General features: G+C 36.8%; 4 protein-coding genes and 2 long non-coding RNA genes across 10 annotated transcripts; 4 read left to right on the top strand and 2 right to left on the bottom strand.

Moving 5' to 3' along the window:
- Nucleotides 1-2,511: 2,511 nt before the first annotated feature.
- Nucleotides 2,512-6,761, bottom strand: LOC135774528 (uncharacterized). Its single transcript, XM_065284653.2, has 3 exons — nt 5,688-6,761; nt 5,289-5,555; nt 2,512-4,027 (listed from the first exon to the last, which is right to left on the bottom strand). The coding sequence occupies exons 1-3, from the start codon at nt 5,902-5,904 to the stop codon at nt 2,997-2,999; spliced, it is 1,515 nt and encodes a 504-aa protein (XP_065140725.1). The 5' UTR covers nt 5,905-6,761; the 3' UTR covers nt 2,512-2,996.
- Nucleotides 6,762-7,175: 414 nt separating this feature from the next.
- On the top strand, nt 7,176-14,110 carry fdxacb1 (ferredoxin-fold anticodon binding domain containing 1). 2 transcript variants are annotated; one of them, XM_065284147.2, is made up of 6 exons: nt 7,176-7,480; nt 7,737-7,880; nt 8,409-8,565; nt 8,738-8,941; nt 10,361-10,519; nt 11,949-14,110. In XM_065284147.2, exons 1-6 carry the CDS (start codon nt 7,408-7,410, stop codon nt 12,991-12,993), a joined length of 1,782 nt encoding a protein of 593 aa, XP_065140219.1. In that variant the 5' UTR covers nt 7,176-7,407; the 3' UTR covers nt 12,994-14,110. The 2 variants fall into 2 exon arrangements, with proteins under 2 accessions (XP_065140219.1, XP_065140220.1); XM_065284148.2 differs by having other exon boundaries at nt 7,176-7,880.
- A 1,074-nt stretch (nt 14,111-15,184) lies between these two features.
- On the top strand, nt 15,185-26,329 carry alg9 (ALG9 alpha-1,2-mannosyltransferase). 2 transcript variants are annotated; one of them, XM_065284145.2, is made up of 15 exons: nt 15,190-15,476; nt 16,450-16,585; nt 17,472-17,606; nt 17,953-18,023; nt 18,446-18,534; nt 19,033-19,168; nt 19,317-19,404; nt 19,540-19,645; nt 19,854-19,976; nt 21,007-21,161; nt 23,115-23,244; nt 23,389-23,536; nt 23,629-23,758; nt 24,890-25,020; nt 25,513-26,329. In XM_065284145.2, exons 1-15 carry the CDS (start codon nt 15,331-15,333, stop codon nt 25,634-25,636), a joined length of 1,848 nt encoding a protein of 615 aa, XP_065140217.1. In that variant the 5' UTR covers nt 15,190-15,330; the 3' UTR covers nt 25,637-26,329. The 2 variants fall into 2 exon arrangements, with proteins under 2 accessions (XP_065140218.1, XP_065140217.1); XM_065284146.2 differs by lacking the exon at nt 25,513-26,329 and having other exon boundaries at nt 15,185-15,476; nt 23,651-23,758.
- Nucleotides 26,330-29,023: 2,694 nt separating this feature from the next.
- LOC135774527 (uncharacterized) lies at nt 29,024-30,303 on the top strand. 2 transcript variants are annotated; one of them, XR_010543720.2, is made up of 4 exons: nt 29,024-29,596; nt 29,677-29,823; nt 29,913-29,974; nt 30,051-30,303. It is a non-coding gene; the product is annotated as an uncharacterized lncRNA (long non-coding RNA). The 2 variants fall into 2 exon arrangements; XR_012336793.1 differs by having other exon boundaries at nt 29,033-29,823.
- Nucleotides 30,304-39,989: 9,686 nt separating this feature from the next.
- LOC135774526 (uncharacterized) lies at nt 39,990-40,912 on the bottom strand. Of its 2 annotated transcripts, XR_010543719.2 has the most exons (4): nt 40,697-40,912; nt 40,470-40,616; nt 40,319-40,380; nt 39,990-40,242 (listed from the first exon to the last, which is right to left on the bottom strand). It is a non-coding gene; the product is annotated as an uncharacterized lncRNA (long non-coding RNA). The 2 variants fall into 2 exon arrangements; XR_012336792.1 differs by having other exon boundaries at nt 40,470-40,912.
- Nucleotides 40,913-45,663: 4,751 nt separating this feature from the next.
- On the top strand, nt 45,664-59,988 carry ppp2r1ba (protein phosphatase 2, regulatory subunit A, beta a). Its single transcript, XM_065284144.2, has 15 exons — nt 45,664-45,806; nt 46,409-46,499; nt 48,365-48,465; nt 48,556-48,788; nt 49,449-49,596; nt 49,822-49,977; nt 50,311-50,425; nt 50,664-50,734; nt 53,123-53,257; nt 53,947-54,120; nt 56,116-56,176; nt 57,719-57,873; nt 58,002-58,144; nt 58,215-58,306; nt 58,387-59,988. The coding sequence occupies exons 1-15, from the start codon at nt 45,729-45,731 to the stop codon at nt 58,401-58,403; spliced, it is 1,770 nt and encodes a 589-aa protein (XP_065140216.1). The 5' UTR covers nt 45,664-45,728; the 3' UTR covers nt 58,404-59,988.
- The last annotated feature ends 2,422 nt before the right edge of the window (nt 59,989-62,410 follow it).

Here is a 62,410-nt window from a genome sequence, read left to right as displayed (position 1 = left end):
ATTTTAAGTGGAATCTACAAAGCTCACCTATGGTTTAAGAAATTCCTTACAGATAATATCTGATTACACTGTAAATGTTTATATACCTGCATGACAGGTAACATCTGATCACATTGTAAAGATTTAATATAACTGCACAATATCTGATCACATTGTAAAGGTTTAATATAAATGCATGACATGTAACATCTGATCACATTGTAAAGGTTTATAAAAATAACTATGGACTAAGAAACTTTTCAGCAAGACCACCCTGCAATGAATTAAGACACAGCTTTATCAGAGTCATCAGGAGCTGATCCCAAGTGTATATCTGGAAGCTGTTGGTGTATGTACTGGTGATGTGCTTAGCGACTGTGTAATGTATGCAATATCAACCCTGTGTAAAGCTGAAAAAGATGGTTGTTTCTCAGCAGAGATATGTACATTTGTGCCAGCTCAACACATGAAGCAGAAGCATTGAAGCAGTTTCTCGGACAGGGTTTACAGGACTAGGCCTTAATTATATTAGGACATTTTAGTTTTTACAAACAAACCACATCTTGTGACAAAACAATGACACTCATATATGTTGAGGTATGTCAGTACAAGGTGTTTTTAAATTATCGTAGCTCAAATAAGCATTTTAGCCTGGGACCAGCATAAGCCCTGTCCGGGAAACCGCAAGGTTGTTTTCCCATATCACAGTGGTTCTTAACGTTATTCCTCGAAGCCCACTGCTTTGCACATTTTGTATGTCTCTTTTATCTGACAGACTCAGTTCAGTTCATTGAGATCTCTTCTAATGAGCTGATGATTTGAATCAGGTGTGTTAAATAAGGGAGACATACAAACTGTGCAGGGCAGTGGGCCTCGAGGAATAACGTTAAGAACCACTGCCATATCAGATGTAGGTTGCTTCAGGTTGAGTTGTGATTTTAAAGTGTAGTTGTGTTCAGAGACGGATTGATCCTCCCATTGGGTTTCTGCATCACAGTTTAGGAACATGTTGATTGTATATCATCCTCACAGTTGTCCATTGCATCACTAAACATCAATGCATCTGTGAAAATAATATAACCATAAACATTTTTATGTTAGTATTTAAAAGAAACTTGCATCATGAGAATTAATATATAAATGACATCCATACTTAAACAGAACAGTGTGTGAGAGAGATGCATTAAAAAGAGACAGTAAAGTTATACACACAACCTCTAACCTCAGTGTTAAAAAATATGTCGTTTAATGTGTCATTATAAACAATATCTGAATGAGAAATGAACTGAACTGACCTTCTAGCATCTGAAATCTCGGTAACTTGTGTGAATCACGTGAGCTACTGTAAGAATGTAATGTACTAATATATTGTTATCTTATCTTAAATATAAAAATATAGGTGGGCAATCAAAATCATTCAAAATAATTGCATTTTATAAACTAACGTTACTGATCTTAAGTGTATTCGTAGAACGGACATCACAAATCTAACGTTAGGCGAAAGAGCACATTTAGCTAAGATAGCTTACATGAAACTGACCACCTTTTCAACACACGGCATGGCTTCAAGTTACCGGAACATCGTAGTCAAACCATTACTTGGGATTAGGGTGTTCCTCAGTCGGCTTCCCGTCCGTTAAAATTGGTAAGAAACAAACATAAAGGCACTTGAGTGAGCTTTTTAAGTTTAACGCGTCGCCTTCAGCCACTGCCTCAGCTGCTCATCATATGCAGCCGGAAGTACGTTGACAAAATGAGCGCAATGGCGCCGCCCTTGTTGTCGTGGAAAATAAGGTGAATACAGCCCGTGCAGCTCCTCTTCGCGAACTGCGCTCAGGCGGCTGATCTCGAATCGCTCTCGCGGTACTTAAAAACCACATGACACAGTCACGTGCCTGCAGCGCCAGATTAAAGTCGGACAAAAGTACTAACCGGAATGCACTTGGGGTCAGCACATAGATAAAGTCAAGAGTAAATGTAAAAGGATTATTAATGTCTTGAGGTGTTTATCTGGACAATATTGAGGAGCAAGCAGGGGATCACTTATAAACATTTATCAAGCTCTGATGTGAGCAACTCTTGATTATGGATGCCTAGCATATATGTCAGCAGCAGAATCACATCTTAAGAAGCTTGATGTGGAACAAGAACAGGCACTCCGGATCTGTGCTAGAGCATTTAAGATGTTACCAATATCTGCATTATAGGCAAAATATAACAAATATCTGCATCACATTGTAGATGCTGAGTACTGTGACTTTGTTGTGTGGACCTCTATTGATATTTTTGTTGAAAGGATTTTGCCTGATTTTGATTTGTGGGATGATGTGGTTCCTAAAGTTGAGTTTTTTTAGAAACGCTTACTTCCGGAAATACTGGTACAGCAAGTTACAAACTTACATGTGTAATATAATGAAACTTGGTCTAGGCACTGGGCTGTGAAAGTGGGCTGTGTGATATATTGCCGTTATCAATACTGTTGTATGAGACAAGATGACATGTTGAATAGTTATGAATAAATGCAATGGAGAATACAGAATAATACATGGTGGTTTATTTACAAGATTAGATTTACAAGAACAACAATTGTTATAACTACAAGAACATGGTGTTCAAAAATAAATTGGAATCAGTTTCATTACATATAGTACATATCACCAGCACAATTGATTATTGGATTCAATTATTTCATTTGAAAACATTAAAGGGATAGTTCATCCAAAAATACAAATCCCACATTTCTTTGTTCCGATGAACACAAAGGAAGGTATTTTGAGAATTGTGTAACCAAACCATTCATGGACCCCATTTCCATGGTATTCTTTTTTCCTACTATGGAAGTGAGTGGGGTCCACGAATGGTTTGGTTACAAACATTTCTCAAAATATCTTCCTTTGTGTTCATCAGAACAAAGAAATGTATGCGGGTTTGTAACAACATGAGTAAATGAGGACAATTTTCATTTTTGGGTGAACTATCCCTTAAACAGACTGATGTCCCTCCCTCCTCTCTTCTCCTTACTCTAATGGGACAACAGACTCGCAAAGATTAGATAAAACACAGCAAATAACCACAATCTTGTCAATCATTGCTAGCGCCTCACCTGGTTTTGTTGCCATGTGCTCTATGGGCATAGCCCTGCTTTGCAGAATCTGGTATTTTCTTCTGACTAAACCGATGACTCTCTCAACATGAATACCCAAATTCGCTATTTTTCTAGTTTCTGCCACCTCAAACGCTGACAGCTGTTTTCTCCCCTTGGTAAATGCAGGTATCTGTAGTGAAGCACAGTAAAATCCCACACTATCGCCAATATTGAACCCACGGTCTGCTAAAACAATATCTCCAGGTAACAGGTTTTTTAGGACTCCACTCTCTATTGTGATCTGTTCATCGCTGACTCTCCCTCCCCAGGCACAAGATATGTAAGTGACATAGCCTTGGGGGGCAACGCCAATCAGAAATTTTACAGTATGGTGATGCTTGTAGTTCGACCACGTTTGAGCTTGGGCTAGTAAATTAGAGGGCTTCTCAATAAAAACTTCAAAACAATCAATTATCACTGCAACTTTACATCCAAATGCCTGTCTGAATGCCATTGGCATTGTAGCTTGAAGTACATGTCGTTCTGGCCACTCAAGTTGAAATTCTAACCTATCATGAAGTATGTCGATTACTTTATGCCAAACTCTAGAAGCAGTGGCCAGAGAGATCTTAAATCTGAAAGCCAAATCTTCCAGCGGGAGATTTAGTCTCAGCTTTATCAGAACTAAAATGAACTGTTCAAATTTAGACAGCACAGACATAGGACCACATGTGATATAGGGTTCGCACAGCTCAAAAATCGAAAATAAAACCAAGAAGTTGGGGAGCCCTGTGTAGAACTTTGTCTTTTCTTCATTTTTTTCAAAAGACTCCTGGGTGAACTGTGCGTCCAGTGCTTTGGTCCGAAGATCTCCCAGGTCTGTTGTGTTCTGTCTCAGAATATCCTCCATCTTCTCAATATCATCCATTGTTAGCTCAGTCTGACATCTGGCATCTACATAGCCTGCAATATACAGTGGGGAGCATAAGTAGTTACAGGTGAGACTCCAAAAATTTTAAAGGTGACATAGAATGATTGAACGGAGTATTTATCCTTGTTCTGTGATGTGACATGTAGACAATTTTTTTTTGTTTGGGTCTGTAATGCCTTAGAAGCTTCCTAAAAACCTCTCTCAGATAGCTCTAATGGCCCTGTCCCAAATGGCGCACTTCATGTGGACTTTCGGTCTCGTGGCCTTAAATTGCGCATTCTCGCTTGTCTACGAGTCCGTAGAGTGTCCTATCTGTCATTTTTACGCTTTGAAGTGTGCTCATCAGCGCCTCCTTTGCCCCCTTGATGCGGTCTTCAGCGAAGCCCGCACTGCAGCAGGCTTCGCGCACTTTGCCAACCCAGAAGTCCTTGCGAAAGGGCAATCAGACCAATCAGACGACGGAAGGGAGGAGTTCACACTGACGCGCAACTTCTCTACCTATTTCCGGTGTGATGCTCGAGTCTGTCCCAAAATACGACTCCGGTGCACCCACGTGGACTCGCATCAAGGGTCCCTAAAGTCTGGACTACGTGATGTCATCAAAGTGTGGACTCTGAGGAGGACCACAAGTCCGGAGTGTGCCATTTGGGACAGGGCGATTAGGGTGGGGGATTTTAAACAAGTGGTTTTGCACCTATTTGGCTCCCTCTACTGGCTTAACTTGCAATCTCATTACTGATTGGCTGACTTTGCTGCCACTCAAAAAATTTAGCCAATTATTTTAAAGTGGAGGGGCAGGGAGATGCCTGTGATGTCATAAGCATCAGTTTTTCAGATTGGGCCGTTTTTCTGGCTGACATTTCTAAAAGAGGAATTACTATGAGACGTTTAGCATGTTTAGCACTTTTTGTATGTTTGTGAATGCGGGTAGACTACCATTATTCAACAAAGACAAGGTAAAAATGGTTTTTCATTCTCTGTCCCCTTTAATATTGTGCAAAAGTTCATTTCAGTAATTCAACTTAAGAGGTGAAACCTTTTCACAATATTCAAATGTTGAATTTAGGGTTTTTATAAGCTGTAAGTCATAATCATCACAAATATATCAAGACTTGAAATGTCACTTTGCATGTAATGACTCTATATAATATACAAGTTTAACCCATTAAGTTGAATTGGTGAAATACATTTTTAAAAATATTCAAGTTCTCTGGTTCAATTAAACACGGTGATTTTCTGACAATCACATTTGTAACATTTAATAATAATGCACATCTTGGTACAATCATTTACCTTGTTCATTTAACGTCTCATTCCCAATGATGCCCTCGGATTGTGAGTTGTTCTCAGCTGGCTCCTGCGGTTCGGAGCTCTCAGCTGTCTGTTGGAGATCCAACATAGCCTCTGCACATTCCGACCGTCTTTGTTTGTCTTCCTTGAGCTTCATCCTCTGCTCTCGTTGAGGAGATGCCTCTGATCTGGGCTTAGTTTTTTGGTAACCGAGGTTGACCGTCGGAGCCCAGTCTACTGACTCAACGTCACCCAAAGCACTAGGGCAGCCTGAAAAGTCCATATTAGACTAACTTACCGGTAACTTAAGTCATTACTACGTAAAGTAACGAGCATTTAACGACAACCTTATGTTATATAAACACAGCCACAAAAAAAAAACAAAGAAGTTAGCTAACATACCTCCGACGAAGTGGTCGCTGCAGACACGGGCATTAGCAGACTCTGCTCCTCCCGGCCGCAGACTTAGGTTTAAAATCCATTTTTTCCGTCGTTGTTCTGTGAGCTTTTTACATCTCTCACCTTTGTGAACGACAATCTTTGGAACTCTGTAAAACCCCTTTCCTTTTTCTCGGTTAGAACGATTGGAGCAGCCGTAAACTACACAAAACATTGGCATTTTTACAGATAGCAGATCCAGCTACATTACTTCCTGCCCTCCATCTGAATTTCGCGCCGCAGCAATGTGACGTCACGTGAAACCAACCTATTCCTAGAACGCAAAGAACGGACTTGCGTTCTCGTGGAGACTGGTCTTGCCAGGCGATCTCGGAAGAACGAACTCAGAAGGTCGCGAGAACACAGAACACACTTGTGAGAACTGAGATTTGTGCGATCTTCCTGCTGGTCACGTGACCTCCCCAGATGCACTCTATGCATCCTCGATATCAAGAACTCATCCGGGTATTTTCACGCGTCCTCTGTACTTGCGGAATTGAACTTCGACTGTTAATGATGACGTAGAGCGAGGACACAAGGACGCAAGATCGCTGAAGAACGCATATTGAGAAACAGCCTTCATTTGGTGCCGCAAGAACTGACTGACGAAGAGCTAGATGACGTCAAAGTACCGCGACAGTGATTCGAGAAATCATATGAAGTAGTCTAATTTCTACTCGCTCTCGCGGTACTTTGACGTCATTCGCCTGTCAGTTCTTGCGGCGCCGTATGAAGTCCAACAAGCTAACGTGGGTCTAGCATGGATATAGTTTTTAAATACTAATAATACTACTACTTATTAAGCAAATTATCGTATGATGTTAGGAGAATATGCTATTGCTAATATTATGCTAGCCTAGCACTATTGTTGTTCTCCGGATTGTTTTTATTATCCCAATTCAATTCCAACGTTTTATAATTTACGCAGTGAATGCAGTATTGAATTTTATGCTAGTTTTTAATATTCAGGGGGCGTCGTTCCGTGCGTGCTGTTGCATGCGGCACGTAGTGATGGGAGAAACGAAGCTTTTCGAACCTTTGAATCAATTGAACCAATTGCTTCGTGAATTGATTCAGTTTTTCGAAGCGCTGGTGACACCTGCTGGTCAAAATAGTGTAAAAGCAGCAAAATCTGTCCAAACATTTTACGCTTTTTACAAACTAATAGCAAGACTGTTCTAAAAATATGTTTTTAAGAAAATAAATTATTTAATTTTATTAAGACATAATTAAAAGTGTATTCTGTGTTTTTAGTTTTATTTATATGGCAAACAAATAATTAAAACGAACTCCCTTTTTAATTATGCACATTTTATGCACATTAAATCTGTCTATAAACAAAAAGTAGACAAAATGGTAGTGTTATTAGTCAGAAGGATCGAATGTTTTATAAACTTTTACTATAAAACTGAACCAAGTTCACCTAACCATATTAGACACTGGTCATTTGTGATCAACTCCCCCTAGTGGTGAATCGTCGGATTTTCGAAACAGTTATGACGTAATGAAGCCTCGTTTGCTAAAATCACGTGACTTTGGCCAGTTTGAAACAAGCTCCGAACCAATGATTCGAAACAAAAGATTCGTAAATGTTTCGAAGCCTCATGAAGCGTGCTTCGAAATCGCCCATCACTAGCGCCACGCGTTCCCCTAGGAACAAAACTTCGGCGCTGCACGGTAGCAAATGACCGACCCCCTCTTTCTCAACCGCACTTTCTTACGTAAACGGATCAAACACCGTGAAGAAACAATACGAGGTCACCCTTGCTCTTTTGTAACCTTTGGCTTTAATGTTTTAATTAGATTTCAACCTCTAGCGACAGATGTCATTAGGCGTCATGGTGACATTCACACACAGTGTCTATCCTGGTTAGATCGGTCTCGCTAGTCGATTTAGTTAAGCGTCGTAATGCTTACTTGAAATATGTTGAAAAGTTATGTTTTAATGTAACTGTTCGCTGTGTCGTCCAACGTTACTAGAAATGTTCAAGACACGCGACTTTCTACTTGTAGGGGAAGGCAACTTCTCGTTCTCCGCAGCCTTGAGCGAGAACGCGGGCGATGGTGTCGTTGTGACCGCGACTTGCTTTCAAAGCGAGGCGGATACGAACAGACAGGAGGGTGCCGCATTGAACATACAGAGACTTCGAGAGAAAGGTCAGTCATTGTTTGTTATACAGTCTGATATTGCTGTAGGATTGTCGTATGTTCTTACGCGGATTCCTGTTGCTCAATTGATAAAGCATTACGTTAACAGCGCAAAGATTATTGGAACATGTACTGAAAGGATAGAGAGCATTGCGTAAACAGCGCAAATATCATGGGAACATGTATTGAAATTAGCCCATTCATACCTTGAATGCAGTGTTATTCGCTTTGGATAAGTGCATGAATAAATTACATTGCTTTTGTCTTTGTTTTCCTGCTTTATGCATTTGAAAGATGTTCCCAGTTCGTCTTTAACCTACCCACAGATGTTCGGTTTTGTCTCTAATATAAGCATTTTCAAGGATACCCATTATTTCCACACTTCAAGTATCATAGCTCTGAATTTGCATGTCTGCGGCCAAATCCATGAGTCGGTTGCTATGAAACGGGCAATGGGTGTTAAAAGCCTCCTTGAATTCTGTATGATAATTCTCAAGATGCCTTTTTTTTAAAGATGAACTCTGTGCTTATTCTTAGGATCAATAGTTCTGTTTGAGGTGGACTGCACACGCCTGAAGGAGTATGAAGACATCAAGCATCATCTTTATGACTGCGTAATATTTAATTTCCCTCACTGTGGGCGTAAAAGTGGTGTGAAGAAGAATCGCATTCTGTTAGCGAAATTTTTTCAGAGGTAAGTGTGATACTCCTGTGGCATCAAGGTCTTAATGTGCAATTGTGCATGTTACATAAGCTTCACTTCCAGTGTTTTGTAAAAATTATACTACTTTTTTTGTGTTTAGTGATCTTGTGATGTTCGGTACATCGTTTATTTATAATGCATGGATGGTTCGTGTTTTTTCTAGTGCTGTTGCAGTCTTGAAGGACAATGGGGAAGTGCATGTCACCTTGTGCAATGGGCAAGGTGGCACTCCATGTGACAGACCAATAAGAGAATGGCACAATAGCTGGCAGGTGGTTGCCATGGCAGCAGAAGCTGGACTAATTCTAAGTGAAATTCATCCTTTTGACTCTCAAATGTATCAAGGTTACAGATGTACAGGTTACAGGTAAACAACTTCATGCAATGCTCGCCTACACCATTTGTGACCCTGCCTGTGAAATTCCAGCCAAAAGCAGAGTTCCCACAGGTCCTTAAAATCCTTGAATGTTTGTGAATCTGGGGGGAAAAAAATCAAGGCCCTGGGAAGTTTTTGAAAATATACATACATAGATACAAGTCATTGAAAGTGCTTGAATCTATTTTATGCAAGAAGTTTTCTGGAAAAAAAATCCATATTATTCTCTGTGTAGTGTAGGATAATATCATAAAAATTCTAGACTTTTTAAGCACACGTGCTAAACTGTTCGCTTTTAATTCTTATATCTTCTGTATGTGAATGTTGATTCATACCAAAATGCTTTTTTGCATAGTTGTGTTTGACACATGAAAACGTTTCAGGTTACGTATGTAGCTGTTGTTCCCTGAGAAGGGAAAGAGACGCTGCATCTCCCTTGCCATACTTCCGGCGTCCCTGTAACTTCGTCTTTGGCAATATTTAGATGGCGATATACTTCCTGGCTCTGGCGTTACCCTATCTTTGTGGTTAAGCCTCACCATTGGTTGAATTTGATATAAACATTCAGACCCCTGGAGGTGTCCCCAAAGTGTCACCGCAGTGACGTAGGGCGAGTTCCCTCAAAAGGGAACAATGTATCTTAAAAAGGTAACACGATATAACCTTGCTCTCACTTGGAATGTGTCCCAACATTTAGTCCTTGAATTTGAGTGTATTGGACCTGAAAGTCCTTGAATTTGAAGTTAACTAAGGTGTGGGAACCCTGTAAAAGTTTCATGTCCGTAATTGATTTCAAACTTTGATATGCAGTGGCGGCCGGTGATGATTTTTTCGACACGTCACAACATGTATTTAACCCATCATGTGTGTGGTTGGTCATTTCAAAATATGTGCTCGTTGCGCCATGTGCATCATGCGTCTTGTCAAAATAAGTGCCTTTATGGGTTTATGAGAAAAGTGATGCTCGTGTATGTCAGATACCCGCTTAATCTCATGTGTTATCAGAGTTTACTACTGCTAGTATCTTTTGCAAGTATTTCGTGAACGTGAGCGACTCTTCTATCATAAACCATTTCGACGTGTGTGCAGCAGGCTTGTATTTTGACAAGACGCATGATGCACGTGGTTCACATGACACAACGAAAACTTTTTTTGGAATGCCGAGCAACCCACGACACGTCAAACACATATTTTGAATTTGTGCCCCTTGAAAGAGAAGTCACCAGCAGCCACTGTTGATACCAAGGTTATTTTTTCACAAAAATGTCCCTTACATTATGTAAGATAAACCATAAATCACCAAAAAATCACTTTAGCTGGGTTTTTTTACTTGCAGGGTCACATTAATGATGTTAAAATGTTATTTATTAGAAGTTAATGTTAATGGTATTCATTTATATCCTTGTTAAGGAGTCAAGACAAAGGTTTTCATGTAGAGGGAGGTTTGACGCACATGTTTACTCGGAGTCTCCCATACACCGTGCCAGAGAAACTGAAGATGGAGAAAACAATTGGGAAGGAGACAGTTAGTTTTGAGATTTCAGCTGAGTTGTCTGAGTATTTAAACAGGTGATTTTGAATTGTTGCTTGATGTTAAAATCATTTATTACACGGCTCTCTGGAATGCTTGATTCTGATTGGTCAGTTGAGACATTTGCAGGTTCGTTCTTTTCGAATAATAACCGCTCCAAAATAATAACGCATAGCCGGACTACTTGTACGAGTAAAATCGCTCCGCGCCAATAAAGATCAATAAAGATTACTGTTTGGCGCCATCTTGTGACAAACACTGGACAACCACGACAAGACACAGAGAGCTTACTGAGACTGAACTTGACAAAATAGAGCATGACAGCTACGAAGCCAACACACAAAAAAATACAGAATGGGCATTAAAACTTCTCAAAGACTGGCTAAAAGAGAAAAAATGGAGACAAGTATGAAGCAGAGGATCTTAATAAGGTATTACGATCATTTTATGCATCTGTGCAAAGTTTCGCGGAAGGATAAAAATGTTAATTTAAAACAAATATGCCAATAAAATGTTTCAAATTCATATTCATGTCCAGTTTTTTTTTCTTATGTGGCAAGTAGCCGTGTAATAAGCGGGATAATGTAGAGGCAGCCGGTAGTTATTGGGAAATAAGCCCCTTCAGTGTGATACAAGACCCTCCGCTTCGCGTCGGGTCCTGATCACACTGTCGGGGCTTATTTCCCAATAACTACCGGCTGCCTCTACATTATCCCTTACTTAAAGGAACAGTATGTAGGATTGTGGCCAAAACTGGTACTGCAATCACACAACTGGTGGCCAATACACAAAATGACAACATAAACATCAGTTGAGGGCTGCAACTCCACTTTTTAAATGACAATATCCTGGCCGGACCACGGTTGTCAGTGATATCAGTATTTGAAATGAAAATGATTTCTTAATGTCTAGTGACATATCAGGGCCATTTTATGATCAACTGATATACATTTCTTACATACTGTTCCTTTAAAAACATCTCTAAAGTGTCTTGATGATATTACATTCTTTTAAAAAAAAAATCAACTTTGAGGATGGCTGTTTTCAAAGAATACAATAAAAAAAAAAAAATTCCCAGATGCTTTATTATTATTATTGGCATTGTTTGTCTTTAAGTTATATGCAGTTTATCAACATTGGTGTCAACATTCTGAATCCAGTAAAGTTTTGCATGATGTACCCAAAAATTGAAACGGATGTGACAACCCAAACCCTAAACAAGAGTTAAACATAACCAGAAATGTACCTAACTTGAAAAGTATACCTACCTCTAAAAATAGACAGTTTAAACATTTTTACATCTCAAATAATCATCTGCAATTTTTTAAAACAAAAATACGAACTTCACATTCCTCTTTGAATATTTTTAGTCTTAAGTATGTTATTTTGCATATCCTTTTGTCCATAATTTATAGTAAATTTTGTATGTATATTAATGTATTTTGTCAACCTTTTCCTCTCTGCTAGGGATTTCCTTGGTCCGCATTCACATCATCCTGTAAAAACTGTCCAAGAGTTGTTGCTCAGAGAGTTAAAATCAGTTTGGCCCGTATGCACCATAAACAAGGAATTCCCAGAACTGGTAACCTGTCTACCAGAAACGCTTCAGGGATATGACCCCAATCTGTCCCACTCAGAAGTTTACTGGATTAAACCTACACACACCTATTTATTTGACCAGAATGACCTTGAACAAGTAAACGGTGAGCCTATGGATGATCAACAGAGTTTCACTGGCAGCTATGCACTACGACCATCTCTGCTGTTTCATGTCCAAGAGATCACCCAGAATGAAGACTTCAGCCCTGGAACGCTTCATGCTGTCAGTGGTCTGGTTTTTCAAAGAGTACCTATCTCCTCGAGCCGTTCTCCTGCTTTCCACCAGCTCCTATTGGTGGGAATGTTCCCCTCAGAATCCCACCCTCTCAAGTGCTTCCAGGATTCTTTGGAGTCGCTGCTTACAACGTACGGCGTCTCCTTTGAGGAAATGCAAACAGGCCAGCAAATTTGGATGAATTCAAAGATGCTTCCAAAATTTGGACGGATCACATCACTTCCCTCCTTAGGTTCAGACCTTGAAGGTTCACAGTTAATTGTTGTCACAATAAACTTAGATCATTTGGCTACTCTGATCTTCGGCATCTCTGACTGGCGCTTGCTGTGGAGCGCAGACACTCGCTTTCTCCGGCAATTTGAGCTCAATCCGCTTGGAGCTTTCTGTCCGTTTTCCCTGTACCCACCAAGCTACATACATGACATCAGTTTCTGGATGGATCCAGATAGCTACGAGGAGCTTGATTTTCACGCAGTTATACGAGAGGCTACTTTGGGCGCCGTTAAGGATGTGATGTTAGTGGACCGCTTCAGACACCCGCACATGGGTCATGCAAGCCTCTGCTATAGGCTTACATATCAGTCACCAGACCGTGCCCTCTCATACAGCCAGGTTTTGGGATTACAGAGTCAGTTACGGAGATTGTTACCAATGCGTCTACAAGTAACCCTAAGGTGAACTAAAGAGGCTTAAATAGTGGTTTACTGAGCATATCAAAGATTAGCTTTATGTTTACAGTATATAGACCTAAAGGTTTTATATGTAAAAGCAGATGAGTGATTGTATACTTCACTTAAAGATTTGTTCTGCACAATGCACAGACATTTCTTTTTTAAACTGAATGTATATTTTTAGTGTTTACAAGGTGTGTATTATGTCTGGTAAATCATTCAGAATATGAAGTTATTCCTGTTGTTTGATATTGTGTTTAATCACAATATGTTTACATATATATTTTTTAAAATTAAACCTAGATTAAATTATTTGTTTAATAAGTATCAAACATTTTACATGGTAGCAGCATCACAGGTTTATAAATCTCAGTAGTAGAATGCAATGCCACATCCTCTTGCATTTGGTGAAATTAAAATATTAATTATATAATTGCATATAATTGTAATTCTGCATGTCAAAGCAGTTGCAGAAATAAAACACTTAGAGATTTCCGATGCAATCGTATCTGATGGATGTTTAAATATTTAATATCTTGTAAGACACAAGTAAGCTTACACAGAGTCTGAAGCTGCATTTAATACTGTGATACATTTTTCATAAAATTAGCGCTTTGGGTATATGAAAAGCGCATTATAAATAAAATGCATTATTATTATTATTATTATTATTATATTGTGTAATATGTGACATTTGTGGCTGTAAATTGTTATTGCTGTATATATAAAGGCATAATTCACCCAAAATGAAGCTTAAGTTGGATATATTTCAAGTTTAAAAAAGATGGTAAAGGTTATTTACAACACCTGTCATATAGGTACACGGCTTATGTCCGTTCTCTCCTTATTAAAAAACATCAGCCAGGACATGCAGCAACATCTTCATTTTCTGATTAATTATTCCTTTAACATATAAAAATCCAGCACTAAAGAAACTTGTGTGTAGGACTGCTGTGTGTATAATCCTAGGGCTCCTAGTGTGAAATGTTTACACTTTCTCAACAAATTAAAACAAACTGCCATACATGTCTGTGGTTATTCATAAATAGATAGAGACTGTAATGTTCAGTCTCAAACAATGCATCCTTAAATGTGTCATTAAATGGCATTGGCATGTATAAATAAAACACACTGTAAAAAATACTTTGCTGCCTTAAATTCTTTTGTTAAATCAACTCAGATTTACACGTCATGTCAACAGAGATGAGTTGTCACAACTTATAAAATATAGTTGAGAAAAGTCAACTTAATTTTATAAGTTATAACAACTCACCTGTAGTTATAACAACTCATCTCTATTCAAGATAAATAATAGTAAGTTAAAATTGCTTGTAAATCCGAGTTGATTCAACAAAAACAAATTATTCAACATAATATAATTTTTGGTAATACCAGTTTTCGGACATGATAATATAGTTTTGGTCATGTTTCATTGAAACTGTAGTATTCTGTATCTTGGGTAAATCAACCATTATTATTAATTTTTATTTTGTTTTTGCAGATTGATTACCATTTATATTACCACAGTTTTAAAGGGATAGTTCACCCAAAAATAAAAATTCTGTCATAATTTACTTTGTTACCTGTATACCAGGGCGGGGTCTCCAAACTTTTGTGAGCAAGGACTACCACAATGGAAAAACAATCTGGATGGCTACTTTTTTTATATAGTTTACTCAAAAAAAAAATATTTTGCTTGTTAATTTCATTTTATTTTACTTGTTCATATGTTTTATCATATTTTAAAAAGCTAATATAAAAATATGTAGTAATATCACAATTAAGGCTATTAATGTGCTTTGGTGGGAAACTCACAGACTCGGTGCGGGCACCATGTTGGAGACCTCTGCTTTATACATTTCTTTGTTCTGATGAACACAAAAGAAGATATTTTAAGGAATGTTTGTTACCAAACTGATCATAGGCACCATTGACTTCCATAGTAGGAAAAATACTATGAAAGTAAATGGGGCCCCTGATTGGTTTGTTTACAAACATTTCTCAAAATATCTTTCTTCGTGTTCATCAGAACAAAGAAATGTATACAGGTTTGTAACAACAAGAGAGTAAGTAAGTGATGACAGAATTTTGATTTTTGGGTGAATACCCCTTTAACTACAAATGTGTTGGTTAAACTGTGCTTTCTGTAGTATGTGTTGTTTTCATTACTATCTTATTGCGTCATTTACTTTCTATATGAGTAATATTACAATTTTCACTAGTTTAATTGTTTAAACAGATTATGGTAATTCATCCCACAAGAACTAATTCTCTATGTCTCCCCATTGCGTTTCGCTGGGTTCAGTCAGTGTAATAATGACGCCACGCGCCGCCAGTAGAAAACATGGCGACGAAGGGACTCCGTCAACGCAACAGACGGGGAAGCAAACAAGATGCCAATAACGTAAACAACACACCTAGCACAGACATCCGAGCGACAAAAGACGACAAATGTACCGAGGATAATAAGCCAAGTGACCAGCGAAATGAGTAAGTAGCCGTAAACCCGTCCACAGTTCAAGCGCGATCTACTGTAACGCGATGACAGCTCAGTGCTAGCTCCACAACACCAACCAGGTTGTCTGGATGTACGATAAATGAGTAAAATAACGTGAAATCTTCATAGCATCGGAGAAGACGTGAATGTTAAGATGTGCTATCGGGCTTGCAGTATTTAAGTCGCTTTGTGACACGTATACGACGTTTCATTCATCCATCCACAGCTGGTATACCCGGCGGTGTGCAGGTTAACACATACCATTAGATATGTCAAAACTAGAGTCATGTCTACTTATCACTGTTTCTTTTAAACTGCAAACGTGTATCTGTTTTAAAAGATTACTATTTTAATAATGAAACATAAACATCGTTGCTGCCTGCAGTCAAGTTTGACATAAGCGCGTGTCCAATTTCATAATCGTCATCATTAGCTGCCCAGGTAAATGAATTTTCACCGTTGACATCATTGTTATTTTTTATGGGAGCATCTGCTGTACATCCTTATCATCTTTACTGATAATGCAAATTACTTATTTGATTAATTTATGCCTGAAAAAGTACAATAAATAACCCTTTATGACAGTGGTTCTCAAACTTTTTCAGCGTGCGGCCCCCTTTGTGTACGGTGCATTCCTTTGCGGCCCTCCCAAAGAAAATGTATGACACAAAACAGTTCTAAAACTTCACATTTTAATTAAACAAAACATTAAATTATACAAAGTAGTGCTGCCTTATTTTTTTCTAGGTTTAATTTCACAGAATTCATGATAAATTAATGTATTTTATAAAAATGTCATAAAACTGGGGCCCCCCTGGCACCATCTCGTGCCCCCCCTACGGGCCCGGACCCCAGTTTGAGAACCACTGCTTTATGACACAGTGCTGTCTCCCATTTGCTAATTAGTTTGTACCCAGATAAGCACATTAGTGACATTGCCTCCTATACCCCATCTCTCTATTACAGGTCATCCAGTAAGGCAGGACAGGTGTGGGCTCCTGAGGGCTCCACAGCCTTTAAGTGCCTGGTTTCAGCCCGCTTTTGTGCCGCGTTACTCAGTAACATCTCTGACTGTGATGAAACCTTTAATTACTGGGAGCCAGTGAGTTGCACATTTTTATTCTTCAGTGTTTTATTTTATATATTTATATCTTCAGTCAATGTCTCTATATATTGACATCTATTCAATGTCTCATTTGTACAGTATGATGCTAGGGTACTACATTTAAAAGTTACATGTCTTTTTTCCAGGACATAAGTAATAAGAAAATATGATTTATGGTAATATTCAAATTCTTGTCTAGTAAAAGGTTTGTATGGGAGAGCGGGGTAAGTTGTCACACTGTTTATAACTTTGTTAGTTATGAAAGTAAAAAATTATTATTTTGCACAAAATAGAGGAGACAATAACGTGTCTTTTGATATATTAGCTGCCGTGCTATGTTGAGCTAAACCTGAGATTTAGCCAACATTAGCACACATGTCAGTTTGGTCCTGGAGGGCCGGTGTCCTGCAGAGTTTAGCTCCAACCATAACTAAACACACCTGAAGCAGCCAATTAAGGTCTTACTAGGTATACTAAAAACTTTTAGGCAGGTGTGCTGAGGCAAGTTGGAGGACACCGGCCCTCCAGGACTGAAGTTGCCCATCCTTGATCTAGTGTGACAACTAACCAGCCGATGGGGCAAATGTGAACATTCTCTCTTTAATAGAGACTCGGTAATGATAAGATAAGATATAAAAATTTTAATAAATACAACATATGTGCCAAAGACTTTCTTCTTTCATTTGGTATGAGATTTATACTATTGTGATTTATGGTGCTCAGTTAATGTTAGACAGTGTGAAAAGTGTGACAACTTACCCCGCTCTTCCCTACATCTTTTTTCCTAAAAACAAAAACTACTCCAACTAGCAATAGCAAGTTGCAAATCAATATCATTCACAGGACATTTTTAAAGTGACTTTGTTTCATTTTTCCTGACCAGATTCACTACCTGCTGTACGGAACAGGGATGCAGACATGGGAATATTCCCCAGCCTATGCGATTCGCTCCTACGCGTATCTATGGCTCCATGCACTTCCTGCCTACTTCCATGCCAAAATACTACAAACCAACAAAGTAATTTATTCATTAGCCCAAATACAGTAGAATATATTTGGTGAAGTAACTAGTTAACCCCACTGGAATGTAAAAAACAAATCATAACCAGTGTAATTTGATGTGTTATTGCTTTGGTGTACCTCCAATGTTAAATTTGAAAGAATTGTCACATTTTAACTTCATAGCATCTCAGTCACAATCATTTTTATTATCTACATTTATTCTTAAATAGCAAAAACTCAGCTTTAATTTTGTTAAGTCTAATTAAACAAACAATGTAATATAGATATTTAGGTAAATGCAAGTCAGGCCTTTATAGATTGCAGCTGACCTGTTTTGTCTTTCACATCTCCTTCTTATTTAGGTCCTTGTGTTTTACTTCCTGCGATGCATGTTAGCATTTACCTGTTGTGTGTGTGAGCTCTACTTTTACAAGTAAGTGAATAATTTTCCATATATACCCTACAAACATATAGTTACACCTACTGTGTATACTATATGGGTCATAACCATTGATCTATATAAATCATACCACAGTATTGGTCCACCTTTCAGTTAAAATATATGTTCAAATATAAATGCAAAATTAAATCTGTGCCCTTATTACATTAGGAGAGGAACCAAGGCGGCATTCTCGGTCATTTATTATGGCTGTTGCACCACCCTTATCATAATGTCCATTTGGAAAAAGCCCCAAATTTATGCGTCATTTGTCCATTTTACCAACACTTTGTTCTTTTTTTAACAGTGATGTTAGAGAAGTTGTGAATTTGAAAAATTAATAGGACAGTTCTTTGAAAATGAAAAAGTTACTGTATTGCTTTGACCCATTTATTAATCCTGTGGTTCCATGCCAGGGCTGTATGTAAAAAGTTTGGCCTGCATGTGGGGCGTCTCCTGCTAGCATTCCTCGTCTTGAGTGCGGGAATGTTCTGCTCCTCTGCAGGTGAGTCAAATATTAAAAGGGACATATGATGAAAATCCTAGACCTTTTCTATGTTTTAGTGCTGTAATTGGGTCCCCATTGCTTCTATCAATTTAGAAAATGTGAAAAAGATCAACCCGGGTAACCAATTTGGCTCCCCTTGTGATGTCAGAAGGGGATAATACCGCCCCTTAATCTGCACTATCCAACCACGACACTGCCATTTAGTGCAGAGATTAGCTCATTGCATTTTAAAGGACACACCCAAAAACGGCCCATTTTTGCTCGCACCTACAAAGTGGTAATTTTAACATGTTATAATAAATGATCTATATAGGATTAAACTTCACATGCGTACTCTGGAGACACCAAACATTTATTTAACATCTTAAGAAATTTTCCCTTTAATTAATATAATCACAGGACAGTTTAAAAAAAGTCTCTTGTGATTTTTGTCCTTCTTTAACACAATTGTGAGTATACAACGCATACTTACACTGTGTGTGTGCTTGTGTGCAGCTTTCCTGCCCAGTACATTTTGTATGTACAGTACAGTGGTAGCTATGACTGGCTGGTTCCAGGGGCGCCCCAGTCTGGCTGTACTGGGTATTGCAGCGGGTGCCATAGTGGGCTGGCCCTTTAGTGCTCTGCTGGGGTAAGTGAGACGTAAATATTTGTTGTATTTATAAAATAATTAACATGACCTTTCATATGCAAACTATACTATACTGAAACAGTACTATACTAATGTAGAAAGGCCAATAGTTCATATCGGTTATCTGTTAGCAAATGTGTTTTTACAGCATACCCATTGCCTTTGACCTCCTGTTGCTGAAGAGAAAGTGGAAGAGTTTTATCTTGTGGACCCTGGTGGCGTTGGTGCTTTTTCTGGTTAGCAAACGCATTTATTTTGTAATATCTTTTGATCTCCCTGCTGCAGTCTAGATTCTGTTTATATGAATGCAATGTGAAAATGGCATTGTAAGAAATTAAAAGCACATTCTTATTGTTTTATGTTTCATGCAGGTTCCTGTTGTTGTGGTTGACAGCTATTACTATGGCAAGCTGGTGATTGCTCCTCTGAATATATTACTGTACAATGTGTTCACCCCTCATGGACCGGATCTCTATGGTAAGTGTCAAACATTTTGTTGTTCACAGTTGAATTTGTTGTGGCTGTCACAAACATGTCTGGGCTTAAAAGTGAATTATTTAACCATTTGAATGAGGTGTGCTCTTATTTTACTAAATGACCCACTATTTGTTATAATTTTTTGAAGATAACAGCAATGATCAATGCTTATACCTTTTTATTAGTTGATTTGTTTTTTTTCTCGTAGGCACAGAGCCGTGGCATTATTACTTTGTAAATGGTTTCCTGAATTTCAACATTGTATTTGTGTTGGCCCTGTTTTCTCTTCCTCTCACTGCGCTTATGGAGGCACTTCTGCAGAGATTCAATGGTACGAGTTTGTGTTGATGATTTGTGGAGTTCAGATGCAAAACCCTCTAAGTGCATCTGACGAGTTTAATTTTTTTTTGTTAAGGTTTATTCATTTAACTTTAAAGGCAATGAAAATGTTATTAGTCAGTAATTGAAATGCCTTATTTTCATATTCAAATGTCACTTAAGTCATTTTATTAATATTTAACACATTTGACACTTTTGATGCAAAAACTAAAAATCCACTTCTTTGGAAATAGTAAAGAGTTACAAAAAGTGTTGGAATTATGTCAAAAGATTACGAGGGTCCCCTAGCTAAGCCCCCGCCCAAGCCCCCCTCTGGCATTATAGGGTCGCTGTGATTTCACAAACTAAGATGTGATCCTTGATCAACATTTCTTGTCCTGGATCAACGTTTTGATCAAAGCAGCACGAGAATTTTGAAAATTATTTAGTATTTTATGAAGTTAATATATGTAGTTAATTTATGTAGTTCATTTTAATAAAAACCAGGGGACCCCCCAATTTATATTTGTGTGCTTTATAAGGGATTCCTCGATGCTTATAGGAGGTCCGGGACCACCCCAGCCCACCCTTAATTCGAACATTGGTTACAAAACATTGAAAATTATTAATCCATGTCATTGCCACATTCGGGTTGTAAATTTGGGTCCAAGCACTCGTAAGAGACACAACTTTGAATTTGATCCACAGTCGCTTTGCGCACATTCATTCATCCAATTCATCTGCTGTGGACTTACAGGACTTGCCGAAAAATTAATGTAGTGTTTTAGCGGATTCTGCTAGCAAAATGGTATTTCTGAATGGCCTGAGGCTGTGATTAATCCAGTTTGAAGCAAAAGTATTTGATGAACATATAATATGTTCAGGGATCATTTGATTAATATCATATCTCATTTTTGATGAAGGTGGCGTTTAGCGACTTTTGCATCTAAGCTCCTCGTGTGTTGTTTGGCCTTGTATAAGATATTGTGTAATACCTCAATGTAAACAGCTTGTTCTGTCTTATTGCATGTATTGTATTGCAGTACAGAACCTCGGCCGGCCATACTGGTTAACCCTGTCACCAATGTACCTGTGGATGCTGGTGTTTTTTACTCGGCCACATAAAGAAGAGCGCTTTCTGTTTCCTATCTATCCTCTAATATGTTTGTGCGGGGCTGTGGCGCTCTCCTCACTTCAGGTTTGTATTTTTTTCTGGAGTCTGGTTAGACATTTAAATAACAGTGCATGTAACAATGTGGGGGTCTTGTCTTGTACTTTTTTGGTCTTAAAGCGCACGCAGTCGGCTAGCGTCAAGAAATATAAAGCGCCCGCAGTCGCCCAGCGTCAAGAAATATAAAGCGCCCGCAGTCGCCTAGCGTCAAGAAATATAAAGCGCCCGCAGTCGCCTAGCGTCAAGAAATATAAAGCGCCCGCAGTCGGCTAGCGTCAAGAAATATAAAGCGCACGCAGTCGGCTAGCGTCAAGAAATATAAAGCGCCCGCAGTCGGCTAGCGTCAAGAAATATAAAGCGCCCGCAGTCGGCTAGCGTCAAGAAATATAAAGCGCCCGCAGTCGGCTAGCGTCAAGAAATATAAAGCGCCCGCAGTCGGCTAGCGTCAAGAAATATAAAGCGCCCGCAGTCGGCTAGCGTCAAGAAATATAAAGCGCCCGCAGGCGGGCTAGCGTCAAGAAATATAAAGCGCCCGCAGTCGGCTAGCGTCAAGAAGGTTATACAACAGCTCTCTGCTTCAAATTGTGGTCTGGATCACCCTGTCAGGTTTGTTTTGTGATAAGGATGATCTGCCTGTACGTCATATTGCTTACTTATGCTACTACAGTACATCATTTTACATTATTGTTTATCTAGTTGACAATAAATACATAGAGAACTTCCTATGTATTAAAAAATTTACTATCATGGTGTCATGATAACGTAACAGTTTTAGATTGGTTTTGTTAATAACTCTAAATCAGTTATTATTTTATCCATTTATCAGATGCTTTTATCCAAAGTGACTAACGGTGCATTCAAGGTATACATTTTATCAATAGCTTCCCTGGGAATCAAACCCACAACCTTTGCAGTGTTAACTCCCATTGATGTCACTTAGTGCTGTCTGTCTTATAGTGTTAATAAATCTCCTTATTACACAGCTCCTTGGAATGCTTGATTCTGATTGGCTAATCAAGACATTTGTAGGTTTGTTATTCCTAGATTACAACAACTCAAAACAAATAACACACGATAACCCAAATGCTGCAAATCATTTTGACGGGTACAGTTTGATATCACACAAAAATTAAATATAAATATGTCTTTTAACTCATTACTCCCCGCATTAAAAAAAAAGATTTTTTTCACAAAATGCCTTCCATTAAATTTTTATTCTGTCAAATGAAAGAACAGACCCTCTGCTTTCAAACAAACAAACAAACAAACAAAATGGGAAAGAAACGTTCTTATCTTCATTTGTTCTCTTTTTATAACCTCTTAAATATGGGCAGGTTTCTTCAAAAATATATTTTTTTGCAAAAAGCTGAAATAATTGCTGTTTTTTGTAAAATAATTTTGTTAGAGATCAAGTTAGATTAGTTAGAGATTAGTTTTTGTTTCAGTTTTTATAAATTGGTTAAGAGCACCATCTAGTGGATAATAGCGGAATTACAGATTACCGTAAAAACTCGTCAGGAAAGCGTCATTGGCAGGGAATTTTTTTTTTCTTAATTGATGACAGTTCGAAAGAGTTAATAACATATATGACATTAAATTTACAAATTATTAAACCACAGTGTTTCTGACATTTGATTTGATTGTCTTATCTTAAAACCAAAAATAAAGGTTTTCCTTGTGAAATCTGAACTTGTTAAAAATGAGCAAATAAAATATTTCAAATCAATATTTATTGATCCTTACCTTACTTATAGTCGTGTAATAAGCGGGATAATCTACAGGCAGCCGGTTGTTATCGTGAAATTATCCCCTTATACATGATCCCTTACTTAGTAACTATTTTAGGCACCTTTTAATGTAATACTCAGAAATGTCATATTAAAAAAGTAAAACATTTCTGTTGACAATAAAACCTGCTTGAAATTTGAGTATCATATTTAAATACATCATTTTTATACCTTTTTGTGTTTATCTACGTAGAAGTGCTATCACTTCATATTCCAGCGCTATCGTCTGGAGCACTACACCATCTCCTCCAACTGGCTGGCTCTCGGCTCTGTGCTGCTGTTTGGAGTGCTCTCACTGTCCCGTTCTGTGGCTCTCTTCAGAGGTAAAGACAAATTATCAGATTCATTTACACACACAATCACTGATGATGAGGAGAGAGGCAACTGTTTAAAGCAAATCAGAGAACTTAAACCCTTAAACTTTGTCAATTTTTACAGTCTAAAATGATGTGTTCGCTGTCTGTTAGGCTATCACGCACCTCTGGATTTGTATCCGGAGTTTCACCGCATTATTAAAGACCCCACCATCCACATGGTTCCAGAGGGCAGACCGGTTAATGTTTGCGTAGGGAAAGAGTGGTACCGCTTCCCCAGCAGTTTCCTGCTGCCCAACAAGTGAGAATGCATTTAAGTTAAAAACTAATAAATCTGTAATACACAGTACATTTTTACTACTCACTTTATTTTGCCTCTTCTTTAATGAGCAGCTGGCATTTACAATTTATCCAGTCAGAGTTCAGAGGCCAGCTGCCAAAGCCGTATGCCAGCGGTCCTGATGCCACCTGGATACTCCCAGCAGACATGAACGATCAAAACCTCGAGGAAACGTCACGATATGTGAGTGTCAGACTTATTAACTCTTTCCCCCGCCATTGACGAGTTACCTCGCCAATTATTGCAATTATCTTAGCTTTGTGCTCAAAATTTTGTATTTTTGAAGAAACCTACCCATTTTTGAGAGGTGATAAAAAGAGAACAAATAAGGGAGGATGAAACGTTTTTGTATTTAAAAAAGCAGAGGGTCTGTTCTTTCATTTTATATATTGTATGTTTATATATTTAAAGAAGAACATTTTCTGGAAGGCATTAAACTTTTGTAAAAATCATAAAAATCATAAAAAATGCTGGCACTGGCTGGCAACTAAAAAAAAACGCTGATTGGGAAAGAGTTAAACTGTTAATAAGTCAGAATGCATGAAATACGGTTAATCCCCCCAAAGCAATCTTTTTTTTTAAATAATGTTTTTATATAATTTTGTGATTGTTTTTATAACACTTCATATAATAATAATAATAATAATAATAATAATATTGATGATAATAATAATAATAATAATAATAATAATAATAATAATAGAGTTTGTCTATTATTACCTGAAATTCACAAATAATTTTTGTAAAATGCATAAAGTAATTTTTTATATGGTACTTTTGTATAGCTCACTGGTAAAGCATTGCATTAGCAGAGAAAAAGGTCATGGGTTCAAACCCAGGGAACCTATTACTGATAAAAATAAATTTGTATACTTTGTAATGCCAAGTATGGTGTTTTGGATGAAAAGAACATCCATCCATCATTAAAATGATTTAAATGACTCCAGTGAATAGGTTTTCTGAAGTGAAACGATGCATTTGTAATATATAACGATTCATATTTTGAGCTTATTTATTAAAATTAAAACAAGCAGATCTGAGCAATACATTCAAACGTATGTCAAATATTGGTTTTCACATGTTTATTGACAAAACACTAAATATGAATGTGCTAGTTGTGAGAACCTTTGAGATTTGAAAGAAATGCAGTCAAACTGGGGGGTGGAGTCAAGGTATTTATTTGATTTTGGGGTAAATAATTATTTTAATAATAGACAAGTATTATCTAAAACCCTTTATGTAAATGTATTGTTAGGGGTGTATGTGACAAAAGTTTGTCACAAAAAATTATTTTCAATGTTCTCCGACCCACAGGTTGACCTAAAACAGTGCCATTATTTGGTGGATCTGGCCACAGACATAGAAGCCCCTCGAGAACCAAAATACGCCGCTAACAAAGAGGAGTGGAGCATTATTGTTGAAAAGCCTTTTCTAGACACTACCGGGCAAGTATTCGTGTACTGTTGATATTTTTCAAAACAAGTAAACATGCTTCGCCCCAGTGGATAAAAGTAAAAAAAATTTGCTATAAGGGTCAAAAGGTATTTAAAAAGTTAGGTTATATTCTTGTCCACTAGAGGGCTCTCTTGTATTTTTATTAATACTTATGACATCATCGTTAACAACTCCTGAATCATATTTTTTATTATTAATGAGCGAATTAGGGTCTGCGGTTGCTGTTATTGTTTTTAAACATAAGAAGCTTTTACATTTAGTTTGTAAATTATGAACATAAATTACATGATGTCATAAACCATAATTTACCCATAAATCAAAAGCCACTATCCTAAAACCCATTAAACATTCCAGAGGGAACTAATGGTTTGAAAATGCTTATTCTTCACCAGACAAAATCTTTTATAGATTTTGCAAACCTACGACTATATTGCTGTTCCTGATCCTGGTACTTTTCTATTTTATTCTGCTCTCCCACACAGGTCCTCGAGATTCTTCAGGGCCTTTTTTATCCCTTTTCTGTCTGAGCAATACACCACCTACAGCAGATATGTCATCCTGAAACCACGGCGACCCAAAAACACCCGAAAAAGAACGCAACTGTGACGTCATCGTCATCATCTCATCTAGTGGTTTGTCATTAAGACCTAAATATTCCTCCTCATAAACTCAGTATGTGCATACATGTGTATGCTTTTTTGTGTGTGTGTGCAAGAATGTACATTTTGTTTTTTTGTATGGAGCAAGTGTGGCATTGAACAATGCATTGTCAAACTTTATGTAGACATCTCAGTACTGTTGCCCATCCTGGACAGTGTCTGCACAGAGCATGGATGCCTTACCCATTTAGTGACCCGATCATCTTTCTCCCATTCCATGCCTACCGTTTCCTTTCATGACATAGCTTCTTGCCATCCTTCAAACAGAAGAATACTTTCTAGAAAACCCTTTAAGGACAACAGTCCATCATTTGCCATTACCTTCCATTTAAAATCTCACATCTGATCTGGGATCTTCTGTACTCCATGAATGCAGGCCCAAACCAGATCTCATTTTGCATCATCATCTGGTGTACAACAGTAGACATGAACTTGTCCTGTTTGAGGAACTGGTCCAAGGCAGTTGCACCGTCTCAGGATGAAAGATGCACCAAAAAACCTTTCTGTGCTTTGTAAAAGTGAACATTGTGAAGTCAAGTTGCACACGTGGAAGATTAAGAGTTTACATTTCAAATCATGTTTGTCATATTGATCATATCAATGTTAACTGTGATTGAATCAAATAAAAAAAATTGATTTATTGAGTTTGCGTATGCCATTGAAAAAGTTTTTGGAATAGATGCATTATACATCTTCTTTGTGAACCAAAAGGTTTGCATCTGATGGAAAATTTTCTGTATGCGAATGTTGATTCATACTAAAATGCTTTTTTGCATAGTTGTGTTTGACACGTGAAAATATCTTGGGTTACGGATGTGAGAAGGGAACCAGACGCTGCGTCTCCCTCGCCATACTTTGCCAATATTTCATATAGCGATATACTTCCTGGCTCCCGCTTCACCCTGTCTTTGTCCTTAAGCCTCACCATTGGTTGAATTTGATATACACATTCAGACCCACTTACCCCTGGAGGCGTCCCCAAAGTGTCACCGCAGTGACGTAGGGCAAGTTCCCTCGAAAGGGAACTGTAACAATGTATCTTAAAAAGGTAACACGATGTAACCTTGCTCTCACTTGAAATGTGTTCCCACATTTAGTCCTTGAATTTGAGGGTATTGCACCTGGAAAGTCCTTGAAAGGTCCTTGAATTTGAAGGTAACTAACTAGGTGTGGGAACCCTGTGTTTACAATTTGAACCCTGGTGCATTGTACCAATTCACTAACCTTTCGTTGTTAGTGGGCAAAAATGGCCACTAAATTAAACGGCTGTAAAAATGTATCGGATTAATATTTTTTTTTGCATAAATCTGTTAATCAACCTCAGTACTGATCAAAACTACCAAATGTTTCCAAAAATTTCATGATTTTAACTCTTTAATTGCCAAGCTCATAAGTGATGCACTAATTTGAGGAATAAAAACACAAAATGACTGATTTTGGTGCCACATGGTGATCAACAGTAAAAACGACAAATTTTACTTCTTTGCAAAAGGTAAAACCACAAAGAATCAAAAATGCAGGATTATAATGTGTCATGGCTGTGCAATCAAAAAATTTTGTTATAATGGAAGTCAATGGGGCAAAAATGGGCACAAACGATAAATGAGGTAAAAAAAAAATATGCATCAAAGCCAATGTTTTTACTAATTTTTTAAATGGCCAAAACTGTGAAAAAGGTAAAAGAAAATGCACTCCACAATCACTTTTTATATTGAAAATCTGTAATTTTTGTGTCTTTTTTTCCCAAATCAGTGACACCACTTATATACTTGGCATTTAAAGAGTTAAAATCATGGATTTTTTTTGTAAACGTTTGGTAGATTTGATCAGTACTGAGGTTGATTAACAGATTTATGCAAAAAAAAATTTGAAAAAAATATTAATCTGATACATTTTCACAGCCGTTTAATTTAGTGGCCATTTTTGCCCACTAACAACACGAAAGGGTAGTAAATTTGCCCACGGTATATTGTTAAGTTTTTGAAAAAATTCAAAGCATTTTCTTAAAATATGTGTAAATATAAGATTTGTCACCAAAAACCTTCCATTTGCTGAAATATGTGGCCAAATTAAGACTTAAAAATAACAAAAATGACCCCCATAATGCAATAGTAATAGATTGACAAACTAATGGGCTATTAACAATGGGCTGTTTTTAAATGGAGGTAACATTTGTATATAACTTTTTAAACAAATTTTGTAATTATATGTATATTCTGTATAATAGCATTATATCACATAAACTCATTCCTTAGCAGTTTCTGCATCATAATTGCTTTTCACGCATGCCTGAAAAGTGTATTAGAAAAGTCACAAGCATTTGAGTTTCAAAATATTGTTTGATTTTTTTTTTTAAACAAGGTTAAAATCTATTCAGTAAATTTAAAATGTTATGTACTATGTTAACACTATGTGACTGCAACAAACATTTTATGTAACCATTAAGTATGTAAACAAGATTTAGGGGTCCCTGCTCCTCCTCCCTATCCATTAATAAGGAGTCCTTGGCCTAAAAAAGGTTCAAGACCTCTGAGAGCCACTTTATGTCATAAACGTCTTAAGCTTTTTTCAGAAAGTCTTCTCACAGCCTCATCAACCAGTTATGTGATGCAGGTATACATTGCAAACAGATCTCAGCCTCTGAACAGCATCAATTAGAAACGCGAATCATTCTCTCTGTGTGTCATTGGTGGTTCTGTACAAGAATAAAATAGGTATGCTGTGCTTGATAGATTGTGGGTGTATGTAAACATGCTTGCGGCGATGAATGTTGCAGGATTATTAAGCTGTCTAAGTGACGACATCTTAAGCCCCACAACACTACAGGGAACTCTGATCCTTTTTAAAGCCTGGCATTGACGCTGTACCCTATGACGCAGAAAACCCTTTGAAACATAGATGAGACATACTTTCCCAAGAGCTGCCTGTTCTCTGCTTCTTAATTGCATAGTAATTAAGCGTTAAGTGGAGCAAAAAATCCAGACCAACAAATGTTTCAAAAGTTGACATTTTCTGATGCACTGCATAAAAACCTTACATTTAGAAGACATTTCTGTTTTTTTTTCAATATGAGAAAAAAAAGGTATCTTTCACCGGGGCAGTACCCTTTATTTAAGTGTCCTAATATGTATCTTTTATGTACAGATATATATACATTTGGTACCAGTATAGATACTGATATGAACTCTTTAGATGCAAAGATGTACTTTTTTGAAAGCGTACTAGTAGTTGTATGGGGACGGCACTCGTCAAACTTTTATGACCCCCTCCCCCACCCGGTGACAGTTGCTGTCTGACAGGTCGTTTTTATGACCCCCTTTGACAGGGGGCGGGACCATCAATCAAAATCTGTACAAGTTGTCAACTTTAGACAGAAAGTATTTAATGGTTTTATTGCCGGTCATTTAGAGTGATTGTTTTTCCTGAGTGTGTTTTATGTCACGCGTATGCAGTCATGTTTAATGACGGCTCGTGTTTGTGACATTTGCTGTCTATCACCCCTCCCTTTTCGACCATTGCGAGTCTCACCACTGCGTGTCACACAGGGATGTGTGTGTTGTTGAATCTAAAGTTTTGCAACATCAAAAGTTTATTTAAAGGCAATCACTAATCATATATATATATATATATATATATATATATATATATATATATATATATATATATATATATATATATATATGTGATTAGGTGTAACTGGTTAAACTTAAAGTCGATATTTTCTATCGAACTAGTCTATTTTCTGTTCAGACACAAAGTTTTCTGATGGTGATATTATGTCAGTGTGTGTTTGTGTGGGGGGTCGTGTGCTGTAATCTTTGAAAGTTTTATGACCGAACTTTTATTGGGGAGCGACAAGAGATCTCCGTGATCAGTTTGGATGGAGCAGAGCTGTTATACTCTATTGGTATGTATGTGTTTCGCTGTGTTCGTTCCAGTATTTTGTCTGATTTATTTAAAAACTAAAAATTCGATCTGGTATTGCAGCGAAATTGTCTAAACTGGTATTAACTATTCCTGCTAAATCGCGGAGAAGAGTGGAATGAACAAAAAAGTCAGACCGAGACTAGAACCACCCGCAGCGTAACAAGGAAATCTTGGAGCAAAGAGACGCCGAGTGGCTCGTGTTGTGCGGTGTGTATTTATTTAATCCTGTTACAATAGATTTAAACAAACTGGTTTGTTTTAATATTTTCTAATAACATGTGTTATCTGTTTTAAAGGTTTGGATATCTGCTGCAAAGCGAACGTTGTGTGTACTATTGCAAAATAGCGGATCTCCCCGGTACGTTTATGTTGCATAAGAAAAAGTTGCTTTATTTAGATATTTGTCCTAATAACTTGTTTTTATCTGTTTACAGGTTAGGATACAGACCACAACGCTTTGGACGTATCTTTAAAAAAGAGAAAAATCAGAGACTTTTTGGATTTGTCTGGGGACATTTTAAACATTTTGTGTCAAATTGGATTTAAAACATTTCGGATACTGGATACCTAGTTTGATTTGTCCACAGAGCTTGTTTAAGACGTTTTCACCTCATTTTAGGGTTTATTTTTAATTAAAGGCTTCTTAAAACATGTATGAAAATGTGTATATTATACAATGAGTCTTATATTGTCTGCTCTGACAAAAATAAATTATTATTCTAGATCTTAGGTCAAATGACTGCGTGTGTTTTATGTCAAGCGTATGCTGTTATGTTTAATGATGGCTCGTGTGTGACAGCTCGTGTTTTGGCATTCGATGTCAGCTCTCACCCTTCCTCCATACTGTCTCACAAGCCATGCATTCATTCACAGGGGTGCGTGTTGTAAAGCGAGTAAAGATTTCTAAAACCCAACGTGGGTAAAATAATTCCCCATTACGGGGGTCAAAAAAGTAAATGTTTATTTTAGATTTAGACAAATCATGAACAATGTTATAATTAAAACTTTTGTTTGTAACATCACAAGTTATTTAATTAAATATTCCGTATACGTGTATAGTTTAAGCAATGACCTGAGCCATATCCTTCGGCGCCGTCAATACTACAATATTTAGACGATAGTCTAAACTAAATAAAATTTTTAAACGGTTTCAGGAACTCCGTGAATCTTTTCATAACCTGCTCTATAGTTTCACGCGTATTAAAGATCCGGCGGTGCCTGACAAAGCGCCGGGTGTGTGTTCATATATGCCGTTTTAAATTAACCTTAATAAAACGTAATTCTGTCCACTATGGCAAAATAGGAGTTTATTTTATTTAGGGGAATCTTTAACCAAGGCTCTGATTAAGACATATGTATACGTGCACCGATGGTGACAGAGAAACTTATAGCTGACGTTAATAAACTTTTTAAATGTTTTTAAGACGTCTACAACTCATTTTAGGGGTTTATTTTTAATTAAACGCTTCTTAAAACATGTGTGAATATGTGTATATTATACAAAGAGTATTATATTGTCTGCTCTGACAAAAATAAATTATTATTTTAGATTTTAGGACAAATGACTGTGTCTATCTTATAAATACAACTTGATATATACGTTTGTTTTGTCAAGAGACTTTTTTAAAGTCACGCAAGAATAAAATCTTTTAGTTGTAAGTGGTTAACATTAAATGTACTATTATCTATTTAACTATAAGCTATATTTTTCTGATCAGATATTTTTCTGTTTTCTGATGATGGTCTTATAACAGTGTGTGTGGGATGATGATGGCTGTTCACAGCAGGTGGCGGGTTGTAAACTAGGATCTTTTTAAAACTGTAGTGGTAAAAATGTAATAGCACACTGACAAAAATAAAGCATTTGGTTGTAACAAATTATTTAATGAAATATTCAGTATGTGTATAGCGATGAACGATGTCAAAACCCCAGTAGGTCGACATTTCTTTAGACTAAATCCTATTTATTTTAAACTATATAAAAGCTGATTCACTTCACGAGATCTGTGAAGCATTTCAAGCAGGGGGTTCTGTTCAAGCCATTAAAGATCGGGGGCTCCGGCGTTTACAATAGAACATACACGGATGCGGGGACATATGGGCCATTAAGAAACTTTTAAACGATTAAAAACATATTCATATCATCTTCTGGGTTTTGTTTTAAATTAATGACATCTTAAAACCAACTGGGAATATGTGTTTATTACACAATAAAATGTAATTCTGTCCGCTCCGGTATAATAGGGGGTTTTATTTTAGATTTGGGACTTTCTTTAACCAAGTCTCTGATTAAAACACGTGAATGCGTGTACCAACGTTGCCAGAGAACGTGCGCTGAGGTGCTCTTATGGCGTTAAGAACCTTTTTATTGTTTAAGACATTTTGACCCCATTTCCTGGTTTTGTGTCCGCTGTGGATCCCAACCTCTATGTGTTTATTATACAACAAATGCAATTCTGTCAGCATTTCTAGTTTAGAACGCCTCTGATTTAAACATGCGGGTTTTAAAATGAAACGGCCATGTGACTTTTATGACAAAAGCTATTCGATCTTAATTTTTTTGTTTTAACATCCAAAAGTTTTTATACACATTCCATAATTAAACATCTAGGTGTGTATGAGTAAGTTTATATCTAATGTCACACGAGCAGCACCAAATCGCGCTTGTGTCTCTGTGTGTGCATCCAGGCTGTTTATGTGGGGGCGTGTTTATGAGCCCGTGTCTTTGCAAGGTGTGTGCGCGTGTGTGTGTGCGTGTGTGTGTGCGTGTGTGTGTGCGTGTGTGTGTGCGTGTGTGTGTGCGTGTGTGTGTGCGTGTGTGTGTGTGTGTGTGTGTGTGTGTGTGTGTGTGTGTGTGTGTGTGTGTGTGTGTTTGCATGGTGGTCTATGATGTCTCTGTTTGTTACTAAAGTTTTGATATTAAGTCTGTGTCCTCATTGACAATAAGTAAGGGTTTTTAGATGTAGGCTTCATTACACTGATTAAATCATGTTATCCATTATTTGTGATTTAAAGAAACTTAAAAGGTTTAAGACATTTTATCTCACATTGTGGTGTTGTTTTTTAATTAATGTAACCTTAAACCCCTCTGTTATCCATTTAGGGAACAATAAAATGTTAGCAAATATTATTTATCAAAGTTGACGATGTTATAAGCCAGGATGTCACTAACGTGACAACAAACATTTATTTAAAGACAAAACATTTTAACAAAATTGCCATGGCTTACAGAGACACACTAGACTTAATAATAAAAATAAAAATATACTATTCGAACATCCTAACCTGATATTAGGTTAGATTAGGTTTAAGGTCAATCAGAGTCTTTAGCTTTACAACTTACAGCACAAAACCCCCCCCCCCAATGACAGGATTTTTATGAAGTGGAGCAGACCCTTGGTATGCCTGTGGGGTTAGGTTCAACTAAGGTCAACATCTATCAGTGCATAATAAGCAAACATGAAATTATATTTTACCTATGGTTTGTTAATGATGTTGCTAGGTTCGCGTATTTTTGCTGAAACAAATTTTTCTTTTCAAACTTAGTTAGGATACACATGTTTGTCGCCTCAAACACCTGATCAAAGTTTTTCTTCGCTAGCGACAACTAATGTCTGAGATTTTGTAAATTCATCAGATGTTTCTTACTTGTGTATTTTCTTAAACAAACTAGTCTTTTCAATCTTAGACAGTCTTCATACGTTTGTCTTTCGATAAGTTGTTCATAGTTTTTCTTCGCTAGTGTCAACTCATGTCTGAGATTTGTAAATTTCATCAGATGTTCTTACATGTGTATTTTCTAAAACAAATTTATGCTTTTCAAACTTAGGTAGTCATCATACTTTTGTCTTTCGACAAGTTGTTCATAGTTTTTTATGTGGTAGTGTCAACTTATGTCTGAGATTTTGTAAATTCATCAGATGTTTCTTACGTGTATATTTTCTTAAACAAACATTTTTTGTTTTCCAAACATAGTTAGGATACACACTTTTGTCGCCTCAAACACTTGATCAAAGTTTTTCTTCGTTAGTGTCAACTAACGTCTGAGATTTTGTAAATTCATCAGATGTTTCTTACTTGTGTATTTTCTTAAACAAACTTTTCTTTTCAATCTTAGACAGTCTTCATACGTTTGTCTTTCGATAAGTTGTTCATAGTTTTTCTTCGCTAGTGTCAACTCATGTCTGAGATTTGTAAATTTCATCAGATGTTCTTACATGTGTATTTTCTAAAACAAATTTATGCTTTTCAAACTTAGGTAGTCATCATACTTTTGTCTTTCGATAAGTTGTTCATAGTTTTTTATGTGGTAGTGTCAACTTATGTCTGAGATTTTGTAAATTCATCAGATGTTTCTTACGTGTATATTTTCTCAAACAAACATTTTTTGTTTTTCAAACATAGTTAGGATACACACTTTTGTCGCCTCAAACACTTGATCAAAGTTTTTTCTTCGTTAGTGTCAACTAATGTCTGAGATTTTGTAAATTCATCAGATGTTTCTTACTTGTGTATTTTCTTAAACAAACTTTTCTTTACAATCTTAGACAGTCTTCATACGTTTGTCTTTCGATAAGTTGTTCATAGTTTTTCGTCGATAGTGTCAACTCATGTCTGAGATTTGTAAATTTCATCATATGTTCTTACATGTGTATTTTCTGAAACAAATTTATGCTTTTCAAACTTAGGTAGTCATCATACTTTTGTCTCTACATACATTTGTTCAAAGTTTCTTGTAGCTAGTGTCAACTGATGTCTGAGATTTTGTAAATTCAACAGATGGTCTTACGTGTGTATTTCTTAAACAAACATGTTGCTGTTCAAACTTAGGCAGAGGTCATACGTTTGTCTTTTCATAAGTTGTTCATAGTTTTTATTTGTTAGTGTCAACTAATGACAGAGATTTTGTAAACTCATCAGATTCAAACAAAACTCATTCATTTCTGTAGTTTATGTAACACCTTGTCAAACTCTTAAAGGTAGTACTAACTGTTTAAAACAACAATTCAAAGTATTTTAGATTTACTTGATAAATCTTTTACATCAAAACAAACTAGGATAGCAATATGTCTGAATCTGTAACAGGTGATACCACCAATAGCGTGTTGTACATAACAAAGTCTGCAAAATAATAAAGATTGATTAGGTTTTTATTTAGTAAACCTTTTAACATAAAGTGTAGAGTCTTTTGTATGTAACAACAAAGATGCGATGAAACAACGCAAAACAAGAGAGGATGCGTTTGTTAAAACACATATAAATTAAGATGCATACATCTACAAATGGGGCAATGTCTTTAATCTATTGGTCCCGAATTTAGATGCTATACGGGCAAACTATTTCAAACAATGCCCCATTTGTAGATGTATGCATCTTAATTTATATGTGTTTTAACAAACGCATCCTCTCTTGTTTTGCGTTGTTTCATCGCATCTTTGTTGTTACATACAAAAGACTCTACACTTTATGTTAAAAGGTTTACTAAATAAAAACCTAATCAATCTTTATTATTTTGCAGACTTTGTTATGTACAACACGCTATTGGTGGTATCACCTGTTACAGATTCAGACATATTGCTATCCTAGTTTGTTATGATGTAAAAGATTTATCAAGTAAATCTAAAATACTTTGAATTGTTGTTTTAAACAGTTAGTACTACCTTTAAGAGTTTGACAAGGTGTTACATAAACTACAGAAATGAATGAGTTTTGTTTGAATCTGATGAGTTTACAAAATCTCTGTCATTAGTTGACACTAACAAATAAAAACTATGAACAACTTATGAAAAGACAAACGTATGACCTCTGCCTAAGTTTGAACAGCAACATGTTTGTTTAAGAAATACACACGTAAGACCATCTGTTGAATTTACAAAATCTCAGACATCAGTTGACACTAGCTACAAGAAACTTTGAACAAATGTATGTAGAGACAAAAGTATGATGACTACCTAAGTTTGAAAAGCATAAATTTGTTTCAGAAAATACACATGTAAGAACATATGATGAAATTTACAAATCTCAGACATGAGTTGACACTATCGACGAAAAACTATGAACAACTTATCGAAAGACAAACGTATGAAGACTGTCTAAGATTGTAAAGAAAAGTTTGTTTAAGAAAATACACAAGTAAGAAACATCTGATGAATTTACAAAATCTCAGACATTAGTTGACACTAACGAAGAAAAAACTTTGATCAAGTGTTTGAGGCGACAAAAGTGTGTATCCTAACTATGTTTGAAAAACAAAAAATGTTTGTTTGAGAAAATATACACGTAAGAAACATCTGATGAATTTACAAAATCTCAGACATAAGTTGACACTACCACATAAAAAACTATGAACAACTTATCGAAAGACAAAAGTATGATGACTACCTAAGTTTGAAAAGCATAAATTTGTTTTAGAAAATACACATGTAAGAACATCTGATGAAATTTACAAATCTCAGACATGAGTTGACACTAGCGAAGAAAAACTATGAACAACTTATCGAAAGACAAACGTATGAAGACTGTCTAAGATTGAAAAGAAAAGTTTGTTTAAGAAAATACACAAGTAAGAAACATCTGATGAATTTACAAAATCTCAGACGTTAGTTGACACTAACGAAGAAAAACTTTGATCAAGTGTTTGAGGCGACAAAAGTGTGTATCCTAACTATGTTTGGAAAACAAAAAATGTTTGTTTAAGAAAATATACACGTAAGAAACATCTGATGAATTTACAAAATCTCAGACATAAGTTGACACTACCACATAAAAAACTATGAACAACTTATCGAAAGACAAAAGTATGATGACTACCTAAGTTTGAAAAGCATAAATTTGTTTTAGAAAATACACATGTAAGAACATCTGATGAAATTTACAAATCTCAGACATGAGTTGACACTAGCGAAGAAAAACTATGAACAACTTATCGAAAGACAAACGTATGAAGACTGTCTAAGATTGAAAAGAAAAGTTTGTTTAAGAAAATACACAAGTAAGAAACATCTGATGAATTTACAAAATCTCAGACGTTAGTTGACACTAACGAAGAAAAACTTTGATCAAGTGTTTGAGGCGACAAAAGTGTGTATCCTAACTATGTTTGGAAAACAAAAAATGTTTGTTTAAGAAAATATACACGTAAGAAACATCTGATGAATTTACAAAATCTCAGACATAAGTTGACACTACCACATAAAAAACTATGAACAACTTGTCGAAAGACAAAAGTATGATGACTACCTAAGTTTGAAAAGCATAAATTTGTTTTAGAAAATACACATGTAAGAACATCTGATGAAATTTACAAATCTCAGACATGAGTTGACACTAGCGAAGAAAAACTATGAACAACTTATCGAAAGACAAACGTATGAAGACTGTCTAAGATTGAAAAGACTAGTTTGTTTAAGAAAATACACAAGTAAGAAACATCTGATGAATTTACAAAATCTCAGACATTAGTTGTCGCTAGCGAAGAAAAACTTTGATCAGGTGTTTGAGGCGACAAACATGTGTATCCTAACTAAGTTTGAAAAGAAAAATTTGTTTCAGCAAAAATACGCGAACCTAGCAACATCATTAACAAACCATAGGTAAAATATAATTTCATGTTTGCTTATTATGCACTGATAGATGTTGACCTTAGTTGAACCTAACCCCACAGGCATACCAAGGGTCTGCTCCACTTCATAAAAATCCTGTCATTGGGGGGGGGGGGGGGGTTTGTGCTGTAAGTTGTAAAGCTAAAGACTCTGATTGACCTTAAACCTAATCTAACCTAATATCAGGTTAGGATGTTCGAATAGTATATTTTTATTTTTATTATTAAGTCTAGTGTGTCTCTGTAAGCCATGGCAATTTTGTTAAAATGTTTTGTCTTTAAATAAATGTTTGTTGTCACGTTAGTGACATCCTGGCTTATAACATCGTCAACTTTGATAAATAATATTTGCTAACATTTTATTGTTCCCTAAATGGATAACAGAGGGGTTTAAGGTTACATTAATTAAAAAACAACACCACAATGTGAGATAAAATGTCTTAAACCTTTTAAGTTTCTTTAAATCACAAATAATGGATAACATGATTTAATCAGTGTAATGAAGCCTACATCTAAAAACCCTTACTTATTGTCAATGAGGACACAGACTTAATATCAAAACTTTAGTAACAAACAGAGACATCATAGACCACCATGCAAACACACACACACACACACACACACACACACACACACACACACACACACACACACACACGCACACACACACGCACACACACACGCACACACACACGCACACACACACGCACACACACACGCGCACACACCTTGCAAAGACACGGGCTCATAAACACGCCCCCACATAAACAGCCTGGATGCACACACAGAGACACAAGCGCGATTTGGTGCTGCTCGTGTGACATTAGATATAAACTTACTCATACACACCTAGATGTTTAATTATGGAATGTGTATAAAAACTTTTGGATGTTAAAACAAAAAAATTAAGATCGAATAGCTTTTGTCATAAAAGTCACATGGCCGTTTCATTTTAAAACCCGCATGTTTAAATCAGAGGCGTTCTAAACTAGAAATGCTGACAGAATTGCATTTGTTGTATAATAAACACATAGAGGTTGGGATCCACAGCGGACACAAAACCAGGAAATGGGGTCAAAATGTCTTAAACAATAAAAAGGTTCTTAACGCCATAAGAGCACCTCAGCGCACGTTCTCTGGCAACGTTGGTACACGCATTCACGTGTTTTAATCAGAGACTTGGTTAAAGAAAGTCCCAAATCTAAAATAAAACCCCCTATTATACCGGAGCGGACAGAATTACATTTTATTGTGTAATAAACACATATTCCCAGTTGGTTTTAAGATGTCATTAATTTAAAACAAAACCCAGAAGATGATATGAATATGTTTTTAATCGTTTAAAAGTTTCTTAATGGCCCATATGTCCCCGCATCCGTGTATGTTCTATTGTAAACGCCGGAGCCCCCGATCTTTAATGGCTTGAACAGAACCCCCTGCTTGAAATGCTTCACAGATCTCGTGAAGTGAATCAGCTTTTATATAGTTTAAAATAAATAGGATTTAGTCTAAAGAAATGTCGACCTACTGGGGTTTTGACATCGTTCATCGCTATACACATACTGAATATTTCATTAAATAATTTGTTACAACCAAATGCTTTATTTTTGTCAGTGTGCTATTACATTTTTACCACTACAGTTTTAAAAAGATCCTAGTTTACAACCCGCCACCTGCTGTGAACAGCCATCATCATCCCACACACACTGTTATAAGACCATCATCAGAAAACAGAAAAATATCTGATCAGAAAAATATAGCTTATAGTTAAATAGATAATAGTACATTTAATGTTAACCACTTACAACTAAAAGATTTTATTCTTGCGTGACTTTAAAAAAGTCTCTTGACAAAACAAACGTATATATCAAGTTGTATTTATAAGATAGACACAGTCATTTGTCCTAAAATCTAAAATAATAATTTATTTTTGTCAGAGCAGACAATATAATACTCTTTGTATAATATACACATATTCACACATGTTTTAAGAAGCGTTTAATTAAAAATAAACCCCTAAAATGAGTTGTAGACGTCTTAAAAACATTTAAAAAGTTTATTAACGTCAGCTATAAGTTTCTCTGTCACCATCGGTGCACGTATACATATGTCTTAATCAGAGCCTTGGTTAAAGATTCCCCTAAATAAAATAAACTCCTATTTTGCCATAGTGGACAGAATTACGTTTTATTAAGGTTAATTTAAAACGGCATATATGAACACACACCCGGCGCTTTGTCAGGCACCGCCGGATCTTTAATACGCGTGAAACTATAGAGCAGGTTATGAAAAGATTCACGGAGTTCCTGAAACCGTTTAAAAATTTTATTTAGTTTAGACTATCGTCTAAATATTGTAGTATTGACGGCGCCGAAGGATATGGCTCAGGTCATTGCTTAAACTATACACGTATACGGAATATTTAATTAAATAACTTGTGATGTTACAAACAAAAGTTTTAATTATAACATTGTTCATGATTTGTCTAAATCTAAAATAAACATTTACTTTTTTGACCCCCGTAATGGGGAATTATTTTACCCACGTTGGGTTTTAGAAATCTTTACTCGCTTTACAACACGCACCCCTGTGAATGAATGCATGGCTTGTGAGACAGTATGGAGGAAGGGTGAGAGCTGACATCGAATGCCAAAACACGAGCTGTCACACACGAGCCATCATTAAACATAACAGCATACGCTTGACATAAAACACACGCAGTCATTTGACCTAAGATCTAGAATAATAATTTATTTTTGTCAGAGCAGACAATATAAGACTCATTGTATAATATACACATTTTCATACATGTTTTAAGAAGCCTTTAATTAAAAATAAACCCTAAAATGAGGTGAAAACGTCTTAAACAAGCTCTGTGGACAAATCAAACTAGGTATCCAGTATCCGAAATGTTTTAAATCCAATTTGACACAAAATGTTTAAAATGTCCCCAGACAAATCCAAAAAGTCTCTGATTTTTCTCTTTTTTAAAGATACGTCCAAAGCGTTGTGGTCTGTATCCTAACCTGTAAACAGATAAAAACAAGTTATTAGGACAAATATCTAAATAAAGCAACTTTTTCTTATGCAACATAAACGTACCGGGGAGATCCGCTATTTTGCAATAGTACACACAACGTTCGCTTTGCAGCAGATATCCAAACCTTTAAAACAGATAACACATGTTATTAGAAAATATTAAAACAAACCAGTTTGTTTAAATCTATTGTAACAGGATTAAATAAATACACACCGCACAACACGAGCCACTCGGCGTCTCTTTGCTCCAAGATTTCCTTGTTACGCTGCGGGTGGTTCTAGTCTCGGTCTGACTTTTTTGTTCATTCCACTCTTCTCCGCGATTTAGCAGGAATAGTTAATACCAGTTTAGACAATTTCGCTGCAATACCAGATCGAATTTTTAGTTTTTAAATAAATCAGACAAAATACTGGAACGAACACAGCGAAACACATACATACCAATAGAGTATAACAGCTCTGCTCCATCCAAACTGATCACGGAGATCTCTTGTCGCTCCCCAATAAAAGTTCGGTCATAAAACTTTCAAAGATTACAGCACACGACCCCCCACACAAACACACACTGACATAATATCACCATCAGAAAACTTTGTGTCTGAACAGAAAATAGACTAGTTCGATAGAAAATATCGACTTTAAGTTTAACCAGTTACACCTAATCACATATATATATATATATATATATATATATATATATATATATATATATATATATATATATATATATATGATTAGTGATTGCCTTTAAATAAACTTTTGATGTTGCAAAACTTTAGATTCAACAACACACACATCCCTGTGTGACACGCAGTGGTGAGACTCGCAATGGTCGAAAAGGGAGGGGTGATAGACAGCAAATGTCACAAACACAAGCCGTCATTAAACATGACTGCATACGCGTGACATAAAACACACTCAGGAAAAACAATCACTCTAAATGACCGGCAATAAAACCATTAAATACTTTCTGTCTAAAGTTGACAACTTGTACAGATTTTGATTGATGGTCCCGCCCCCTGTCAAAGGGGGTCATAAAAACGACCTGTCAGACAGCAACTGTCACCGGGTGGGGGAGGGGGTCATAAAAGTTTGACGAGTGCCGTCCCCATACAACTACTCGTACTATCTCAGTGATACCTAGGGACCATTTTGACTTTTTTTCTGACAGTGTTCCAATTAATTTTTACAAATTTTATTATATTTCTGGTACCTCACATTTTTACTAGGGGTGTAAAACTCTTAGGGGCAGTTTCCCAGACAGGGCTTATGCCTAGTCCCAGACTAACTTAAATGTTAGTGTTGTCTTGATCGAAAACTACTTGCTCTGACATATCTTAAAATATATCCGTGAGAGTGTTGTGTATCAAGATGCACACCAGTAGTGTTTATAAATTATGCTTTTAAAAATGACTTCAATATCCTAATTTAACTAAGGCCTAGTCCTGGTTTAAACTAATCCCTGTCCGGGAAACCACCCCTTAATCTTAATGCAATGGTCTAAAAATGAAATGCATTGATTATGGAAATGATTAACCAACTAAATTACTAAAATAATTGTAGCCTGTTGTTATAGTTAGTTTCAGATATTATTAAAAGTAGGAACAAAAAATTCAAACTAAATCAAAATAATGACCAGATTTTAAAATTCTAAATGCATTGCATATTTAGTAATGTTTTTTTTTTTAAAGAATTAAATAGTATCTCTGTCAGAGCAAATATCTTCAAAATTGTTTACATTTAAATTACTTTGAATTTATTTCACATTAATGCAATATATAAATTTAAAGGGGATATATCATGAAAATCAGACTTTTTTCCATGTTTAAGTGCTATAATTGGGTCACCAGTGCTTCTATCAACCTAGAAAATGTGAAAAAGATCAACCCAGTAACTTAGTTTTGGTAAACCATTCTCTGCAAGCATGTGAAAAAATAGTTGCATTGAAATTTGGCTCCCTCTGTGAGGTCAGAAGGGGATAATACCGCCCCTTAATATGCACTATCCAACCACAACACTGCTATTTAGTGCAGAGATCAGCTCATTTGCATTTTAAAGGACACACCCAAATTTTTGTTCACACCTACAAAGTGCCAATTTTAACATGTTATACTAAATTATCTATATGGTATTTTGCATGGGCGAGGCTAGCCCCTTTTTAAGGGTGCTTCAGCACCCCTAAAAAGGAGCTCAGCACCCCTAAAACTTGGAGCAAGAAATGTATTTATTCTAAAATGTTCGTTCGTCTTTGACAAGGTTAAATAATGTCCAAAACATACTCTGTAGTTTGTGGTTTAAAATGTATATGTTAAGGTAGAAAATGAAAACCTCCCCGCCTAGCAAATGGTGTCATCCTCTTCTTTTACTTCTCTGTACCTGCATCGCTTAGCCCGAGCGCGAAACACACGCAGAGTGAGAATCAGTTAAAAGTGTTGTGATGCAACTTGCTTGCATGAATCTTACAAAATGTTTACGTTATGTTTATAATGAGCGAGTACATCACGAATCAATCTTTCAAGCCGTGTTTTTGTCTTCTACTGAATCACCATGGTACACGTATAATAAGTGTTTATTTTCGGATTATTTTAGTCCGGCGGGTACCCGCGCGCTGCGGAGTAGTACAGTACCTGGGTGATTCGTCCATAGACTTAAACGGAGAGAAGTAGCGCCGGTTACAATGTTCTTCCGCAAGACGCATGCAGTTTTGTGCGTCTCAGTTGGTAGTTGCATACGTGTGTCTCCGTTGTTAAAGTTTATTGTATGATTTATCGTTAATTTGAGACTTATTTTAACAATCGGGAGTCATGTAAACATGACGTCACGTGCGTCTTTTCTGGTCAGTCGTCATGAAAACATGGTGTTTGGAACAGAGTGAAAACAAACTACATATCACTGTATACCACCAGTACCGGTAGTTACGTGTGAAATCACTAACTGTCTGACTATCAAACTAGACAATAACTATTTTTTTAGTTTATCACATGTAGATTAATATGAATGGGATAACGTTTTAACCCTTAGTGCAGGAGTCACAAGTGTTTTGTTTTAGACATATAGTAAAGGTAATGGTTCAATTAAAGGACTGTTAAAAGAAAAGATGCAAATTAACAAACTATTAATAAACCTACCATATGTTGTAGGCATAAAAGTTATAAATTAGGAGATTTATCATTTTGACAAAGGCTTAAAACGACACACTGTATATCCACATAAAACCATACCCACATTGCTGCTGTAGCCCACCTTTTGTCCTGATACTTTAATATGGCATTAATGGCAAAAAAGTGCTAGCTCGCCACTATAAAAAGGTTGGCAAAAAAAATGCATCTCAAAACTCATCAGATTGATGCTTTAAAATATGTAATTTTAAAAAAAGTTCTAAGGGGGAGCATGCTCCCAGACCCTAGAGGGGTAATTTTCTTCTCATCTTTTTCACCCCTGACACATTTTCATGCCTGAAAGGTCTCCAAAAAAATCTGGATTTTGGAGTTAGTTGAAATGTTAAAATGATAGTTATTTTACAATAAAAATAGTATTGGTTTCTGTAGGAAAAAAGAGTGGGGGGTGGCAGCGGAGCTCATTGGGTGCTCAGCACCCCTAAAGCTCTAACCCTAGAATCGCCTCTGGTATTTTGAGCTAAAACTTAACATACGGGTACACCAAGATTTATTTTACATTTTAAAAAAGTATTTTTTAAATGTCCCCTTTAATATATATGGTTGTTAGCCATGCATTTTATATTAAAGTATCACTTTGTGCATAAATTGAACACATTTCTGTATATGGTTTATGTAACTTTTATTAGACATGGCACAATTGGCCTTCAAAACACATGTGTGTTCCAATCTTTAAGTCCACATTTAGGTCAGAGATCCACTGTCTGCACAGAGATGATGAAAGTAGTGTATTGTCCTGCTGTTACTTCTCCGTACTGGAAGGATCAGCCACCTGGCACTTTGTGTCGGCAGATAACAGAACAAAACCAGGAATTACCCAGCCTTTTAAAACAGTAAGCCTGTTTTCATGCAGTGTATTAAATGGGGCAGTGCATGCTGTCTTTGCTCTCAGTAATATCAAACTACTACCATTCAAAGGTTTTTAGGGTCACTTGAGCAAAATGCTTTTCTTGACTTTACGTTTTATCTAAAGGTGCATGTGCATGCTAGAATGTCTAAAAAGCAGTTTGATAGACAAAAATAGAATAATTAAAAATAAACGTACATAGCCTTACAGCAAACTTAAAATTTTCTTAAATAAACATTTTTAAATGGATAACTTTGATTGAATAATGAAAGTTGACTTATTCTAAAATAAAATAAAAATGTTACCCTAAACTTTTAAAGGCGGGGTGCATGATTTTTGAAAAACACTTTGGAAAAGGGAGTCGGGCTGACTACCAAAACACATTGTAGCCAATCAGCAGTAAGGGCGTGTCTACTAACCAACACTGTTGCATGGGTTGCGTATGTGAGCCGTGTCTATCAAAAGAAGGTCCAGATTCTGTTGGGGTAGGGGCATGATTGTTTAGGTGATTTCAAATTTCAACATTGGCTTTCAGAGATCATGCACCCCGCCTTTAAATGGTAGTCGCAAGCTTTAAGCCTACTTCCTGAAAATGCTTTTTGCAGTTATCAGAGCTTCAAATACAGACATGTCATTTTATGGTGATCTTGGTGACCTGTTTAACTGGCACAAATAAGCGTCTTGAATGTCAAGTCAGTGTATCAGTGCAATACAGTTTTGTGAAGATAATCCTTGTTTAAAACATGAACGAACAAAAGCAGGCCTAGAATGAATAATGGATCAGTGTGTTATAATTGAAAACAAATTAGCAATTGAATGAAGAGCAGACGGTGCATGCACAGGTCCATTTAATCATACAAGACATTTTTTTGTGCATACTGATTTTCTCAGTCCTCATGACCCTGTATATTTTCCAAAATATTGACATTATTGTGATTCTTTCCAGCATTAACTGATGCGTCCATTAACATAGGGAGATCTTGCCTGTTGACCTCTACCCTACTATTTTTTTCACATGATATATATCTGTGTTATGCTTTATTATAGTCACATTTTTATATACATTTCAACTAAGACACAATAAGATAATTCACATTTCTTTCTGTGTTGTGTTCTGGTGATGCGCGGATTGCGAATGGGGTTCTGGCTAGAGAAGATACAACCAATGCCAAATCTCGCGAGATGTTGGGTTTAAAGTTGGACTATCCCGAATAAAAAGCGGTTCTGGCTAGACATTATACATCATAAATGCCTTGGTATTTGGGGTTTGTGTTAGGGTTGGGGTAGGATTAAGATGAAAACAGCACTCATACGACGAGATTTCACGAGATTTTAGCCGTAGCTGTATCCCTTCTAGCCACATCCGCGCATCAGGCTCGCTCTGTCACTAGGCAGCTGTAAAGAAACCCCGTAGCAGGAACTAGTAGCCAAACAGCCGTTAGCATCCAAGATGGCGGGCGCAGACAGCGACGATTCTCTTTACCCCATTGCCGTATTAATTGATGAATTAAGGAATGAAGACGTTCAGGTAACCTGAAATATTCATTTTCACGTTAATTTCACGTCTGAGAAATGGTCTCGAACATTACTAGCTGTGTACAACTAATATGAATCCATAATGTGGGCCTGTCCTAGTTTAGCTAGTCGGCTAACGTTAACTGTTATGTAGACCGGTTGAGGGGCGATTCTGAAGGATTATATGTATCAAGTTTACAGGCAGCTAACGCATTTAAGTCTAAACTTAATCATCTAATGTACTTTTTAATAGTTTAGCCCCATGTGTAAATTAGAATTATTAGGCCTTTTTGTGTAGTTTGTGTCATTGGATAAACTGTTAGGTGTTCAGTTATTTACCTAGTAAGTTAGTTAGGTCATTAGCTTGCCTACTAGTATAGAGATTTTTAAAGCTCAAAAATACTCAGCTCAAAAAACACGATAGGAAATTTATAAGAAAAAATTAAGAGGATTTTTCGTCGTTGTTTGTTTTGGTAAATTGTTCCTTTTAAGCTGTGAAAGCAATGAGTGCTAACTTGGTTGTTGTTCAATAAACTGTCAGAACAGGTCAGCAGTTTGTTTTGCTTTACTATAAAACCACTCATTTTTGACATTTTATATTTTTTTTCTTGTTAGTTACGGTTGAACAGCATTAAGAAACTGTCCACCATTGCCCTAGCCTTGGGTGTTGAGAGGACACGAACAGAACTTCTGCCTTTCCTCACAGGTAAGTTTCAGGGACAGTGGTAGTTGGTAATTACATGCAAGTCAACTACCAATATGCAGGATGCACCAATGTATCGGACTATAATTGGGTATGATGACAAATTTTTCAAAAACCCCAAAGCTCAAAATGTATCCCATGACTAGACAGAGCAGACATTCCCATTTACAAAGATACCTGGATTGCAAATATCCGTTGAGGATTGAGAAAGAAATGATATTTTTAATATTAGAAACCAGAGGGAAAGTATTGGATGTCAATGGAAGGTGTGTGACCGAAATGCTGCTTATTCACATGTTTTTGCTTGTAACTATCCAATTTCATCAGATATTTGCATGAAATTTTAACAGACGGTAGAATTTTGTTAGTTTTGTCAAATGAAATCATGAACATTTACTGTTTTAGTATAAATGGGCCATTTAGTTGGAATTAGTTTGTCAGACTCGGACCCATGGTTTTTACCGTGGGTTCACACCAGCCGCGCTTCAGGCGTCAAATTCGCATCTACCGCGTCTAGTTTGCAGCTTGAACATTTTGTGTTTACTCGCTTCATTCGTGCGTGAAAGCTGCGCATGAAATTCTAGTCATCCAGACGTTCACGTGGAAATTTGCGTCATGGGAGGGGCTTCTGCGACTCTGCTCGCATCCTGTAATCACGTCACTACTAGAGCAAGCTCCTGATTGGTTAAAAAGCAACTTGCATGTTTGCCACTAAACGCCTCATCGCACCGCGAGACCTCCAGACGCGCATCAATGCGTCTTCACATTGACTTAACATTGAAATCACTTGCTCTTGACGCCTCTACCACCGCTGGTGTGAACACAGCATTAGAACGATGCCTGCAGTTCTAATGTTCTGACGGGTCGTTCGCTAATCAACCACCACAAACGTGAATACCAAATTTCCCCGATTCATTTAAATACCTTCTCCTCCATAAGTTTTGATGAAATTTCGTGTATGTACAGATGTAAAGATTAGCTGACCAATCAGGTACACAGCAATTTTCAGATCGATGTGTTTTGTACAAAATCACAGCGTTTGAGGTAGGCAGGATATCTGGAGCTACAAAAATTTGGAAAATAATGTTTTTTTTAACCATAAACCACTCGAACACATTGTATTTTACCAAATACACAAAATAACATTTAGTTTTTTAGCAATGAAATATGTCCCCAAATGTTTGTATATAATATACAAACATAAATTATATACATTTCCAAAATTTCCCATATGAAGTTCCCATGGAAAGTTTCTGGAAATTTCCATCCCTTTGCAACCTTACATATTAGTCAATCGAATATTGGTATTGATACAGATATTTTATAGCCAAGCATCCCTAGTAGGGATGCACCGATAGGATTTTTTTTAGGCCGATACCGATTTAAACAGACAGCTTCTGGCCGATGCCGATACCGATATTAAACACTTGTATACAATACTATACAGTTGGTCTATTAGCTAGTTTATTTCTGCATCAAATAATTCTTTACTGAACATGGATTGGATCTAATTAACATTCAACTGACCAACATAATAAGAGAGGCACAAATTATGCTAAAACAAATATAATAAGACAGCATGACAACCTTCAAAGGTGGTTTTTGCTATTCAGCATTTATTTTATTAATGACATTAACTAATTTTTTACATATAATGGATTTCTTTATGCAGTCAATTAATAAACAATCGATATCGGCCTTTCTCGTGCTATTGCCGATATGCCGATGGTTTCAAATTCATCAAAAATCGGCCGATAAATATCGGCGGCCGATACATCGCTGCATCACTAATCCCTAGTTAATAACTTCAAAATGCTTGTATCATATTTGTAATTTTGTGCGATTTCTTTTAATGTTTTCCCAAACAGATACCATATATGATGAGGATGAAGTTCTGCTTGCTCTTGCTGAACAACTGGGAAACTTTACCTTGCTGGTTGGAGGTCCAGAATATGTGCACTGTCTCCTGGTAATATTCACAGTGTCTTTTTATTAAGAAATTTATAGTAAGAAATAATTATGTAGTATTCATGTCACTTACTGTCTCGTGTGTTTTCAGCCCCCTTTGGAGAGTTTGGCAACGGTTGAAGAGACAGTTGTGCGTGACAAGGCAGTAGAGTCCCTGCGCAAGATTTCTCACGAGCACTCCCCAGTAGACCTGGAAGTTCACTTTGAGCCCTTGGTAAAGCGTTTGGCCAGCGGTGACTGGTTCACATCACGCACCTCTGCCTGTGGACTTTTCAGTGTTTGCTACCCACGGGTTTCCAGCACGGTCAAGGCCGAGATTCGCCAGTAAGTTTTGTTTGACGTTTGTGCTGATATTTAACTATGGGGCGGTTTCCCGGACAGGGATTAGACTACTCCTAGACTTAAACACTTTAAAGAGCTCTCCAAACTGAAAACAACTTGCACTTACATATCTTAAAATACATCAGTGCCCTTTGTTTTACCTCAAAATGCACCCAGGCAATGTTTTAGTGATGCATGTTTGTTAAAACTAGTTCTATTTCCTAATTAAACTAAGGCCTAGTCCTGGATTAAGCTAATCCTGGTCCGGGAAACCGCCCCAATGAGTGTTGTTAAAGCTTGCGCTGTTGCAGTAGGGAGGTTGGCAAGTGACATCACAGACCAAACTAATCGATTATGACTATTCTTGAACAATCAAATACTATCAATTTTTATCAAGTATTCGATTAGTTGTTGCAGCCATATCTGTCGATACACATTTAACATGATTTATTGCAAAATTAAAACACATTATTCACACACAGTCCAGCATCTTGAATCTGATTGGTTAGTTTTTTATCAACCTACTGATTTTGCCTTAAAACTTGAATTTGCATGTTCATATGAATAGGTCTTGAGGCTAAATATAATTACAGAACTGTTATGTTGAAGTCTTATATGCTGTTTAATTGGAAACATGTTAACACACGCACCATCTTTCCTTAGACACTTCCGTACCCTGTGTTCCGATGACACTCCCATGGTGCGACGTGCAGCTGCCTCCAAGCTCGGTGAATTTGCCAAAGTGTTGGAGTTGGAATATGTTAAAAGTGACATCATCTCTCTCTTTACTGCATTGGCATCTGATGAACAGGTCTGGTTTTAATAATACTTTGAAAAATATACACAAAGTATACATTTCTGAAACCACAGCTAAAGGCAATGCGTTAATGTTCAATGACACGAGCATCGCAGTCTTGAAAAGTTTTCATTGTGTTTATGTATCCCAGTACTACAGCAGAAATGTAATCAATATAAAAAAATTTATATACACATTTATATCATGAGTTTTTGTCAAATTATGTTGCATTTTTTGTAGGACTCTGTCCGCCTTTTAGCTGTAGAGGCTGGCGTCAGCATTGCCACCCTGTTGCCTCAAGAGGACCTGGAAGCTCTGGTAATGCCCACCTTACGCCAGGCAGCAGAGGACAAGTCCTGGAGGGTCCGCTACATGGTTGCAGACAAATTTTCTGATGTAAGATAAAAGCGAATCATCCGTTTACTCTTTGTTTTTTGCAATATCTAGTTCTACAACGAAGCATTTTGGTTGGTTGTAGAACTAGGTTGGTTGATGAATCTCAGACAGTTGTGTCTGTAATCTTGCTCTGATGCACACTGCCCTTGTTTTTATTAATTTGTCATCGATTTTTACACAGCTCAAAATATATTTTCAAAATACCGGTTACCGGTCTACAACTTGATCTGTAATAGTAAAAAACATCGGTCTACCCCTAGTCAGAAGTACCTTTGTCTCTCTAGAAATGCTATTGAAATGTGAAATGATATGCTTGTCTCTCCAAATTTATAGCTGCAGAAGGCCGTGGGTCCAGAAATCACAAAGAATGATCTAGTACCAGCCTTCCAGAACCTTCTGAAGGACTGCGAGGCTGAGGTCCGTGCCGCTGCCGCAAACAAGGTCAAAGGTGAGATAGGATGCTGAATCCTTTTAATGTTAGCATCTCGACTGTTAAATGGAGTTGTAAAAATATTAAAATTACAAATTTCTTTTTCAAAGCCTTAAATGTATACACACATAGTCCAAATGGTTTTCAAAGCATATAAAATTTTACTGTGGTATAAAAATTGCTACACCGATAACAAAAATTGCACTAGCATTGGTATTCGTAACTAAATTTATGGTTACTTATTTTTCATCATTAGAGTTCTGTGAAAATTTACCAGAGGACAGCAGAGAGACCGTCATCATGACACACATTCTTCCCTGCATCAAGGTAAGATGTGGTTTTGACAAGGCTTGTTGTTATGCGTGTCAAAAAACACCTGTCACTTATATGGATGAATACTTGAACTTTGTGGCCCTGTTTCACATTAAATGCAAATCCTGGATCAGTTACAGGCAGATAACTCAGCAGCTGTTCTCTAAGCATCTAAGATGTAAACCAGATCAGACTAGCAAAGTGTCTGTGTGTCTCAACACTGACTTTCAAGCTGTAGCTAGGGTCAGTTTCTCTTTATTATTGTCAGTGGATTGTAAAAATTTGTCTTGCTCTGGACTTGGACCACGTGTAGAGTGTTTATGCTTTTGTATTGGCAATAGTATATTGTTTCTTAAAGTATGGTCAAAAGTGTGACGCATTCAAGCTATTAACTTTTCATTATTGTGTACACAAAGATAAAATATCTAGGCCAATAGATTGCTGCAGGGATGACTTATTTTAGAAGGCAACCCGGAAGTTAGCGGGGCACTGGTTTCCTTGCAAAAAAGCCCATTCATTTTTTTTCATACATTTTTGCATTATTGCAAAAAATAAGCTGAAACAAAAGTTAATGACACTTGCACGTTTTGTCCAACAAGTTAATCTTCACATACGAGTACACATTTTGTGGAAAAGTTGTGTTCACATTCACGTGTCATAAACTTTAGCCTACAAAACTACGTCATCCCTGGAGTACTCTTATGAGTGGCGGTTATTTTGGCTTTTGGAGTGGGTTATGTTAATTTTAGGTGTTAGTGGTATGATCAAAAAACTGATATTAAATAAGTAATTAAATAATTATAATAAGTTATATATTTTTGCCAAAATATAGTTGTTGTTTTTCATGGGCTGCAGATTAGGGCTGGGCGGTTTTGATCATAATTTAGTTGTCACGTAATTTTGTGAAAGATGGCAATATGTGGTACATATAAGAGCCCGAACCATTTATCGTTTTGACGATTTTATCAGCCGATATGAGCCTGTCGCAGATATATCTGTATTAGCCTATATGCCACAGATATGCCACATGCCGCCAATATTTTGTAATTATGCTTGTAAATGGTGTAATGGGGTACTTTTATTTTAAATGGGGGTACACTTTGCTAAACCAAAATCATCATTAACTGCACTCTAACTAAAAATTTTTTTATATTCCTATTATTCCAAATATTATGTAACACAAAATGACAGCACTTTTACAAGGGCTTTTTCAGATGTATATAATGAAGGCTCAAAAATTGAACTCTTTCCCTGCCAGCGTTTTAAATAAAAGTTGCCAGTTTTTTTTATGATTTTCACAAAAGATTAATGTCTTCCAGAAAATGTTCTTCTTTAAATATATAAACCATAGACTGTAAAAAAAAGATGGACGATGCAACGTCGCCTCCCTCCATTGTAGTAAATTGAAGCCAAAAATGTCCGACCATGGTCGCCGCCATGTTACGTAAAAACGTCAGTTTGGAGCCAAGGCATGCGCAGAAGGAATCCGTTGAGCCAGAGGCAGAGCTGCGGTATCAAACTTCCGCCCAAACGCTCACGCGCCCAATTCAATCACGCCAATTATAACAACACGCCCAGTTTCTATAGCATCAAATTACTAGCTTAAATAAAACATATCACAAAAAAGAACAATTAAATGTATATCAGCATGATATCAACTACCTAAAAGGACCAAAACCATCTTTCGTAAACTTTAATTGGAAGTGTAAAAGTAAAGAGCAGACTCCCATTAGTTTGAATGGAGAGGGCGGGGTTTATGACTTGTACTGCAGCCAGCCACCAGGGGGCGATCAAAGAGTCAGCGGCTTCACTTTTCAAGACTTGACCTCGATTTATAGTCGTGCATAAGATCTACGCCGTAGGTTATCCGTAGCCTGTGTGTATAAAAATGTTAACAGCGCATCAGTTCTACGCGGACCGCAAGCGCTGTGATTGGTCCACCAGAACCCCTCCCGTCATGTAAAAAAACTGCATCATAGGTATTTCCGTTTGCGACGTTACAAACAAAGATGGGCCAAGTTGAAGAGAGATTTAAGTCAAACTGCAACAAAAGTCGTTGTTTATTTGCTAACATCATTGCTGGTCATCTCAAAACATACACAACAAGTTGCTGTTTCTTCTTCGTTTGTGGGTTAACTTGCAAAGCTGCTGCTACTGTGGTTACACGCGTGGATACTTCCTACCAGTGGTCTGCACGTGTGTTTGCACGTCGACGCGGACGATGCAAAAGTATAAATGAAAACCGACGCGGGACCTATGCCGTCGTGGCTATGCCGGAGGACCTACGCACAACTATAACGAGTTTTTTTTTTTTCTTAATTGATGAGTTGTTGAGCGCCTGTTTTGAGAATTGCTTTGATCAAGATGAATAAATTGCATTGTATGGTTTACTTTTGCCAATAGGAACTTGTATCAGACACTAATCAACATGTCAAATCTGCACTGGCTTCAGTCATCATGGGACTCTCCACCATCTTAGGCAAAGACAGCACCATTGAGCATCTGCTTCCTCTTTTCCTGGCCCAGCTAAAAGATGAGGTAAGCTTTGCCTTGTGTTTGTATGTGTATGTGAGAGAGAGAGAGAGGTCTGGCCGAGGTAATTTGCGTCATGTTCCAGTCACAGATGAGACTTCTGTGCAACTGGCCACTTTGATCCTGTTAAGGTGAGACGTTGCTAATGCTAGCCTTTAAGTGGAAAGCATCAAGCATTGAAGTGACAGATGAATGGATGAGTGCAGCTCACTATCTCTCATCTCATCTCTTTATTTAGTGGCCCTTTTTTGTTGCATGCTGCCGTCTGTATTGTGATCCGTCTCATCTTTAGGCTGTTAGCGAGAAGTCTTTGAACATCTGTCAGTTACGTTGACTAAACGAAATAAATAGAACAAAGCAAACTTTTGGATTGTCGCTTGCATTGATCTGTGTTTTAAAGTAATAGTTCATGAAAAGTCTGCCATTAGTCATACACTTCAATGTTGTTTCGACCTATATGCTATTTTTGTCCAGTGTAACACAACAGTAGTGATTTTTAAAGTATTTACGCAGCCATAAAACCGTAGTGACAGTCCGCTGACTATATATTTTATTTCTATTCCCTCAAATGAATTAGTAGTAGTTGTATTTGCTTATAAAACCTCAAGTTAATTCAACTCAAAATGAGGTGGGAACAGTTTTGTTGTGTACTTTTTGAAATTGGTCTCTAATATATACGTTTGTCCTTCGCTTAGTGTCCAGAGGTTCGCCTTAACATCATCTCCAACTTGGACTGTGTAAATGAGGTTATTGGAATCCGCCAGCTTTCCCAATCTCTTCTTCCTGCTATCGTTGAGCTGGCTGAGGATGCCAAATGGCGAGTGCGACTGGCCATCATTGAGTACATGCCCCTTCTGGCTGGACAGCTGGTGAGTCCCAACCCGTGTCCTTAGGTGCCTTATATTAAGCAGGCAGAGATCAAAAAGTTCTGTTGGTCAGATCTTCGGTCTTCCTTAAAGGGGACATTACATGAAAATCTGACTTTTTCCATGTTTAAGTGCTATAAATAGGTCCCTAGTGCTTCTATCAACCTAGAAAATGTGAAAAATATCAACCCAGTGACTTGTGAAAAAATAGGTTATTAAAATTTGGCTCCCCTTGTGATGTCAGAAGGGGATAAATCCTCCCCTTAACCTGCACTATCCAACCACAGCACTGCCATTTAGTGCAGAGATCAGCTCATTTGCATTTTAAAGGACACACCCAAAAATGGCACATTTTTGCTCGCCCCTACAAAATGAAAGAAAAAAACCTCACATACATACTCTGGGGACACGAGATTTATTTTACTTCAAAAAAAGTTTGTGAAATGTCCCCTTTAACATTCAAAGCATTTTAAATGATTATCCTATTAAGTTATTGCATCCAAGTCGCCAGGGGGAAAAAAATTTTTTTCAGTCCTAGTGTACACTGCAAAAAATAGCTTTTTTAATTAGTATTTTTGTCTTGTTTTCAGTACAAATATCAAAAAATTCTTAAATCAATATGTATTTTCTTGATGAGCAAAATGACCTTAGAAAATAAGTCTAGTTTTTAGACCAAAAATATGAAATTTAAATGATTTTGTGCATAAACAAAAAAATCTGCCAATGGGGTAAGCAATTTTTTCTTGATTTGTTTTCTTGAATTTAGTGTTTTTTTAGAAAAAGGTTCAAGATTTTTTGCTTACCCAGGACCTTATATGTACAAAATCACTTAAATTTCATATTTTTCTTGGGTCATTTTGCTCATCAAGAAAAAGCATCTTAATTTTAAGATTTTTTTTTATTTTTACTGAAAACAAGACAAAAATACTAAGAATTTTTTTCTTTAAATTTTTTTTTGCAGTGTAAAACGAGCAAAACTATTTGCCAATGGGGTGAGAAAATTTTGCTTAAATTAAGGCTATATCCACACGAAGCCGGTGCATTCCCTATCCGATCATTTTTTTTCCTTGCTCTAAAAAAATAATCCGTAAACACGAAACCACTGAAACCGACTGAAAGCGGTGTAGTATATATGCCGGACCAGTATGGGGCGCTGTAATTCTGCCACAGATATACACTATACACGGAGAAGAAGACTTTGAGCATGCGCATAGCCAACGTATGGTGTTGTCCATTATCGCTTGTTGGTCACCACAATTGCATAGACGCAATAGATTTTGTTGTAATAAAGCTAGTAGGCTTTAGTAGCTTCTGTAGCACGAACACAATCACGTAATCCGCCGTTATTGTTGTTGCTGTTACGTGTGACGCTTCGGACACGTGATGTGATGACGTTTTCGCTTCACAAAATATACGGATTGGCTGTACAGACGAAACCGCAAGGGTGTCGGTTTCAGATTTATCCACTTTAGGACCAGGTTTCAAAAAATAGCGGTTTCACTCTCTGAAATCGCCGGATCCGTGTGGATGAAACGCCAATACGATAACAAATTTATGCGTATACAGTGATTCGCGTCTCCGTGTGGACAGCCCCGAAGATTTTATTTTAAGATTTTTTTCTCACCCTATTGGCATATATTTTTGCTTGTTTTAATCACAAATTCACTTAAATTGTATGTTTTTTGTCTAAAAACTAGACTTATTTTCTAAGGTCATTTTGCACATCAAGAGAAAGCATCTTAATTTAAAAAATTTTAGATATTTCTACTGAAAACAATACAAAAGTATTGAGTAGGAAAGTCATTTTTGCAGTGTATGTCGCAAAGGTATTGCTTGATTTTTCAGAACAGTTTAGCCAAATGCTTTCAAAAAGTGGTGGGGACAAAATCAGCCATGTCCCCAGCATCCCCAGTGTAAATGACACCTATGCAAGTCGCCATGAGTTATGTTAGCTAATCTAACCAATGTTTATTTGTGTTTATTCTTTGGCGCTTCCAGGGTGTAGAGTTCTTCGATGAGAAGCTGAATTCTCTGTGTATGGCGTGGCTCGTTGATCACGGTAGGGTACTTGCTTCAGACTGTCTTATTGGGTCTCTTTGATGGATGTCTTATCAGACAATGCATAATACCTAAAAATTATTATTCCCAGATGGATCCACATAATATTTTATGTATGCATTGTAAGCGAACATACACTGCATGTGTTTAATTAAACCCTATCATTGATGAATTTAAAGTGCACATATTATGCAAAATCCAATTTTACAAGGTGTTTGGACTAGGGATGTCTATTATACAATTCCCCATATGTGGTGATTGTTTAAATTAATGATCGATCAATCAATCAAATAATCGTTAACAGTATGGTGCAATAAGCCTTTACTGCAGTGGCATATAGCCAATTACATTTGCGTAAATGGCAATCAACACCAGCTTCCTCATGTGAATTAAAAGATTTTTTTTGTCTAAATAACATGCTAGTGGGATTGTAAAACGAGTCAATGTAGTTGGTGTTTTGATAAAATCATCAATTTGAACTTATCTCATAATAAAATATAATGATTAATAGATACACACTCACATGCGTGCTCTGGCAACAGTCACATGTAAGTCCAGAATAAAGTTTTCATTATCATCAAGTGTTATTTTTCTACCGTAACAAGTTGCTCCGGACTATAAGTCGCATCAGTCAAAATTGCATTTTGAAGAGGAAAAAAACAGTCGCACTGGACAATATGTTGCGTTTATTTTGAAAATGTTTCACAAAATCCAAGCTCAAGAACAAGACATTTAATCTGAAAAGGCAAGTTATTCAACTAAACAATGGCACACAGAACAGCAGGCTGAATAGGTGTCCGTACATGTTAACGTAACATTAACGTTTATTCACCGAACACAATAGGAACTCGACCATACCTGAGAGACTGAATAGGCTAAATTAACACTACAAGCCAAATCAAGTTCAACAAAGTCCCAAAGTCATTCCACATCACTGAATCCATTGAAATACATAAATACAGGAGCAGCATAGAACACCAGCTGCGTTAGAGGCGTCAAGCGTGAGTGATTTCAATGTTAAGTCAATGTGAAGATGCGTTGACACGCGTCTGAAGGTCTTGCGGCGCGAATGAGGCCTTTAGCGCAATAGACGTGATTCCGCCTCATTTGCGCGTCTAGTTTGTGCGAATGGCGCGAATTGACTGTTGCCGCGGGAAACCCGTGAGTTGAAAATGTTTAACTTTGGCGGAAAAACAAGTCACGTTAACCAATCAGGAGCTTGCTCTAGTAGTGACGTGATTACAGGAAGCGAACAGAGTCACAGAAGCCCTTCCCATGACGTGAATTTTCGCATGAATGTCTCTAACTAGAATTTCACACGCAGCTTTCACACGCGAATGAAGCGAGTAAACTCAAAATGTTCAAGCGGCAAACTAGACGCGTTAGACGCAAAGTTGACGCCTCAAACGCGGCTGGTGTGAACTCTACTGGTTTCTCTACCTTCACAGACACATTCTAGGCACATCTGGGACTTCTATTACATCTTGTAAAAATGTGCATAATACCCATATGTCAGTAGACTAATTTGTTGTTGTATCCTCAGTATATGCCATTAGAGAGGCGGCCACATGTAACCTGATGAAGCTGGTGGAGAAATTTGGAGCTGAGTGGGCTCAGAATACCATTGTGCCCAAAGTACTGGGGATGGCCAATGACCCCAACTACCTGCACAGGATGACTACCCTATTCTGCATCAATGTGAGTCAGTACTTGCGCAGTCTTACGTATACTCTGACATTTAAATCTGTCACATTATATCATATTTGTAAATGCACGAAATCCATGACATTTAGCTGCCTCTAAAACATAAATCCCATCGTTTTTAGGCTCTGTCTGAGGCATGCGGCCAGGATATTACCACCAAACACATGCTTCCTGTAGTCTTAAAGATGTCCAACGACCAGGTGGCCAATGTACGCTTCAATGTAGCCAAGTCACTTCAGAAGATTGGACCGGTCTTGGATAGCAAGTACGTGACGCCGTACTTGAATGAATCTTGATGTAATAGTGCCGTTACTCATTAAGCTTTCCTTTTACAGCTGTCTTCAAACAGAAGTTAAACCAGTGTTGGAGAAACTGGCATCGGATCAAGATATGGATGTTAAATACTTTGCCCAGGAGGCCATCAGTGGTGAGTGTACTCATCTGATGCTGCATAAATTACATCATTCAATTGAACCTCACAAAAAAATTTTTGTTTCCTCCATGCAGTTCTTGCCCTAGCCTAATGTACCTTCTTTCCGAATGTGAAAAATGCACCCTCAAGCTGACCTCCATTGTATTTATTGACGTCCAGGATCATCCGCTGGACTGTTTATGGAGAATCAATGTGTTTTGCTCCCTCGGTGAGAAATGTTTTCGGGAAACTTGGCTTCTCTCAATGTTTTGTTCGACTGTAGCTCTCGTCACCTTCAGCTGTGAATGAAATTTGACCACATACATTCTCGCTCTTCATTCTTTACCTGCGATAATGCTGCTGTGCCCCCTCACTAGGTCTGTTTTCACCTGTTAAAGGGATAATCCATCGTTTTGTCACGTTAAACTATGTTATATTCTTAACTAAGAAGAGTTGATCCATACCTCTATCATCTTTAATCTCTGTGGCGCGCAGCAACACTTTGATAGCACTTAGCTTAGCCCAGTTCATTCAATGGTACAAATCAGAGATGAAGTTAGAAAGGACCAAACACATCAACGTTTTCCCTATTTGAATTGAGTGGTTATATGTCCAAGTATGGTGGCACAAAATAAAACGTGGCGTTTTTCTAAGCGGGTTAACCGTAATGTATGGCGGAATAGCACTTAAAAAAGTCACGCCTGAAAAATCAGCTCCCCCGCTCCCTATCATTATGATAGTTTTATTTTGTGCCACCATACTTGGTTTTAAATGGGGAAAACGTTGATGTGTTTGGCCATTTCTAACTTCATCTTTGTTTGGTACCATTAAATGAACTGGGCTAAGCTAAGTGCTATCAAAGTTTCAGCGCGTGCCACAGCGATTAAGTGTACGCACTAAGATGATAGAGGTAGTTTAATATGACAAAACAATGGAGTATCCCTTTAAAGTCGCACCTTCTAGATGCAGTTTTACTATTCGCGTAACAGTGTAATGACTACTTGGCCTTTATTGCATCATAGGTTTAGCGAAGATATTTGATTAAATATATCGGTGGAGATATCAGTTAACCTGTAGTAACTTCAGTCGTCCTGATGGTTGCAATGTTGCTTAAGTGTTGCGGTATGGCTTGAGTTTTGACCGACACGTGCGTAAAGCATGGTAAAGGGCACAACCATCTTTTAAATATCCTGTTTCGTGTACAATGGTCCTAACGCTGACTGTTGTGGACCCCTGGAAGCACTATTTGCATGCCTCTTCATTCAGTGGGCATGCTCAAATATTGTTCTTCAGATCTTCTGAAAGGGACCAGTAAAATGTGACGTCCTTCCTGTAACAGACACTCATTCATGGTCCTTTATATTTTCTGAAAGCAAGTTTTTTTTTTGAACATATTGCACATTTGTTTTTTTTTTAAATGTTTAATTTGTGTTTCATAAAAATGCATTTCCAGTAGACATTGAGTAGAACCCCATTAACCACAGGGGACATTTCTGAACTTTCTCTTATGTTTTCAACTAACACAATGTGCTTTGCCTGTGATGTTGACCTCTGCAGCTTCTCTTCAGTGCTGTCAGTAAACTAGTATCTTTCGTGTTATAAGTGTCATTAGAATGTGTGCTATGGATTTTATATGAATATGGTCACATTGCCCTTGATAGATGGGGAAACTCAATAAAGAACAATATATAACCTGATTTCACTGTGTGGGGACGTTCTGTAATCCATCAAATCATATACAGAACAGTAAATGCAATGTATCTGCTGCACCAGAACAAGTAGCCAACAATGCATTTAATGGGTCAAATGATATATTTTTGGCTGAAAATCATTAGGATATCAACTAAAGATCAGGTGCCATTATGATATATTTGACATTTTCTACCATAAATATGCCAAAAATGTATTTATGATTATGAATAGTAATATACGTGTTGCTAAAGACTAAATTTGTAATACTAATTCAAGAAAAATTTAATAAACATTCGTTTACCTGCTTGGCAGATTTTTTTGGCTTGTTTTATGCACAAAATCACTTAAATTTGATGTTTTTGGTCTAAAATCTAGACTTATTTTCTTGGATCATTTTGCTCATCAAGAAAAAGCATCTTAATTGAAGAATTTTTTGATATTTTTACTGAAAACTATAAAAATACTAATTTTTTTTCTTAAATCATTTTTTTGCAGTGCATTGGCAGATTTTTTGCTTTGTTTATTCCACAAATTCACTTTAATTGGATTTTTTTGTCTTAAAACTAGACTTATTTTCTTAGGTTATTTTACTTATCAAGAAAATGCATCTTGACTTGAGATTTTTTGATATTTGTGCGTAAAACAAGACAAAAATGCTAACTATGAAAGTCATTTATTTTGCAGTTTCTAGCAAAAAAGTGACTTTCTTACTTAGTATTTTTGCCCTGTTTTCAGTACAAATATCTAAAAAATCTTAAATTAAGATAGTTTGTAGACAAAAAAGATAAAATTTTAAGTGAATTTGTGCTTAAAACAAGCAAAATTATCTGCCAATGGGGTAAGAAAAAAAAAATATTTTCTTAAACACTTTCTCACCCCATTGACAGATATTTTTGCTTGTTTTAAGAAGAAATTTACTTAAATTGTATAATTTTTTGTATAAAAACTAGACTTCTTTTCTAAGGCTATCAGGAAAATACATCTTGCTTTAAGAATTTTTATTTGTACTAAAAAAAACAGAAGAAACAAATTTTTTGCAGTGAAAAACTTGATGCACGTGGGGGCCGAAGGCTGGCCCATGTGGTCCGATCCAACAGATGAGCTGTAGCTAAAATTGCAGAAAAAGTGAATGCTGGTTCTGATATTAAGGTCTAGTGGAGTTCAAGCCTCAACGGGACGGGGCTGTTTTAGCGGCAAAAGGGGGACCTACACAATATTAGTTATACTTAACAAAATTAGAAAGGTAACACTTTTGTTTTTGCCCCCATGTTTCAGCAGCTGAACTCAAAATATCTAAGACATTTTTAAGTACACAAAAGGCCTATTTCTCCCAAATATTGTTCACCAATCTGTCTAAACTTGTGATAGTGAGCACTTCTCCTTTGCCGAGATAATCCATCCACCTCACAGGTCTGTGTGGCATAATTTGATTCCTAAAATTAGGCAGTTTAATCATTTTGTGGTTGCAATTAATACTAAGACAATATAACAAAAAAATTTCATTCCTATGTTCTTTTGAACCGAATAAATCACAAAAGGCTTTAAACTTGTAATGTTATTTTTAGTGCGCTATATTTACTACAATAGCAAGGTCTAATAGCCTGTGAGAGCGCCGTCAACGCTTTGAGCGTTTGTTCTGACAAAGCTGTCATCTGTAGAGTCTAAATTATCGCTGCTGCTGTCGTGCCTGCCTGCCGATAAACAGCTAAGAGCTGAAACATCACGACTCACCTTTTCGAGTATTTTGGTGCTTTTTTGAGTCTAATCATCAGGGATAAATGAGTAGTTCTTATATTGGCATGCATCAACTCTTTAATAGCTCTGCTTTTGCTATTGTTGTCTTGTTTTATACGGTTTGTGCAAAATTTACTTACAGTAAACAGGGCAAGTGACTAACCTATGACAGATGCAAATTTAAAGCCATGGTTTAAATAAAGTGTTGCATTTTAAATCTGGTCTACAATAACATTTTTAGGGGTGGTTTCTGAGACAGGTCTTAAGCCTAGTCCCAGACTAACTTAAATGTTAGTGTTGTCTTGATCAAAAACAACTTGATCTGACATATCTTCAGATATATCGGTGCGAGTGTTGTGTCTCAAAATGTACACCAGTGTTTACTTATGAAAATATCCTAATCTATCTATGGCCTAGTCCTGGTTTAACCTAATCCCTATATGGGAAACCACCCCTTAATACATTTACCAACATTGTTGCTTATGTTGCCAAGCTAACAACTGTTGATTAGTACACTGCAAAAAATGATTTTCAAGAATTTTTTTTCTTAGTATTTATGTCTTGTTTTCAGTAAAAATATCTAAACATTCTTAAATTAAGATGCTTTTTCTTGATGAGCAAAACAACCCAAGAAAATAAGTCTAGTTTTTAGCCAAAAATATCAAATTGAAGTGATTTTGTGCATAAAACAAG

The sequence above is a fragment of the Paramisgurnus dabryanus genome, chromosome 5, assembly GCF_030506205.2.
Source record: "Paramisgurnus dabryanus chromosome 5, PD_genome_1.1, whole genome shotgun sequence".
Lineage (NCBI taxonomy): Eukaryota > Metazoa > Chordata > Actinopteri > Cypriniformes > Cobitidae > Paramisgurnus > Paramisgurnus dabryanus.
Note: the sequence above shows the minus strand (reverse complement) of the source record. Positions and strands in the feature narration are given on the sequence as shown.

Coding starts and splice junctions, on each gene's coding strand:
- LOC135774528 (XM_065284653.2), bottom strand. CDS start 5,904: ATGCCAATGTTTTGTGTAGTTTACGGCTGCTCCAATCGTTCTAACCGA. Junction 5,556..5,687: donor CAGCGACCACTTCGTCGGAG/GTATGTTAGCTA, acceptor TGGACTTTTCAG/GCTGCCCTAGTGCTTTGGGT. Junction 4,028..5,288: donor TGAGACGTTAAATGAACAAG/GTAAATGATTGT, acceptor TGTATATTGCAG/GCTATGTAGATGCCAGATGT.
- fdxacb1 (XM_065284147.2), top strand. CDS start 7,408: ATGACCGACCCCCTCTTTCTCAACCGCACTTTCTTACGTAAACGGATC. Junction 7,481..7,736: donor CCGTGAAGAAACAATACGAG/GTCACCCTTGCT, acceptor TTCTACTTGTAG/GGGAAGGCAACTTCTCGTTC. Junction 10,520..11,948: donor TTGTCTGAGTATTTAAACAG/GTGATTTTGAAT, acceptor CCTCTCTGCTAG/GGATTTCCTTGGTCCGCATT.
- alg9 (XM_065284145.2), top strand. CDS start 15,331: ATGGCGACGAAGGGACTCCGTCAACGCAACAGACGGGGAAGCAAACAA. Junction 15,477..16,449: donor CCAAGTGACCAGCGAAATGA/GTAAGTAGCCGT, acceptor TCTCTATTACAG/GTCATCCAGTAAGGCAGGAC. Junction 18,024..18,445: donor TGTGAGCTCTACTTTTACAA/GTAAGTGAATAA, acceptor GTTCCATGCCAG/GGCTGTATGTAAAAAGTTTG.
- ppp2r1ba (XM_065284144.2), top strand. CDS start 45,729: ATGGCGGGCGCAGACAGCGACGATTCTCTTTACCCCATTGCCGTATTA. Junction 45,807..46,408: donor TAAGGAATGAAGACGTTCAG/GTAACCTGAAAT, acceptor TTTTCTTGTTAG/TTACGGTTGAACAGCATTAA. Junction 50,735..53,122: donor ACATTCTTCCCTGCATCAAG/GTAAGATGTGGT, acceptor TTTTGCCAATAG/GAACTTGTATCAGACACTAA.